Source organism: Dryas octopetala, chromosome 1 (genome assembly GCF_963921425.1).
Source record: "Dryas octopetala chromosome 1, drDryOcto1.1, whole genome shotgun sequence".
Classification (NCBI taxonomy): domain Eukaryota; kingdom Viridiplantae; phylum Streptophyta; class Magnoliopsida; order Rosales; family Rosaceae; genus Dryas; species Dryas octopetala.
Genome location: NC_141366.1, coordinates 4292079 through 4360379, shown reverse-complemented (window position 1 = coordinate 4360379; position 68301 = coordinate 4292079). Strand labels below are relative to the sequence as shown.

The window sequence follows — 68301 nt, the reverse complement described above, 5'->3', positions numbered from 1 at the left end:
TCAGGCTTTTGTGGAATTGCAAGCACTTGTGAGGAGGGTTCATCATCTTCCTCCTCAAGTTTAACATCAGTGGAAGTGACATTGGTGAGGGATTGGAGGTGTTGTTCAGTGGAGGCATCTACAAGGGTCGGACAATCTGGGCGGTCAGAGGAGTAGAGGAGGTGGTTGGAAGAGTGGAGAATGTAGAGCATGGACATGATGAGGAAAACCCAAGTGAGGGTGGCTCTGAAGCCCATCATTTGAGACAGTGTAGGTGATGTCTTCTTGTCAGAGTCTTCAAATTTGTTGGTGCTCTTGTTGTTGATGTTGGTGCTGCTGCTGCCTCCCATTTCATTTCAGTGATTTTTGGTTGATTTGGAGAAAGGAGGTGGCAAATAGAGAAAGTTGGCCTGCCTGCCTTTCAAATTGTTCGGATCAAAGAGAGAGAGAGATAAGAGGGCGTGTTATGTGTCTTAAAAGTTTGTTATGGGATGAACGAAGTTGAATGCGAGGAACTTGCAAGTTTGTTGACCTTTTTGCCTGATGACACCTTTCTGTTCTGCCTGCATGTTTAAATTGCTAAGAAATGGAAAATGGAAAAGAAATTTCTATATGCACCCAAGCATTTGATCAATGAACCCCACATAAAAGAATCCCATGAGAAACAAAAACAAATACTATTTACAGACTTTTCCTTTTAACAGTTTTATTTATAGTAAGATGACAGGTGGTCTACCTTGAGCCCACAAGAACCCAGGCCTTCTAATCCCCCTTGTCTTTGGTTGTGAAGCAACCTGGAGCCCCCAATCAGCTGGGCCCATCTCTGTTGCAAGAATTGGAAAAGCCCATTTAGCCAGTTTGGGCACGGACTGTCAATCATGACCCAAAACAAACCCACATTTGAGGGAGTTTGATAATGACATGAGAGAGAGAGAGAGAGAGAGAGAGAGAGAGAGGTCCAGCCCAGTCCAGTGTGCATGACACAGACAATTTCTACTTGATGGCAACACATGGTGGCATGAGTCCCATGCTGTCCAAGGGGTTTGGGTGGGACCCACTAAGGCACTAATACTAGTAATAGTGTAATACTGAATTAGGCTGCCTGCGCCCTGCGGTGCCAGACAGAGTGAAAAGGGCAGCACTTGAGAGATCAAGCAGGCAGCCCAGCCAGCCAGCCAAGTGGGTGTGTCGTCCGATTTTGATATGACCCCCCATCAACCATCAAAGCCGTGAGAACGGATAAGATGTTTCTAAAAAGTAATCACGTGCCTCTGGGACCTACCACATGTGTGTGTTACCTCTGTACCACATAATTAATGCGTGACCACTATATATTTTTGTTTTTTAGCCTGGTTTATGTTGTCTGCCTTTGAATTTTACTGGTTAAAACTTATATTATTAGTATTATTTTTTATTTGAGGATGACAGATTTCAACTTGAAATTTTTTCTGAAAAGAAATATTATTAAACAAATTATAAGTTAATCAGGTTAAAACTTAGAACTTATATAGTTATATGCGTTAGGTGGTCTATCAAAAAGTCCAAATTATAAACTATTTGATGAAAAAAGGCAAGTAAATAGACAATACTTGAAAGTGGGTTATTGGATGAAAAGAGAGTAGAGAGAGAGACAGTTTTTCAATATTTGCATGATTAAGGTGGTGACTGGTGAGAAAGGAAGATAAATTTTTGCATTTGCTTTTCAGATGTTACTTATTTTGGACAAGTTGTCTTATTTTTTTAGCCGACTAGCACGACAAAAAAAGGACAATTCATTTTTGTCCTTAAATAACCTTTTTAAATTAATGATAATAACAAATTAAAGCTGCAAATTCCTAATGATAACATTCGCAGAAGTTTGAGCGCCACAAGTTGTGTATATACGAAGTTAGAAACCAAATGTTATCCTCTTCTCTTTTCCAATTTAAAAAGTCATATATATCTTCCTTTCTTTCTGGTCTGTTGTTTGTACTACTCAAGACTTTGAAGAAATGAAGAATGTTATGTACCACTAACTCTAGTCAGACACAAAAACACAAGAAGCATCGCTGAGTGAGAACTCCCAGTACTGTGCTTTGTGAAGGTCTCCTAGATCTGCTGCTGCTGCTTTTGCTTCTGCTTCTGCTTTTACTGTTTTTGTTGCTGCCAACCCATTTCCACCCTGTAAATAAGGAAAGCAGAAATCATTGGAGGAAAGAAGAGAGAGAGAGAGAGATTTGGAAGCAAAGGAAAAAATAAGAACTGTTTGTTTAGAGCAAGCAATTCATAATTATTGAGGACTAATAAGTAATAAGAAGGTATGTAATATATCATATATGTATGGGACTGTATATAGGAATATGTGCAAGAGCCATGTGAGTGTTTGGTGTACAGGGATGGGAGGCCAAACCCCTTTTGCCACAATCATTCTATCTTTCCTGTTTTCTGATGATTAGTATTTTTGCCCATAAAAGTGCTCCATCACCCATTATCTTCTCATCCCTTCTCTCTTTCTCTCTCACAAATTATCTTCTTGAAACAAACCCTTCAAATTTAGCTTGTTTTTGCTTATTTGAAACTCATTTATTTGCGAAATAGTTTGATCAGTTTTCCTCCTCAGGACAAGCATAGAGACCTTGTTTAGCAGACACAAGCTAGTTCACTTGATCAGGTACTACTTCAAAGTGTTCTATACAATCTTTGAATGTTTTCTCTAACAGTTCAGAGGGGAACTCCCTTCTTTTTCTGCAACTTTATCTCCCTTTCATGTTGCCATTCCAGTAGTACCTTGTGGCTGAATCAGGACTAATTTACAAAAATCTGTCATTGGGTAATTGATTATAGCTAGGTCCAATGGTTGTAGCTGTTAATTTATATATTCCTTGAATTTCTGAAAGTTCATTTCATTTTTCAACTATGCAATTACATGCTTATAGTTCACCAGCATATCAGTTCTTATTTTTTATTAGAATTTAAGCAAAATGATGCCTAATTCACTCTCATGGCCTCATTAGCAACAGAGAAGTGCTTGCTGTTGCTGTACGACAATTAATTATCATCATACCCACCTCCCATGCATCCTGACCTCTTGTTTTAGGTTTTGGTAGAAATTGAAATTGAAAGTGCATGCCAGCCCCTATTATTATTTCAGTCACCTAACTTGTCCCTTGGCCAACACTACTACCCCTCAAAATATGAAGTGCTGATCAGGGCTTAAAAGCTTTCAGAGTTTTCAGTGATGACCAAACCTATAAGCTTATCGGTTTGGTCAAGACCTTAAGGGTATAACTAAACACAAGTGATCGGTTTGGTAATCTTACTTGAAATGTCACAAACACCCTTGACATTGATCCTTATGCTTACTTCCCAATTTTGTTTAATTCTCAGTTCACATTACTCTCTAAGCGTCTATGTCACCAGTGTAGCTAGCTAATTCATTGTAAAGCTATTCCAACCCCACTCCCACAGTCCCACATGTGGGTGTAGTTAAGCATTGAATCAAGCAAATGAGCACCCTTACCACTCAATTATTTAGTCTTCACATCTATCACTTTTAAGCTTTAAGTTTGTTGATATATATGGACTCTATTAATTGGACTCCAATATGTATAATATCTTCAATAATTTAAAAATATATATGAATTCAATAATTATGCATTATATATGAGTGAAAAACATTTGTGTTATTTATTAGACTAATGTAGAATTGAATTATTAGCCATATAAACCGTTGGTTAGGTGAATTTTGAAACAATAGAACATGTTGAACTGTGAGATCACGTAACAATCACATTGGTTTAATATCAAGTTAAAACATTTTTGCATTAAGTTGAAGGACATGCTTCATATTAATTAATTATTAGGCTTGAATTAATTGTTTGGTTACTACTTTCATGCAGAGATGGAAGACGAACACTCTGACATCAATTCACCAACGCCAGCCTCCCTCATACCACCATTCCCAAGAGACTCACGAGGCTCACTCGAAGTCTTCAACCCCTCCAACTTCTCCTCATCAACCAGACCAACCAGCCCACCCTTCCGCCCCCAGCCCACGTGGCAATCCTGGATTGACCCACGTGGCAGTCTCCTCGAACCCGACCCCCCCACCAAGCTCTCCTCCAAGTCCGGCCGAGCCACCCCCCCTGACGAGCTCACAACCTCATGGATGGCCCTCAAGGACTTCCCTGCCACCCCACCACCACCGTCCCAACAACCATCTCCGCCGCTCATCCAGCAGACCATCTCCGCCGTTATCAGCGACACGTCAGCATCCGCCACCGCCGACGAACCCGTACTCTCCGGCGGAGCCGCCGCGCAGAGAGCGGCGGAGTGGGGTTTGGTGCTGAAGACGGACACCGAGACCGGCAAGCCGCAGGGAGTGAGCGTTAGGACTTCGGGCGGGGCGGACGACCCGAATTGCAAACCGGGTGCTTCTAGAAGGAACTCGAACAACTCGGTCCGGAGCTCGGGTGAGTTGTCGGACGACGGAGGAGGGAAGGAGAGAGGGTTTCCGAGAGCGTCGGAGGACCTGAAAGACGTGTTGTCGACGTTTCAGCAGACGTTCGTGGTTTCGGACGCTACCAAACCCGATTACCCGATCATGTACGCCAGTGCCGGGTTTTTCAAGATGACCGGGTACACCTCCAAAGAGGTCATTGGCAGGAACTGGTACTGTTACTGTGTAATTACAGTTTTAATTTCTGTTAATTACTTGACTTTTTTTTTTTAAATTTCTAACGGTAATAACGGTCTGAAGAAGGGTGTTTTTGACAATTTCGGGTCATGGGGTCCACTTGTGCAGCCGGTTTTTACAGGGCGCGGGTACGGACCCGGAAGACGTGGCCCAGATTCGGGAGGCTTTGCAAGTGAATGGAAGTTACTGTGGAAGGTTGCTGAATTACAAGAAAGATGGGACCCCTTTTTGGAATTTACTCACCATTGCACCCATCAAGGATGAAACCGGAAAAGTCCTCAAATTCATTGGGTTAGTTTTCTTTTTCAAATATTTTTCAAATTTAAAGTTTTAAATACGAACTTTTTTCTCGTAATATGATTGACGTGTGTTAGTCATATAATCAGTTATTATGAGAGAAATGTTGTATAATATTTTGTTTGGATGATTGAATCCATGATCATAATTTTGTAATCATAATTGTTATGCAAGTGGGGGTAGTGAAACATGCTCAGGCACGTGACTAATTGAGTAGAGTAGCTAGCAGCATGTTCCCCAGCCCCCAGAGACATAAACATGTAAAAGTCCAATTATTTACGTTACTTTTTTCAAACTGGGAAGCCCAACTCTGTGACTCTCACTTGGCAAATTCAATAGGACTTGGATTTTTATGGAGTGTAGCCTTGCAAGTTGCAACAAGGAGGGAATGTTGCAATTATGCATGAATTGATGGGTCCATACATGATGGGATGCTTATCTATGCTTTTCTTTTGTTTGATGATTTGGCAGAATGCTAGTGGAGGTGAGCAAGCATACTGAGGGGTCCAAGGATAAGATGCTGCGTCCCAATGGATTGCCTGAATCTTTGATTCGATATGATGGTGTTGTACACATCCTCTTTTACAGTTTGCTTTTTTGTTTTCAGTTTTAATTTGTTGAACCAGTACCAGTCATGAAGTTTAATGTTTCTTAATTTGTTATCATAGCTTAATGAACAATGATAAACTGATCATAAAACTTGACTAATTAAGCTGATTCGCTTAATGAAGTCTTAGAGTAGTAGCAGATTAATAGATTGTAAACCAATTTTCTAGAACCAAACCTACACAAATATATCTTGGAAACAATCTTTGTTTTATTTATAATGTGATTCCACCATCTTTGGAGCACACAAGGTGTTTGCAATGGAGTAGTAAGCCATCTGAAGACAGAAATGAACAGTGACATTAAATAATACCATTTATTTACCATTACAATGTAGTACTAGACTACAAGAGTACTAGGAAATGCAGAAATCTGTACTTCTAAGAAAAGCATTTGTCATTGTTGGGTTGTTAATATGCCATAGGGTTGATGTGTCTGAATAAGAAAGTGGGACTTTATTTTTTCCAGCAAGAGGATGGAAACTACGTGAAGTGAGCATCAATTTGATAGTAGAGACCAACATAAATGTTTTGAATCATAAATCTCTGACAGGCATATTTGCAGTAACTGATAAATGAAAGAATAAAAGTCTTATTCTGATTTGTTTGAGCTAACTGATAACTGGTGTTGTTGCAGCTCGGCAGAAAGAGATGGCTTCAAATTCAGTATCTGAACTTGTGCAGGCAGTGAAAAGGCCCAGGTCCCTTAGTGAATCGATGAATCGTCCCTTCATTCGAAAGTCAGGAGGTGGCAGGGCAGAGGAGGGAACAGAAGCTCTGGGGAGGAGAAACTCAGAGAGTGTGGCTCCACCTAGACGGAATTCACGTGGGGATATTAAATTGTCAATGCAGTGTATCAGTGAGTTGCCTGAGAAGAAACAGAGAAAAACTAGCCGACGCTCTTTCATGGGGTATGATTTCATTTTTCACACGAATAACTACTGAAAAATGATTAGTCATTTTACTTCACAACTTTGACATGCACTCTGAATTCCATACTTGAACTATATGATAAGGCTCTTCCCCCCACCTTCTTTTTCATGTTTTAGGATGATTAGGAAAAGTCAAACCCAAGCCAATCGTGAAAGCTTTGATGATGAAATGTCTCTGGATGTCTTTGAGAGTGACAATGATGAGAGACCTGACAGTGTTGATGACAAAGTTAGACAGAAGGAAATGAGGAAGGGTATTGATCTTGCTACAACACTAGAACGTATAGAGAAAAACTTTGTCATTACTGATCCAAGGCTGCCTGATAATCCCATTGTAAGATTCCGACTTCAAACCAAACCATTTGCTTCATTCTAACTATGCTTTTCGAATTCATCATTTGAATTTTCACAATCGAGTTGATTATGCAAGATGTAAGCATGTGATGTCTCTGAATGCTTGTATTTCAGATATTTGCATCTGACAGCTTCTTAGAGCTTACGGAGTACAGTCGTGAAGAAATATTGGGAAGAAATTGCAGGTGTGCTTCAATCTCAACTGTAAAGTTCCCAAAATGTTAGAAGAGGCTTCTAATTTGTCTTGTCGTTTGGTCTTCATAGGTTCCTGCAAGGACCTGAGACTGATCCAGCAACTGTGAGGAAAATAAGAGACGCAATTGACAACCAGACTGAAGTTACTGTACAGCTCATCAATTATACAAAAAGTGGTATGCTGTCTTTTACAATTTTAAAGTCTATACAGTATCAGCATGAAAGACTGACTTCACCATGCAAGTAATATTTGTCTTCATAAATGAACTGAGAAGATTACAGCATATGTTATGTTTCTAAAAATAATATACATTATTATGATGCTTTCAAGATTTTAACCTGAACCCTGACTAATAATTTAACATTTACCCCCTCCTAATTAGCTAAAGTATTTTTGCACTCAATCCAGGCAAAAAGTTCTGGAACGTGTTTCATCTGCAGCCTATGCGTGATCAAAAGGTACTCTTCTCAGATAATCTTTAGATGAAAGAAAACAGTGTCACTTTTTGATGCACACTTTTATTGTAGAGATATAATAAACAGACAAATAGATAATTACCAACAATAGAAAAGAATATGGAACTGAATTACATTTGCTATTTTACTTGTTTCCGTAAACAGGGGGAAGTACAGTATTTTATTGGGGTACAACTAGATGGCAGTCAGCACATTGAGCCTCTTCACAACTCTATTCCTGAAGATACCGTAAAAGAGAGTGAAAAACTGGTCTGAACTTTCTTCACATATTCTTCTTTTGCATTTCTTTTCCTAAGTTCTGCTCTTGAAGTTCTTTTTCAGTGTTAAGCTTATTTTCAAACAGTATACACCACTTGCAGTTATAAAGTTCCATAATAAAAGAAGCTGAGGTTCTTTCACTCTTAGTTTCCTCTTGAAAGCTACTAGCTCTGTCATATGTCAATTATCTGTTCTCACTGCTCACATTAGAGCAATATGCACTATCCATATGGTTCTTATCATAGCTATTGAATATTATTTTCTTTAAAGAGCTTCCTTGATGTCTACTTTCAGGTCAGAGAAACTGCAGAAAATGTTGATGAGGCAGCGAGAGAACTTCCTGATGCCAATGTGGTAATGCCTTGTTGTTAATGCATGTCTTCTTAAAATCTTATATTTTTACAAGTCTGACAGTAGTTTTCTCAACCTGCAGAAACCAGAAGATTTATGGATTAAGCATTCGAATGTTGTTCACCCAAAGCCTCATAGAAGGGATAGCCCCTCTTGGAGAGCCATTCAAAAGGTATTACTTGTTTCAATTATGGGTTTGTGTGCTGCATGTAATGAAAAAAGAATTTTTTTTGTTCTTTTTTCATGATTCAGGATTTGCTCTACGAAGTTTGGTTTGCAAGCTACTAAAATTGAATGGAAGCAACACTGCTTTTCAGAGTCATAGTTTATCTAAATGTACTTTAGCCCTTGTCTTATCTACTAAATTTAAGAGTAGAGACAGTATTTTACACAATTTTCCCTTTCAGGCTTGCATCATATTGTGGGTTTACTAGACTACTTATATTTTGTGGATTTATGTATGCATGGAACGGATTGGTTTTATTCAGTGTCAATTATCAGTTGAGAAACATGGCATGGATTTATCTTATACTTATAAATTTTTGTATCTTCAAGTATTAGGGTTTTCTTCTGTTGCTTTTCTTGATGATTTTCATCCTACCATGATAGATTGCTGAAGTAACCCCTGATATTGCAGATTCTAGATAGTGGAGAGCAAATAGGATTGAAACATTTTAAGCCCATAAATCCCTTGGGATCTGGTGATACTGGCAGGTTAGTATTTTCACTTGTCACATTTTTATTTCTTACCTAAGGTTTGCAGTATTAGTATTTGGAAATTGAGGAATATTAATTACCTGGTGGTTGTGGGTCTGATTCAAATCCATTGAACAGTATAATGGTCTGGAAACATTATGTGCCTTGAATACAATGTTGGAGGGCATAGTGTAAAAAAACTTAATTGATCTTTGATAGTACCTTCTGTTGCCATATTTTAATCATCCAACAATATATGTGCTTATGTCAGTGTGCATTTGGTGGAACTGTGTGGAACTGGTCAGTACTTTGCCATGAAAGCTATGGACAAGGGTGTCATGCTCAATCGTAACAAGGTATTGAAAATTCGAAACTAATTTTATGTATCTTGCTTACCTTATTTTCCTCATTTTAGGAGTCAATTTTTAATGTCAATCTGATTGTAACTTCCTGAAAAAATCCTGTTATTTAGAACTTAATCGTCGACCTAAATCTTTATGGCTCAAAGTTTTTGGGAATATTTTGATGCTGCTACTTGTATATCTCTTTACAGAACTCCTTTCATTCCCTCTTGCAGGTGCATAGAGCTTGTGCAGAGAGAGAGATCCTCGACATGTTGGATCACCCTTTTCTTCCTGCATTGTATGCTTCATTTCAGGTTAGAAACTCTACTATAAATCTCTGTATAAGATAGTCATAAATTACTAATAACTGGAGCCTGACTTATGGTTTCCAGGCCTGAAAACATCATTAATGGTTGTATTTGTCATTTATGTCAGGTGTTAATGATTATTTACATGTGGATTTCTTCAAACTTCACTGTCTATATATTCTTTGCAGACCAAAACACATGTTTGCCTGATTACTGATTACTACCCTGGTGGTGAACTCTTCATGCTTTTGGACAGACAACCAACTAAGGTCCTGAAGGAAGATGCTGTCAGGTAAATTATATGCAAAATAATAGGAATGCATAGGTCACAGAAAACTGGAAATTTGTAATGATAAATTTCAGCTGAAATTATGCGTTCAAATACCATTGCAGTTGCATTATTTGTTTTTTTCTAGATAATCTATATTCACAGTTTGGTCAGTCCATTGTATGCTAATTTGACTCCCATTCTCTTGTCTTATCAATGGCATTCTTAAGAAATGACTGAATGGTGTGTTGTGTTGTTGATGATTGTAGATTTTATGTTGCAGAGGTAGTTGTTGCATTGGAGTATCTTCACTGTCAGGGTAAGTTGTGTGTATCATTCACATATCTTGATATAATATATATCCATATGTATAAGGACAATGAAGTGATTATGCAAATCTATAATACATCTATAATATCCAATTCAAGTTTGTAGTGGAATATTTTGCTTCTAGAGGGAATATGAAACGTGGCCTGACTAATTATTGCCCTCAGTATGCATATGATGCTACTTCAGAGTGCTGCAATATTGTTTGTACTTAATAAAGTACAGGAATAACATATATCCTTGTATACTTCTATCTTCACCTGATTGAGTGTTCTGCTGTTTTCCTTGTAGGGATAATTTACAGGGATTTGAAGCCTGAAAATGTTTTACTTCAGAGCAATGGCCATTTGTCACTGACAGATTTTGATTTATCGTGTTTGACGTCTTGCAAACCACAGGTATCCCACCTCTTCAATGATTCAATCTTCTTACTTTGGAGCTCTCTTTTTTTTCCTGAAAAAGGAAAATTGAAAGAAAAATTCCCTTTTATTCTGAAATACAGACAGCAAAAATATATATTTCGGTTTTGTTAGAATAACTAAATAACTGACCTTTCTCTTGCATCTTAAGCTTTTTTGAGTAACTTCAAATCTTGGCACTTAAACTTTAAGCTTCTACAGTAGTTATTGACAGGGTTATGTTGTCCTTTCAGCTTTTGATTCCAAGCACAAACGAAAAGAAAAAGCATCAGAAACGTCAACAGACTCCAATATTCATGGCTGAACCAATGAGAGCATCAAATTCCTTTGTTGGCACTGAAGAGTACATAGCACCGGTCTGACACATTGAACATGCTCTTTTTATGTATACTTTTAACAGTTCCTTGATTTTAAAAAATGCAATGCTGCATGTTCTTATCTTGAAATAATTGCACCTATTTTTCGAGACAAGGTGCATATAAGCAACAGCGACAAAATATTGAACTTTAATATTTTTCTGCTGCTTATGCATAGGCATATGGTACCTAATTAATTTCCTTGTTATGGTCCAATCTTCAGGACACTTTATATTGACTAGCTGCTTAGGTATTTTTCACATCCTTTGCAGGAAATCATAACTGGAGCAGGCCACAGTAGTGCAGTGGACTGGTGGGCTCTTGGTAATTTACCCATTCATTTTCCTACTTCTAATATGGAAACTGTGCATAAGAATGAGAATAAACTATTTTCATCTCCTCATCATTGGAGTGTCTTAACTCTTCAAATTTTTTACTGATATTGCATTTGTTGTGCCTCAAATCATTGGACCCAAACAAGCAATATACTAGCATTCACTTCAGCATAAACATATGCATGACTGATATTCAAACTAGTCACCTTCCAAGTTCCAACTACCATCTTTTCTGATCAACTGCATCTTTTTTAGGTGTTCTTCTGTATGAAATGCTCTTCGGGTATACACCATTCAGGGGGAAAACAAGGCAAAAGACATTCGCCAATATTCTTCACAAGGATCTTAAATTTCCAGGAAGTAGATCGGTGAGATCTTCTGTTGTATCTATAGATATACATACCTATGTAGATGTGTATATCATTGCATATGTAATTCTTTATGTGTCGGAAAATGTATTTATGATTGTATGTTGTATTTTTGGAGGAGTCATTAGGATCTATAGAAAGCATGCAGTGCAATAGCAGTCGATGAAAAGAACATACACATTTTTTACTTTTTACCAAACTACAGTTTTGAATCAAACATTATATGCATGAACATAGAAAATAAAAGGGAAAATGAAATGTCTTAATGCAGGCAAGTCTCCAATCAAAGCAGTTAATGTATCGGTTGTTGCACCGCGACCCCAAAAACAGATTGGGCTCACAGGAAGGAGCAAATGAAATTAAGCGTCACCCCTTCTTCCGCGGTGTCAACTGGGCCCTAGTTCGCTGCATGGTAACAACAAAAGCTTTCAACTTTGCAATGCATGAAGTATAAAATGTGTCATATGTATGAGAATTGGAATGGAAGGTTATAAATTAAAAAAATCTTAATGTGCAGAACCCTCCTCAACTTGATGCCCCCCTCTTCATGACAACTGAAGCTGAAAAGGGAGCTAAAGTTGTGGATCCTGAGATGCAGGATTTACAAACAAATATTTTCTGAAAGGTATTTCTTCCCCCTCTTGTGTTTATAAGACTTGTGGTTTTGTCAGCATGCTATACACTTGCTTGCTTTCTTAATTAGGAATCCTCTGCTGCAAATTTGAGTACTTGAACTGCATCTCATTCAGTAACCATGAAGACAGGCTCTGGGAAGTGGGAACCTCATCATCTTGTTGAATAATTGAGGTCTAATATGGCTAATCCTGGAGGCTGTGTGAACTTTGTAGATGGAGCTTGAGGTCCTTAAACACTGTCTTCTGTATGATGTCTACAAAGTGTAATGTTTCTGTAATCTATGTGGGTTGGTACTCTAAAGTTTTGTTATTGAATTATTTCATTCATCCTGTTTGTTTCTGTCTCTGTCTTTCTTACTCCTTGCCTGTACAGCTCTACTTTTTTCAACTTCATCATGCCTCAATTTCTGTGCTATGCAAAACTTGGAAAATTTTACTTTTACTAACTCTGGATGGTACACCAGAATGCCACAATCCAGATGTCTTGTCTCAACAGAAAATTCAGCCCTGTTTGGTATTCTATTCAAAATATTTTTTTTCAAAAACAAAAAACACGATTTTAGTCAAAAAAACACGTTTGATAGACTATTTTCAAAAATAATTTTTTGAAAAAAATTCAAAAACATGCCTCTTTTTAAAAATGATAAAATATCGTTTTTTTTCATTTTTTTTTTCACTTCTTTCTTCCCTATCTGCCATCATTTTTTAAATTTAAAAATTATTTTTGAATTTCATATCAAACAAGTTTTTCAAATTTTAAAAATTGATTTTGAAAAATCACAATTAAAAAAAAATCTTAATTTTTGAAAAAAATATTTGAGTAGGGTACCAAACGGGCCCTCAATTACTTATTTTTTCTTGCTTCTCAAGAAAAAGTAAAAGTCGGATGAGAGTCGAATTTTTATTATAGTTGCGTTGATAAATACTACGAGTTCTGTCATATAGTGAGTCCCAGAGAGAAGTGATATACATATATATGATATGACACATGCACAAATTTCTCAAATTGTGTCCGTTAGTTAAAATTCTTCAAATCGATCATGAACATTAAGAATGTTACAAAATGTCTGTTTGTTTTGATGTGAGTGTGTTGAAAACGTGGCCAGAACTCTCCCAACAAATTCTGCAGCAATCTCTCAGCGACCAACATATATAATAAACCACTCAGATACACTAGTTAATGCCCCTCCCTCACACACACACACTGCTCACACTGGTGGCTCTGGTTTTTTGTATATCATTATTTATTTCCTTGCATTGTTTTTATTTGACAGTGAATAGGTGTCAAACACCTCTATCTTAGTGTATAAGATTGCAAAAAAAAAAAAAAATCCCAAAATACGCATCACCCACAAACCATAAACAATAGATAATTACAGTTTGCATTTATTTGGGGGATAATCATCTTAGGCTAGGTCATTGACTTTGGCCAAATACAAGGGCCACCCTTGCACAGCACAATGATGCCCCTTGGTGCTCTGTCTTAAATAATCTTTGGTCCACCCATGTGAACTGGATTGTGTTATGAGAATTATCATGATTGTAACACTCACTGTTTATTCTTATGTGACATATCCACTCAAGTACTCAACCAAGATCTTGAACTCCACTTACTATCTCAATAGTAATTACCTTCTCACAAACCACAATTTGTACAAATTCTATACAAAAAATTTTGTATAAAACTTTTGTAAACTGGATTGTACACAAATCACCCCCATAAGATTATGATTATGGGGCAATCATTACCTGGGGTGAGCAGTGACAACATGAAGTTGAAGAAGGTTGAGACATATTATGCCACATGCATGTTAGGCACCTACACTGCTTAACTACATATGACAGTGTGTGTGTGTCACCTGCACAGAATGCAGCAGACCTCAGGCTCAGCTCCCATTCTATATATCCCAAAATTCTAGGCCCTCCCTCCTCTGCACTTTAACTCTCTCTTTTTAATCAATTATTATTTTTATTGTTAACATCTGGATTTGGATTCACTGTACAGTCTTTACCAAACAGAAAGAATCCCCAACCTACTGTGCTAAACCAAAACCATTGTCACCAAAAATAAATTGAATCCCATCTAAAAAATGGGTTAGCAGAGGAGCCATCCAATAAACTAATTATAAAAGATGAATTCCACGGATGGATGCGTCCATAGACTCCATACCCATAAAGCACAATTACAGAAGAAAAAAATTAAAAAAAGGTACGACTGTACGAGTGTAGTGGCAGCTCAGCTATTAGCCTATTAGTCCCTCCCTCCCTAAGAAAAAAATAATCCTTCTTTCTTTTAAAGGAACCGTTTTAGTTAGGTTCGTTAATCATTCACATCATTTACAGATCCACAGCTCAATTCTCTCTCTCTCTCTCTCTCTCTCTCTCACTATTTTCTTGGATTCCTACTTTCTCTACTTTCCCAGAAAATATTTACTTCTACAGTTCTACTAACCCAAGAAACTATTCTTTCTTTAAGTTTTCCTCTTCACTCTCTCATTCTCTCTCTACTCTCCCATAATTTCCCTCTCTCTCTCTCTACCCCAGAAAATTTCACTTCTTTCTTTCTTTCTTGTCTGATTTCCCACTTCACACTCTCTCCAATCTTCCAAGAAACCATCACTTCTTGAGTTCTTTCTGAAGAATCCCAGTACTGGGTTTTCTTGCACACCCACTCCACTCTCTCTCCCACAGAGCTCAACAATGGCGGCCGAGAACGCACTGAAATCGAGGGAGGTCTCAGCAATGATAAAGCAGGGCTTCATATCCGATCAATCACTCTCCTTCTCACCCTCAAGATCCATAGCCAAGCTCTACTCTCCCACTTCCTCACCCTCCAAGACCCTCTCTTCTCCTCCACCACCCCCATTCGCGTCCTCAACTCAACAATTGACTCGGCCGGCGACTCAGTCCCAAACCCTCTACGACATGATGTCCGACGAGCAACACCGAGATTCCAAGCACTCCGACCGAAAGGTCCACGACAAGGTCCACAAGCTCCTCGAAAACGCACCGTTTCGAGATCCCAATTGGGGAGGACTACTATCGGGTGATGTGAGGCTCACTGTGGTAGCCAAGGACGGGTTCAGGGTCTCCATGGACGTGCACAAGAGCGTTCTGGCCTCGAAAAGCCGGTTTTTCGCCGATAAGCTCCGAAAAGATCGTGGGGTTTCTCACTGCGTTGAGATTTCGGACTGCGATGATGTGGAGGTGTATGTGGAAACTGTGGTCTTGATGTATTCTGACGATTTGAAGAGGAGGCTGATGGGTGAGGAGGTCTCCAGGGTTTTGGGTTTGCTAAAGGTATGTGCTTGGCTTTTACTTTTGCCCTTTTGCTTTTGGTTTTGGATTCGTTTTGTTTGTGTTTGTCTTATGCTATGTTTGGTTGCTGAGAAAGTCTGGATTTGGACATAGGTTTTGTTTGCCTTGCTGGGTTTTCCCTTACTTTTCAGATAAGTGGTAAAGTGTGTGAATATGATTCTGAGGTGAGCCCAATTAATTAGGATTCAGTCCCTGTCTTTGGGCATTGAATAAACGCTACTGGAATAAGCATAATACTGTACTATTTAGTTTTTAAGAGTGCTCAAGCAAAAAATAGAATAAAATTATAACACTAAAAATTATGTAGCAAGTGACATAAGGGTGCCTAAGTTGTTAGAAATAACATAGTTTCACGGTGAATTTAGACATGAAAAATGAAATACTAGATATAATTTTTCTTAGATATATCTACTGTTTTTTTGGGTGATTGTCTTGCTCTCTGATTTTTGCTGGGTAGCTGTATTAATTTGGTTTGCTACAAGGATATGTGTCTGTTTAATTATACTCTGCCTTGTAGCTTAATTATTCTCTTTGGGACAATAGTTTGTGTTTTTTGTTCACTGAGTTTGTGATGGTGAAATATCTGTTTTAATTACTGTTTCTGTTGTAGGTATCTGCAGCTATCATGTTTGATGAGGGAATTGCATCATGCTTGGAGTATTTGGAAGCAATTCCATGGTCTGGGGATGAAGAGGAGAAAGTTATATCACAACTCAGTGAACTTCAGCTTCATGACTCAGCCAGTGAAGTTCTGCTCAGAGTGTCATCTGAACCATCCACTTCTGCAAGAGCTGATGAAATCTTCTCCAGGCTGCTCACCAGTGTTCTTCAAGCAAAAGATGATAGAGCTCGTCACGAAATGAAAACTCTCATTTCCCGTTTGTTTAGAGTAGATGCAGCTAATGACAGCAACAGGCTTGATGTCTCTAAAGAAACCCTTTACCATCTTTGTCATAGATGCCTGAGCTCTCTTGTGCTATGCTTATCCGAAGCTACGGGCATGGACGAAAGTAGGCGGGATCGAGGGGTTTTGATGGCGGAGATAGCAAGAGAGGCTGATAACATGCAGTGGATTGTTGATATTATGGTAGACAAGAAAATGGGTGATGAGTTTGTGAAATTATGGGCGGATCAGAAGGAGCTTGCAGTCCTCCATTCGAAGATTCCGACCATGTACCGGCACGAAATCAGCAAAATCACAGCTCAGCTGTGCATTGCAATTGGGAGCAGACATTTGTTGGTGCCCAAAGAAACAAGATTTTCTTTGCTTTCGACATGGCTGGAACCTCTTTATGAGGACTTTGGGTGGATGAAGAGGGCTTCTAGATCTGTTGACAAGAAACTGGTTGAAGAGGGGCTGAGCCAAACAATTCTTACATTGCCATTGCAGCAGCAGCAGGGCATCTTGCTTAAGTGGTTTGATCGGTTTCTGAACAAGGGAGATGACTGCCCCAACATTCAGAAGGCATTTGAGGTTTGGTGGAGAAGAGCTTTTATCAAACATGTGGCGCACCAGGAAAATACCCAGTTGCAAATAACTGTTTGTGATTATGCCAGCTGAACCAAGTTGATAAATTCGACGTGTATATAAAAAGAATATTTTTCTGATCAATTTTATGTAATTTTCTTTTTCTACTATACTCATCCACTTTTTAATAAAAAGAAATTATTACACTTATAACCTTAGATAAATTACCCTAAAGTACATCTTACTTTTTTTGTTATAAAAAAAAAAAAGTGAAAATATTTAAGGCTAGTAGTAGCTTAGAAATGTTCAATATCCATTGCCCGAGCAAATTAGCATTTCCAAACAAATCTACAGATACTCCGGATGTAATTTTTATCTAATTGAGAAAGCTACTTGTCTTTATACCCATCTCGTACGCAAGTTCATCTTACTAGTTTACACCAAATGACTTGAAATCTGACTGGTCATGTTACTAAAAGATACTAGCTTCCAGGTTTAACTTAAAACCACTCTCAGTTCAATTGGAAAAGCAGGCGTGCATGATCTGGTAATCAAGCTGAAGACTGGATTGCTATCACAGGTAGGATAGTGTTCCATGCCAATAGATTCCAATGCCCATCTTCTTTCCAACAATCTGCACAATTAGTCTTCCAGGACACCATGATGTTTCAGCCAAATCTTAAGTAATTGCATTTGAAAGACGAGGCGTCTCAACATGATGGTAGTGCCGCGAAAATGCTAGGAAGGAGGGTCATGTAGCAGGGACGCTACATAACACAATAAAAACTGTCATCCTTTACCTTACCATATGCATTCGTTACGGTGACATACAATGATTTACAAATCCCTTCTCTTTAACTCAAGTTAGAATTGGAGGTGGCCCATAATGCAGTTCCACACCTGAATGTGGTTTTGAATCTGTGGGCTGACCTGATCCAGAAGAAGCAACTCTGTTCATGGAAAAATACAATCAGTTAAAATCTTCTGGGAGGTTCACAAAACAAAACCAATAGCAACAGAGCTTATCAAAACGAACAAATGAAATTAGACATGACATTAATAGTAACTATTGAAGGGAGACAATAGACACAAGAATTATAAATAATTTTATGCAATCCATGAATGTTCTCGAATCTCTCTAGTTAAATGATATAGAAGTATATCCAAGCATGAAAATCAACGCAAGTAGCATAGCCAATCAAACACATGTATAAATATAAAATTATTACCTTTGTCTCACTTTAAATATTCCGGTGCCTATCGGCATTGGTATACCCATGATTATGCTTTCACTTACTCCTTCAATCCTGTCAACTCTCCCGTTTACACAAGCATTAAATAGATGATCATCTGTCTTCTCAAATGAAGCCAGCATTAAAACACTTTTGTCCATTTTTTGAAGGCCGAATCTTGTGATCCCAAGAGTTTCCCCCTGTCATGCAAAATCATTAGCATGTGAATATACATCCTCACCATAATTGCATGTCTAATACATTGGAGCATATTCCCATTGTTCCTTTCAGTTTTCAAGGAAACTACTCACCCTGTATGTCATTACATCCGCCAAAAGCATCATATGGCGATCATCAATGTTCATTCCATGTGATTTCATAGTATTCTTTATCTCCTCAATGATACAAATTCTTGCAGCTTCAATTCCCAGTGTCCGCTGCACTTCAATAATATCATTACTTGTGGTTTTACAGCCATCAACGCCTTCGATGCCCATCACTGCTTGCAGACCCGTGCTAAAAAGTTGCATAACAGATTAAGATTCATGAAACAGCAGCTGGCATTTAGAATTTTTCTTTTCTCAAGTAAAGAACAACTAGAAATTAGAGCCATAATACCAATATGATGAAAACTATATTGTATCATATTCCACTCAGTTTTCTTGTTCGGTCATGTCAGTGATGAAACTAGCCTGTCCTTTGAACGTTTATCTCATCATATGAAACACACTAATACTTTGAATAAAATGACTCACATCATCATTCAGAATATAAGAAGCAAGACAGAGAAGGGAAAAAAGAACACAAAAGTATGGGGGGGTGGAGCAGCAACAATGTTAGCCTGTCTCCCCATATGAAACACACTAATACTTTGAATAAAATGGCTCACATCATCATTCAGAATATAAGAAGCAAGACAGACAAGGGAAAAAAGAATACAAAAGTATGGGGGGTGGAGCAGCAACAATGTGTCTCCCCCCACATCATTTTTGGGTTTGGATATTCTTTACTATTTTGCTTCTTTTCATTTAGGATATTGATTATCTTTTATTCATAAGACATCTTTATTAGTGTCTACGACATGTCACATTTGGCACCTATGGTCATTAGTTATTTCATCTTATTCCTTCTTTTTCAAGGATATAAAAGAAGTGGAAGACAGTGTACAAGAGAGATTGCTGTTTGGAGCTTTTTACCAGTAACCTTAATAAATATTAAAAGGCGAAGTTACGGAAGCACATGCTAAACCAACCTGGGTACCACTCAATCTCTATCTAGTTCTTTTTTGGAATGAATAAATTTGTTTAATATGTGCAGCCACTGAAAATTCAAATGACATCATAAATATATAATCTATTTTTGGATAAGAATCCTATCTATTTGTTAGACACAAAATATACTGTAGGACACCAATACAAGGAGATATCAACCGCCAGAGACCTAAATAAAACATCAGGAACTAACAAATGCCAATACACTAGTTTAAAAAGATATAACATGAAGCCCATTCATAAGTTAAAAAATCTAGCAAAATATATTTTATAATAAACTTTACCCTTCTGCAAGCAATTTGTACTTCATTTCTTCAGCATGTTTAACTTCAACATCTTTTTTGTCTCTTTTAACTTCTTTTGAATCAATGACAACACGTTGAACTGTGTTTATACCCTGTTATTGAAAGAATGTAATGAATGACATATGCACCAAACATTCTAAGCATAGAAAAATGAAACAAGAAAAAGAATTTCCGTTTAGAAAATAATAAATTTCAGAAAAAAAAAAAAAATCTAGAAGCCTCACCCTTACTATAACATTTGGGAGCATATTCTTTAAATAGTAGAGGTTAAAATGAAGTCTGCTTCTATCAGCCTCTTGAGGAAGAATTTCCAATTGTTTGGGGCTCAAAACCCTAATATGCTGCATATTATACATGACCGTGAGATATAAAGAACATATAAGAGTTAGAAAATAACATGTTAAATTCTTACCTCTTGCTTCAGTTTGATTCTCGGAGTTTGTAAAATTGATTCTTTTACGACATTAGCATCTATAGACAAGTATGCATCTCGAATCATAACCTGATCAAGTGTGATGACTATAGATGCCGATCTTGAAGTCATTGCAATCTTTATACTCTTAGCAACCTTCACAAAAACAGAAAAATATGTAAGTGAAATCATGCATATATAATGGGGATGGAGAGGAGACAACCCTATACAAGTCAATAGAAACAATAAATTTGATCAATATCAAGTTGACCATGAGATATCTGTATACGAGCCCAACAAATCACAATAAACTAAAATATCATAAACTACTACAAGAAAAATCAAGCTTTACCTTAAGGGCTCGTTTGGTTCACAGAATTGATTTCTTGGGAAATCAATTCCTTTGCATATTCCAGGGGGGAAGGGAATGTGAAATTCCCTTTCCTTTGTTTGGTAACCTTGGGAAAGTAAACTATGAATTAGAAATGAAAAATGTCAATTTCCCAATTATACCCTCATTTATTATTTATTTTGAAATAATAGCAGGGTTAGTTTTGTCAAAAAAGAAGCAATAAATGCTTTTCCAAGAAAGGGGAAAACAAAACCCAAGCTGGAGCAAGGGTTTCATTTTCGCCCTATAAGGACATCAAATTCCCTTGGGCCAATAATTGATTTCCCTTCCCTGTACTTACCAAATGTGAGAATGAAATTGATTTCTCATTCCTAGACCTTCAAAACTTGAACCAAACCGGCCCTAAGGGCCCATTTTGGCTGAGGTATTTGAGAGGAAGAATTTGGATTTTGAGGGCCAAAATTCAAATTATGTTGTTTGGATCTAGTTTAAATAACTGAATTTGGATTTGACACAAACCCATCTACAATTTCATAAGCCAAAATTTTCTAATTTCAAATTACAAATTAAACCAGTTATTTGGAATCCTAGCTCTCTCACCTCACCAACCGATAGCTCTCTCTCATCTCACCTCCCAATAGGTTCTTTGTCTCACCTCCTCCATTTTAGTCTCTCTCCCATCTCAACACACATCTCTTTCAACTTAACACTATCGTGGTTCACAAACTTCTCGAAGTTCCAAAGCTCAGCCTCTCCTCTCTCTCAGCCACCCTTTTAGCCCAATTCCATTGTCAGTGAAAGGATGCCCTCAGCACTATCGCCAGTAAGTCATAGTTTCGTTTTCTCAAAATATTTGGGGATTCGTTTATTTATTGTTAAGAAAAAAGAATAGAAAGAAAATTATGATTGCGGTTGACTCAGGTCTCAAGTTATGATCACCATCAAGCTATATACCACAACAATCATATGCCAATAAAACCATTATACCCACCACATCAATAACAACACAACTATTAGACCCTCTGAGTATAGAAATTACAACTCGTGAGTCGTGAAAGATATAAGTTAAATTTTAAAATCCTTAATTGTAAATCCCTACATTTAAAAATCTAATCCAAACGATGAAATTTCAAATTTATGGATTTTAAAAACACACATTTCTTTTTTTTAAAAAGAGAAAGGAACTTTATGGATTTGAAACACATTTAAATTTCAAATGTAAATCCAAATCATGTATCCAAATGGAATTTAAAACAAGTCAAACCACTAGTTTGACTTTCCTCCAAATTAGTTGCTGAGCAATCCAATTCAAAGCCAAAAGGACTATTAACCTAGCATACCAAATTTGTACAGAAAGACAATAGCATAACAAAAACCCTAATTTACACTGTCAAGTTATCACTTTCAGTTGAAATAAAGCATCATACACTACACACTTCACTAAATGACAAATATCAATAGTAAGCTACAATAAAAAATATTGGAAAGTTAAATTTGTAATATCACTAATTAGTTAAATACATACCTGCCCTAGATTTGTTTTCTCAATCCGACCTGCTACCACCCGTGCAAAATTCGCATTATTATCACACTCGAGTATTGCAGTGATGATAGGTGTACTGATCTTTTTTGCTCCATTTATTATTTCCTTGATACGAGGGACTCCAAGTGTAACATCTAACAGAGAGTTAAGGATCAAATTGAAAACCAACCAGTTACTAGCCAAAAGGCCATGTAAGTTTAAATATACATTTTTATCTTTGTTCATTCTAATGAGTAAGCAATGAATCAAGGATACTCATGCTTGCAACTCCAGCAAAGTGAAAAGTTTTCAATGTCATCTGTGTCCCAGGTTCGCCAATACTTTGAGCTCCAATAGCTCCAATTGCTGTTCCAGCTTCGACTTTTTTTGAATGATAACGAGAAATGCAAGTATCTAGAAAAACCTACAATTTGAGCGTATATGAATATAAATCGAGGCACATAAAATTTTGTATCTCTGTAAATAAAAAAGGGCCAACTCTAGTACACAGAGGTATACAATAGACGCCCAGACAACTTCCAAAAGATACACAGGTAACATAACACACAAGATTAGGAACAGGAAAACAGCTTAGTGCGGCATCAAGTACTCAATCTCATAAACCACATCTGACATGGGCAGTATTCCACAAGACGCAACTTTTATGTCACCTGAAGAAACAAAGGTGAAGAGCTTCTGCATTTTAATTCCGAAACTGAAGTCCACTCTCTGAAAAGCTCTTCTTTTCCTTTATAACCACAAACTTCCCTAACAATGTGTTTGGATGAGGACATTAAACTAGGTATTTAGGGAAGAATCAGAATTTGAGAAATAACAATTTCTAATTTCCTTGTTTGGTATTATCAATAAGAAAACATTAAAACTCAGAGGGGAAAATGTGGAATTTGACATCTGGGTCTTCATTTCACTCTCCAACTAAACAAGAGGAAGGTTTTCTCCCTGAGAGAACAGACTGACTACTAGGAGGGGGGAGGACCTATGCCTAGACAATGGACTTAAAAGAAAGTTTGCCAATGTGAGACTAAGAAAATTTCCAACAATCTTACTTAATAGACTGACTCAAGCATCTTTTTCAGATGGAGGGTTATTGGTAGAGGGGGCCAGCAAAAAGGTGATTACTCTTTAAAGATGCTCTTTCTGCTCTTATGTGAAGTGTTTGGTTGGAACTTTGAACATAATAAGATTCTTTGGGGCAAGAGCCCGAAGCATCCTTGCTAGTTACAGCTCTCCCTCGTCCAGTTCTACCCCTATCACTGAATTCTTCATCCCTATCACAATCTCAAAAGTCTTCCATTTCCTACTAGAAAGATTGGGAAAGTAATCGTCGTATAGGTAGGTAAAGAATGAGGGGGTCTTCGAGACTATGAATCTTTCATCTTTTCCTCTCCCGCGATAAGGACGTGCCTAAGGATGCTACTTTGAAAGGGCGTGCTTCGGAGGAGTGGAGCTACTTTGGTGTAGGAATATGTTTTTAGTTTTTCTTTGTGCTTCCTTGTCAAAACATTTCAAAGACATTCCTTCAATGTAATTCTTCTTTATTGGAGGTTAGTGTTGTATGGTGTCTTATAATATTTTAGTTTGAGGCTGTATATCTAGTTTTTCCGGATTTCACATCCATTTTAGTTGTACTTTCTCCTAGTTTTATTAATAAAGTTTGTGTTTCTTACCGAAAAAAAATAGACATCTTTTTGAAGCTGTTCAAATCTTCCTTCTATATTCATTACAAAAACAGGATAAGCCATAAAATCTTATTCATCTCAAGAAGCTGAGATTGGTGCAAGGTATTATTATAACCAGTGTTTTCATCTCAAGAGCCTTGAGGTGCGCCTCATAGCTAGCTGAGACCCAAACGCGTAAGGCATTTAGAGTATTTAGTGATCTTCCAAAAAGGCAATCACTTTGTTCTAAAAGGCATACACTTGTGAGTAAAAGGCATGCCACACGCTTTTGTACGCCTCTGGATTTGATTTTTTTTGTCAATTCGGGTGGCTTAGTGTTGAATGTTTTGTTTACCGGCTCAGTGTTGAATGTTGAATTCTTGAAAGCTTCTGCTCCTGAAGAAACAAGCTTTACCAACTTGTTTGGTTTTGAACTTTGTTGTTTCTTTGGCCCAAATAAAAAAGTTCTGTGTCCAAATGGCTCGGTGTTGAATAAGCAGTAAAAATAATTTATGTTTTAAAGATTTTGTTTCATCTGTGCTGTTATTAATTTTCTGTTTTACTGTGGGTGAATGTTGATTTGTTTCAGTTGTACTGTTATGTCTTAGTGTCCAAGAGAACACCCATGCTTATTCACCTCCTTTCCTCCCTCCCTCTTACCTACATAGAGTAAATCAAAAGAAAGAAAGCAAAAAGTGACAATTGTTAGTAAAACATACGAGAACAAGTACCTCCAGTTGTCTAGAAGTAACACCAGATATATTTTGGACAATCTTCTCCAGAGTTGCAGACTTCTCCTTCCAAGCAGGACTTTGATTCAGCAAAAAAGTCTCCTGTGTTTTTCTTAATGATTTCACATATTCATCCAGGAATTGCTCTAACGAACTTTTGAAACCAAGAGAGCAACCACCATCAGGAGTCATATCTTGTTTTGAAAGCCTGCTTGTCACTATTTCACACACTTCTTCAGGAGACAAGTTATCATTTCCTCCAGCGGGACATGTGGCCTGCAAACGGACATCATCAACTCCAACGTTAAAAAAATTGCAATTAATTCCAAACCATAAGAAAATTAGGGTTTCATACCTTGGCTTTCAAAAACAATCGGTTTAAGTCTAAAGGAGCTCCACTTTTTCCTTCCATCATTGCAGGATCCATACCATCATCCCCATAAAAAAATTGAATTATGCCACCACTTGCATTCCGTACCGTGTTATCATACTGGACAGATAAGTCCTCTAAAATTTTCGACAGTCTACGAGACATGTACCCAGTGTCAGCTGTTTTCACCTGCAATGATCACAATAAATCTATAAACAAAAAAAAAAAGTTTCTAAATTGCCACGTTAAAGCACCATTGCGCCATACTGGCTGCCATAAATTCAAGAGATGATGGTTCCAGGAAGGCAAAAGTATCTTATGTTACCCCATTATACAGAGAGTTGTGTAAAATAAATATCAGTAACAAGATATCTTTATATATCCAATTCAAATTGATTACTCAGTATGAAATAAGAGAGATCTACTTTAGCACTTTAATGTCACATTAAAAAAATATGAAATAATTTACAACTGCTAGCACAAAACCCAAAATCCGAATCACAAACTACGACTTGTAACTCAAGGATAAAACATGCTGCCTTGGAACTGTATGGTAAATTGAAATTACAAAATAAAAGAAAAATAGATACCAGAAACCCCAAGCTGCTTCTTGTAAGATGCAGGGTGGACAAAAATAATATACTCAAATAGCTCTAGGGAAGGCTGCACACCTGACATGTCACTTCTATTACAATCAAATCTACCTTGCACGTTTCAATAATGTATGGCTGTTGCATTGCTTGACCATCTACAAGTGTCTTCATTATCCAATATGTTTTAGCTATATTCGCGTTGCAGTAGCATGCAATATGCAAGTTTGACTAGTGATGCAATGAGGAGTGGTGAAGTTTAAGTCCAAGTAAAGTAGGTATAGAAAAATGTGCACAGTAATAATGTGATTCAGAAGCTAAATAAAGTTAGAACTAGTCAACATACGGCTGTATCCACAAGGCCCTCTCGCCCACCCATTGTATGGAAAAAAAACTCTGTAGCTGACAAGCCACTGTAAAACGAACTAGCAACAAAGCCTTTAGCCTGCATCAATAATAACAGGATGACCCTTAATCACATATATACAGACCTGGTTTCTAAAAAAAATCATTTATTTAAATATTCTAAATACAAACAAGGATGGACAATTACAGCAAAGCTTCTCTAACACATCATCAAAAGAAGTGCAATAATTCACTTCTTATAATGCATTACCAAAGCGACAATAAATTTTATGCTTCTAAGTGCTACACACATCAATTTAAACAACATATTTTAGAGCCAGAACAAACAGTAGTTAAACTTAAACTTCAGCCATTATAACTCAGGAAGTAGAGGACTATTAACTAGTTTAAAATTCACATTGAACATAGTAGCTGTCGGAAAATGCAATTCACTGAAAGAGGTAATTATGTTATACAGTAATCTCTAGTAAATATCCATGTAGAGATCTTTTCTTCGATTATCTTCATAATTTGCCTTTACCATTAAAAATTATTTATTGCTCATCAATACTAGAATGCATTCAATAAGAGAAACTGGATATGCATAACATCTCACACACATATAGAATGATGGGTGAAAAGCTGTACACAACTTACTGCTGGGGTTTTTGCCTTTCTAGGGAAGTGGGGAAGGCTTCGATCTATGAATCCATTAGGTGCACGACGACCACCAACCGATTGCTGACCAACACAGGCAACCATCTGACTAATATTGATAGCAGATCCTTTGGAACCACACTGGGACATGATCAGGGGACTGTTTCTCCAATGTAGCTTTTGCATGCACAACTATTGAAGAATAAGGTAAAAGACTATTTCAAAACCAACCATGATCTCTGAAATTCTCTCCCCACGACAATAGAAAATGGAAATAATTGCAAAACAAACTGAGCAGCTACTTTAAAAAGCTTTCTTGATAGTTGACACCAACACAAACAGGAACTAATTGCAAATGAAGATGCGAAGGAAGTAATATAAACACACACTTGTACTGAGTTAACCTTTGTGTAACATTCACATTTATAAACAATTTTGACATTTTAAGACTAAGATTCAGGATTGACACTTACACCAATACACCCCAAAAAAACAAAAGGGAAGTTCAATAAATAAATATAGAAAAATAATAAAATAATGAACTCACCTTTCCAGTTTGATCTCTAATATTATTTAATAAACCAGTCATCCCAGACTCAAGTGATTGCGCAGCATCAAAACCAGGTACAAGTGGTAACTTTCCTTCATTATACAACTTTATCTGGCCATCACATTTCTTATAACCTTCCTTAACTATTTTTTCTTTTTCATCATACAAAGTGTCACTTGGTTGTACGTCGCTAATCCCAATTGAGAATCCATGATTACCAATCCATCGAGCACTGCCACCCAAGCAAATACCGACAATATTAATCACATACTAATGTTGAATTACCATTTAAATGGGGACAAACAACAAAATCAAGATATGTAGGCAACATACCAGACAAGCCATTAATAATTGAATCATCCAGCTATAAGATCCGATGATGAATATATATTGCAAAAAGATAAGTTTTAACATACCAACTTAAGGTTAGACATTCAATAGTCCGCTGGAGTTAATAAAATAAGAAGACAAGAGTAATATACAGCACCACGCAAAATGGAACTGAGTGATGTCTAACCATCACAAATACAAAATAAATTGTACATAGAAAACTTTTAATGATTTAAACTCTCAAGTACCAACACAGTGTTTGGAGCACACAAATTCTCCTCTTGCATGATTTTTATTTTCTTATTACTCATCTCAAATATGTCAGACATAGAGTATATTAACATATTAAGAAATCATTTTCAACATTGTTGAGTTACTTTTAGCCGTACTTTTTTTTTTTGTTGAGTAAAATTGTTATGCAATAAAAGACTAAATTTATACTGACAAATAAACTAAATTAGAATGTCAATCATATCGATCAAGTTACGATGCACACAACCAAGATGGGCTAAAAGAAACTTGCATTCAAGAGCAATTGTGTTGGATACATACCTTAATTTAGCTAAGCGATTCATGCAAGAAGCAGCGGCATGAGCTTTATAGTCTCTTAGAAGAACAGAGAAAAGTCCATCCTTATTGCCATTTCCTGGAATGTTTTTACGAATGCAAAACTTTAAACATCAATCTCACTCAGATATCCAAACAAGACAAGGAAAATGTCCAAGAAACTAACCCGGCTTAAAAGGATAGTATACATTTTTTCTATCCTTTCTCTTCTATAAATGAACTAAAAATGATACATCTCAGTATTTGTGTTTCAATTTTTAACAATATAGGACTATCGAAAACTGACCTAAAGTACCCTTCCCAAGTTGCCCAGATATTAGCTCACTGTTACGAAAATAGACATATCCATCATTTGGGCACATTGCTTCTGTTTCTCTTCCATCTTCAGTCTTGGTATAGGATTTCTCCCTAACAGTAAAATTTAGATAGACTCTCACATTTGAATTTGGACGTACTAAAACACTATATAATTGCTTTCCTGTCCATAGCTCTATTGGCTGCAAAACAATGTTTCAGTTAGTTTAAAAAAAAACACAAATACCAGAGCTGGTATGGACATCTGGCCGAATTTCCTAAGTGTATGTCTGTAATTGTGTTAATAGTAGAAAAGTGTTTCTTCTCACACAACTAGAAAGTGTAAAAATAAAAATAAACGATGCCTTCAATAGCTCACCTTAATTACAGCAGGTGTTGGCAAATCAACAGGATCCGTGCCATCCCCCATATACGAACACATGAGTGAAAAAGATGCACGGTCATAAAATGTGTCCTTCCTTGTTATAAGGAAAGAAGATGTTAGAAAATCTTGAGTTGAAGCAACCAAAATCTCTCCATTTTTCGGAGTGCATAGATTGTTTTGCACCTGACAAACACACAGAAATGTCATATGAAAACAAAATGTAGTGGGCGAGCAGAAGCATAAGCACCTTGTACATGATAAATATCAGAACACCCATAACATCCACATCAGTGAAAAGAAGCACCATCCCTAATTTCATTTTTCCAGACAAGATAATTTTTTTTGTAAGAAACAAAATTTTAATCAATCACAACAAATACATACAAAGTGGACAAGATATCCACCAGGAGCAAGTTATACATAAACAACTAACATAATTGCAAACAATCAAACTTAATAACTAAAACATTGCAGCCTTCCAATTGAAAAAGAATTGCCAAGAACAATACGTCTCTAAATTCAGATGAAACAGAAGCCTAAAGAGATGTCCAAAATTTAACCCCGTCCACAGTTCCTCCCCACCTATATTCCCCTATCATTGCATTTCTGCACAATCGCCAAGCACCAAACAACATTTTCTTCACCTAACATAACAAAAGTTCACCTTTCTGGTATTTTATTATATCTAGAGGAAATATTGAATATTTAAGCCTAAAACTAGAAATAACTTTTTATAAAGAGAAACATAGAAACTTTTAATAATAATCAACTAAGATAGAAACAGTGGAGTAGGGAGTCAACTACAAAACAAAGCAACAAAGGACTGAATTGTACATTTTCAAAAAAATATAAAACAAAAACAACCAACAGTTTCTATATGCAAAACTAAAACTTGTAATACACATTATAATTTGTGAAGATACTATCAATCCTACTATTTCAGGTTCCTGTTATTGCTACTTGATCAAGTTACAACTTGTAATGATCATCTTAAAATGGGTACAAAAACTGTGGACAAGCTGTCCAGAACAGAACAAACAAGACAAATAAAGAGAAAAGAGAAAGTGCACCAGAAAAACTAGTATGCAATCACAGATAAAGAAATCCGATCCACAACAGAATCCTTATCCTACAGCTGCCTTCCAATCTAGGATAATAGAAGAGTTAAAACCTTGAATTCTGCCGAGACAGAAGCCACAAAACTGACCAAAACCTTTCTCTCTCCCAAAAATCCTCCAACCAACCCCTTTGTATTCTAACACTACTATGTAAACTATTCCTACAAGGGTACGGATAAGAAGATATAATATTACATCCACAATCTCTGCCAGGACTTCCAAGGAGACAACCATCAGATTTAGGATTTTGCCTAGCCTTTTTTTTTTTTTGTATCAACCAACAGAACAGAACAAAAACGCCTAGATCACTTCAATGCTCAAAATATCCCAATGCAAGATATGTATAAGATTTAATATAGTGAAGAACTGTAGTTTTATGCATAGCCATTGGCATATATCTCAATGAAGTGAGACCAAATCTTATTACCCCCATCAACATAACAGCCTCTGTCCGAGCCTCCTCTGTTTGCGGGACATGCATATTCATTTCATCACCATCAAAATCAGCATTATAAGGGTTGCAAACAGATTCATTAAACCTCAATGTTCTCCAAGGCATAATCCTTGCCTGCACGCCCAAAATGATAAAATGTAACCATATTTGAAATATCAACAACAAACTTCATGTGAAACAATGAGAAATCTACAAAATCAATTCTAAATATGTAATCACCCTATGACACATGATAGACATCCGATGCAAGCTTGGCTGTCTGTTGAAAAGAACAATGTCCCCATCTTCTAAATGGCGTTCGACTATATCACCATATTTGAGTTCATCAGCAAAGCGCTTTCTGTTTACCCTTATAGACCTTCAGCACAAAACAGTAAATTCCACATCAGTAAAGAGAAATATTTCAAATAAGAAAAGAACAGGAAAAAAATAAAATTAATCCCCTACCATGTAGAGCCATCAGGACGTCTGAGCATTCTGGAACCAGGGTACTTATCAGGTCCATTGCTGACGCACTGCCTCAACTTCTCAATATTATGATGGGAAACACGTTCTGGGTAAGTTAAGATCTGAGCCATTTTGATAGGGATTCCAACCTAGATCCAATGAACATTTTAGAGGAAACCCAACAACAGGCACATAAAATTAACACAAAGTTGTTTCAAATTTTAGTGCAAGAACTAACCTCAGTAATTTTCAGATTCGGGTCTGGTGATATAACAGTTCTGCCAGTATATTCAACACGCTTCCCAGATAAGTTCCCACGAAACCGCCCCGTCTTTCCTTTTAGGCGCTGCACAAAACCACTTAATGGCTTGGCAGTTTGCATGGCATAAGGAACACCACGAACATCACTATTTATATACTGTGCAACCTCAATTTGAAGTATCTCCCAACTAGTCTGAACCACAATTCTCAGAATAAGTATAAAAGAACTACACTAAGGAACCATAAGTAATATGTACTATCCCATTTAACTTCACCAGAAAACAACATAATCCAAAAAGATAATCAAATATACATATTCAAGAAATAAAATACAGCATATGTACAAAAAGCCGCTTCATAACTAACTCACAATTTCCAATCAACAGTAAATCACACACATGCAAAGATCTAGTGAAACATTACAAAAACAAAATAACAATGCAATCAGCAAAACACTTATCAATATATAAATTTTTTTTTTTAGAAGAAACGGAATTTTATAAACTAAAATATAAGGGTACAAGTTTTGAGTTTTAAAAGAAACAAGAGTAGAATGTCATTTGGACAAACAGACAAAAGAATGCACAAAATCATGGTTGTGACTGAAATCTCAAGTAAACTAAAATGTTTGTCTGCATAGATCTCACACAAACAGTAATCATATCATACATCATACATCAAATATTGTAAATCATTTATCTTTACTAAAGACCACAGTAGAACATAACATCATATATAACATCATATAGGAAAACATAAATTTTTTACTCATCCTGGTAAGGAGTCTATATATTGAGCATGCAGAATTTCATGTACAAATGTAAAGGCAACAATGAGACTACATTAACAATAATTATTGAAACAGAGCCATAATCAAAATACAGAATACAACATAAGACAAGAATCAAAGTATTCAACATCAGACAAGAATCGAAGTGTAGAATCTAATGATTCAAAGTCTTCTATCATACCAAACATTTGGCTGCAGAACTTGCTTCTAATAACTCCTGCCGAAGAAGAGCATTTGATTGAATAATTTTCTTTAACCTCTCTGTAATGTCATTTTCATTGCTACAATAAGAAAAGTAGAAACCTAATAAGCATCATTTACAACTGTACCACTATTTTTTTAAGACAATACAATGTACCACTGAATTACAACAAACAGATATTATGAGATCTAATCTGATTAAAACATAAGAGAAAAAACAGAGGAAAAAAAAAGCTGGAGATTGAGTAAATAATATGTTGAAATGACCTCTGGGATCCATCCACAATTACAGAAGGACGAATAGCTATAGGAGGCACAGCAATGTTTCTCATTATGAGGTTCTCTGGTCTATCAGAAAGATAAAGCAATTCGCAGTCCTGCAATAACAATAGAAACTATAAATCTCTTTCAAGAGGAACAGAGATGCAAGAAAATGTCTACTTTCTTTTTTCCGTTTTTACTCTATTGTTACCAAAATGTATAAAAACTGAAGTTACCATACATAAAGTAAAAAAATTCTGTAGAATTATTGGGTTCATAAGATCCATATTTGTATACATGTACCTCATCAAGCATCCTTTTAAACAGAGAAAAAACTCTATAAGGGTTAAGAATATGAGTTGTCGGATTAAACGATGCCTTGGACTCTTTCGTGTGAGAAATTGCTGATCTAAAGTCATCCATAACAACAGTAAATTTTGAACGATCATGGATAATGCCCAGCATACCCACCGCCTTCTTCACTGAACCTGTAATACAGACAAATGTAGATCTGGGTTCATTTTTATATGAACATCAAAGCTTAATATCATGCTATTTGTATGAATTTTATGTCATGGAATAAGGTGTAGATGAAATAATAAAAAGTAACCATCTCCGGGAATTATATAAAAATGTAATGCCCAGTCCAATAAAAAGGGTACTTTTTGAATCATGACAGAACCTCCGGACAAAAGAAAAAGATGATAGAGGCATCAAGAGGAAATAGAGAAGCCAAACCATTTATAAATCCACAATAGGAGCACTTCGCTTGTCTATAATTGCTTGTCAAGTTATTACACTTCTTCACTATCTTTTTCTTCAGATCGACTTTGTTCAAAGAGTCCTTAATGCCTCTCATCTTCCTCAAAAAAATTTTGCGATCTCCCTCCACCAAAAGTACGCGAGAACATGACTGTAAAAGAAACTAAGGCATTCAGAACAGAAAAGCCAGCATCACAAGCATAATAAAGCCCAAACCCTTTAATTATTAGGAAGTAATTACAATTGGAATGAAAAAATATCTTCGTACCTTACAAATACACTTCAAAATTTCCAAGATAGTACTTAAATATCCAACGTTAAAAACAGGGAGGGCAAGCACCAAGTATCCGAAGTGCCCCGGACAGTCCGCAAGTTTTGCACCACATGTGGCACACTCACCACTGCTCTTATTTGCAGGACCCTGAAGCAAACAACAAGACAAACATAAAAGGAGGCATAATCCACAGTTACGATGCCACATAGTAATTCTTTCTTCTTTATCTTGACCATTTCCAATTATACTCTATGAACTCAAACAAAATTGGAAATTTCAACAAAAGTTATTCGAAGTGTGACTGTGAGTCAAATGCAGTGCCAGTTTTGGTGAACTTTTTCACTTAATCCTTTATAATACTTGTTATTGTCGGCCCAAATGCTTGACAACTCATTCCATGACTCTAAACTTGCACCAATTTCAAATTAATGCTACCGAAAATTGCCTCAACAAGAATCACAAACAACTGACACAATAATTCAAGGGTGAGAGAGTACCAAGCGGGGGTCCAATAAGCCGCCTTCGATAGGTTTTCGATTGTTATCGTAATATTGACCCTTATAGATTTGAGCTTCGGCCATACTGCTGATGTCCGAGTCGGACATAGCGCTGAATTTCCATTGTGCTCTACAATCACAAATTCAAAATGATAACAGGCATTGAGTAATCGAAAACGACACCGTTTTGCTTGTATGAAAGTGAATCAATCGGAATTAAATTGGAAAAATGTCTTACATTTTGCGATGGCCTTCGTCTTCGATGAAGGGCTGTTTGGTGAAGGCTAGGGTTTTGACTCGAGCTTTATTCATCTTCGTCTTCTTTGATCAAGACCGCAGAGAGACGACTCTGAAACGCACAGAAGAACAAACGGAGACGAAGGGTTTCGGGTTTTGTTGGGTTTTAGGCTTCTATGTAAAGGGCGGGAGTGTTGGCCATTCCGAACGGGGCAGTATAGACGTATACAAGTAAATAGCAGTAAAGTCGGTTAACAAACGAGTAGGCTGTGTAGCTCTGATATTTGGATTGCAAAGTGTTTTGCTTTTCTCTTACGCTAGGTAAAAAAAACGTTGCTTTTCTCAGTTTTTTTTTTTGGTAAAAAGTTAAATATTTTTTTTCCTAGTATTAATTAAAAAATAAATTAATTATTAAAGTCTATTTTACCGCTCTTAATGATAAACAAGTTCATTTAAAAAATTACAATGAAAAATAGGTCCACTTTGTACAAATAAAATTTACGTTATGTTTTTGCGCTGAGCAGTCGGTGAGGTTTTTTTTTTTTTTTTTAACTGGGCAAATGACAGTGGCAATTAATTGATTTTTTTTACAATTCAAATAGCTATTGTGGCACAATGGCAATTGCCGAGCACTAGGTGACTTTCGTGTCGCGTGCTTCTCATTAAAATAGACCGGGTTGAGATTTCATATTGTAAGTGGGCTGGGTTATTAGCCTAATTTCTAAATTGGACGTTAAAAAAAAATAATCTTTTAAAAAATTGTTGTGTTAATATGATTAAAAATATATAAAATTATGATTAAATACTAAATACCAATAGTTTCTCAGCAAAGTAGTAAAATACTAATTTTTTTTAATTTAAGTATTAATCTATAACAAAACATTTTGAATTAGGTTACAAATATATACGAAACATGAATTTTTTGACATTGATCGCTCTGCCACTTTGGCCGAGCACTCAGTGGTTTTTAGTTAGGTTTTTTTTTTTTTTGCTATACAATTGTGACTGTATATAAAATTATGAAAAATCATCCTTTAAAAAATTATTGTGTTAATATAATTAAAAATATATAAAACTATGATTAAATATCAAATACCAATAGTTTTTCAGTAAAACACTATTTTTTTTTAATTTAGGTACTAACCTATAGAAAAATATTTTGAATTAAGCCACAAATATGTATGAAACATGAATTTTTTGACATTGATCGCTCGGCCAAAGTGGCCGAGCGCTCGGTGGTTTTTAGTTAGGTTTTTTTTTTTGGCTATACAACTATGACCGTATAAAATTTATAAAAATTCAAAGTTTATAAAGGTTTAATATTTTTTATTTAGATTTGGTGAATGAAGTTCTACAATCTAGAAACTAAACATTAAATTTTAAGTTTCTTTAACACCGAAAAAATAAAAAATCAGTAAAAAAATTTCTCCAAAACACTTGGTGAATAGTACCAAGTACTCGGTAAAATTTTATTTTTACAAATTTGTATCTAAACTGAAATTTAGTATCTAAAGTAAAATGACATAAACATTTTAATAGTTAAAATAAAAAAATATTAAAATTTGGTACCTAAAATCAATAGACCTTTATAAATATGACCTCTAAAGATATGACCTCATCTCCAATTATAGACACTTGACAAAACATGTTGTTAACCACCTGAAATAAAATGAATGAATATCTAGATGGATATTTTTGTCATTTTATAATTATCATTCTTGGATTTTTTTCTAATTTGATTCCTGTAAATTCGATTTTGTTAGTTGTATATATTAATTAGAAGTGGCAATTAAGAGCAAGTCCAATGGACAGTTGCAATTCCAATTCATGCAGTTTGTTTTCGGCCATCCAATCTATGCAACTTTGGCCCAAAACTGGGATTCCAATGGAGAGACCCACGGCTCACATCAGACTATCAGAGCCAGGCGAGTTCCATCCAACGAGCACGGCTCCGATTGGCAAATGAGATAGGAATGCATGCGGCACAAGTACCACAACATGAGTGGATGGTTAAAAGCATGCTGTGTAAAATTTGAAATTTGCGACTATTTACTTTCTAAACCTTAATTTCGTTAAATAGTTTATTCCGAATTTGGTAAAATTTAAATTTATATGTTAGTTTTGCACATGTGGTGTCCTATAAGCACTACACGGCGTTTTGCTTGATGGTATTTTCGTATTAATCATTAATTGAAGTCGAAAATGGCACTAGACAGAAGGCCACATGGTGTAAAACTAACAGAAAACTTCGTGCCTGTTTGGTATCCTATTCAAAAATTATTTTTTCAAAAAGTTAAAAACAAGAAAACATGTTTTAGTAAAAAAAAAAATGTTTTAGTCAAAAAAACATGTTTGGTTGATCATTTTAAAAAATAGTTTCTAAAAAAAAAACATGATTATTTTAAAAAATGATAAAACATCGTTTTTTTTTTTTTTTTTACTTTTTTTTAGGCTTCATTCTTCCTTAGCTGCTAAGCCTGCTATCATTTATAAAATTTAAAAATTGTTTTCAAATTTTAAAAATTGATTTTGAAACTCACATTAAAAAAAAATGTGAGTAAGATACCACATAGGCCCTTAATTTTTTAACCATTTTGGGTTAAAGTATTTAGGCTTAATTATATTCTTACCACTCATAATTTGAGTTGATTTTTACTTTATCACCAAGATGTTTATTTGTTCCACATTACTTACAATTATTTTCATGTCTTACTTAATCTTTTTTCGTCCATTTCGTCACCTAAGTCGTAAAAAATGCTAATGTAACATAGACATTTTGGTCACCAATATTGATGGATTATCTAACAGAATGGACGAAAAAAATTAAAGTAGGACACTGAGAATAATTGTAAGTGATAAAGTGAGACAAATAAATATATAGATGGTAAAGTGAAAATCAACTAAAATTATAGGTGATAAAAACACAATTAAGCCAAGTATTTGTTAGAATTGAGTTTGAGGAGTAAAGTGTTAAAATTCTTTATATAAGAGTAAAGTATTAAATATGGCATAGTTTTGGGTGGTATATGTAATTAGCTCTTTTTAATATATATATATATACATATATATTTTATTTTTCCATCAAATAACGCAAAAGTAAACAAACAATTCGGACAAAAAATTAAAAAAAAAAGTAGACAAAAAATCGAACAGCGAAAGTAAACACAATGCCTAAACCCTAAACCCATAACAAAAACCTAGCCGCTAGCTTTTGCCTCTGTTTGCAGGACCGATTGATCACGAAAGCTTAGGGCTTTTTCCAGAATCAAACTCTAAACCCCAATATCAAACTCAGAGAGCTGTTGGAGATCTGTAAACCCTAGAAAGCTTCAACCATGAAGACGGTGTCGGGGAAGGTCCTATCCTCGAAGCCAATCTCTCTCTCCAAAGCGGCCTCGACTCTGTCCTCGTTCGTCTCCACCGACACCGGCGCGTCGCAGGCCATCTGCGCGTACCTCCGACGCTCCTTAGCGTCGTTCAAGGAGTTGAAGCAGCTCCACAAGGAGCTCAAAGCGCCGAGGTCCGAACGCAAGCGAGTGCGGCACAGGTCGGGGAGTGAAAACGACGACGCAGAGACCGTTGGAGACAATCGAGCTCAGAGTGTCGTGGTAAGTCAGGAAGTGAGTCACGGGCACGAGCCCGAGCTGGAGACCGAGTCCACAAGACACCAACAGGAGGGTAATAACAATGAGAAATTTGAGGGTCAAGATGGAGAGCGTGAGAGGAAGGAGCAGAAGAAGAAGAAGAAGAAGAAGAAGGAGAAGACGGGTGAGTTAAATAATTTTGGGGAAGATGGAGGTGAAACTGCAGGGAGGGCAGGTGAGGGTGTTGAAAAGGAGAGTAATAACAATGAGAAATTTGAGGGTCAAGAAGGAGAGCGTGAGAGAAAGAAGAAGAAGAATAGGAAGAAGGAGAAGAAGGATGAGTTACGTAATTTCGGAGAAGATGGAGGTGAAATTGCAGGGAGGGCAGGTGAGGGTGTTGAAAAGGGAGAGGAGGCACCTGATTCAGCAGAGATACATAGTAAGAAGAAGAAGAAGCAAAAGAAGAAGGACAATAATGGTAATTTTGTTGAAAATGGGGTTCAAATTGAAGAGGGAGATGCTGGGGTTAAATTGGGAAACGAAGAGGTAAAGAGGGAAGAGAAGAGGAAGAGGAAAAGTGGGGTGTTAGAAGATGGAGGCATTGATGCTTTGGAGGACCAGCTGGATAAGAAAAAGAAGAGGAGGAAAAGTTGAGAAGATAATCAACTATACACAGTTGTGCCATTTTTGTTGGTTGTGAGTTTTCTGGAATTTGATGAAGATTTCAATTCAAAGGCAATTCGTGGCTCGGCAGTTTCAGGTTAATTTTATGGAGGCTAGTGTTTTCTATGTAATACTTAGTGGATGTTTTTCCTAGCTATATTATTCATTGCAATGAAAATTTTGCCTCTGATTAATGTTATCTCAGATTTGATTCTTAATACGAAGTGTTTCTGCAACTTGTGTTTTGTGCATCTTGAATAACTTTCATTGTATCAATTGCAACGTTGTAGATGGGATAATGAAATAATGGCCCATGAAAGAAATTAGGAAATGGAGAACACCATAGGAGGATAAATTTTAAACAACGGAGAAAACTGTACTTTACTCACATTTCAAACAAATTAAAGGGTGCTACTTTCAGTAATTGGATCCCACACCTTTAATTTTCGAATGTTTTTTTATTTTATTTTAAGTTTCTATTCTTTTGTCCTTTGATGCATTTTTGATATTCCTTTTCTCTTGGATATGATGATCCAAGGTTGAATGGGATGAGTTCCTGAATATCCATAAAGTACTCCAGTAGCATTTTCTATAATGTGCTATAACTATTGGCCTATTTTTTTACTGCCTGGATCAGTGGGTATTACCATAAAATGGAATGCTAGAGATGCACATGGTTCAATAGTATGTTCCCAAAAGGCTTACACTTTTTTGAATTTTGAAGTTTGAACAGAACAACTGATTGGCAAATCAGACAAAATGGTACCCAGTCATATGTTTGAGAGCACTACAAGGTATGATATTCTGCTGATCAACTCTTCCATTTCGTAGTGCCTCCTATTTAACAAAATTGTTGTTCAATGTATGGAAGTATTTTCTTTGGTGTTCTTTGAAAATTCAATACATGGTCATCATGCTTCCTGTTTTGTTAATTTGTAGTTCTTTCAGTTTGCCTTAGTTCATGTAATTGAAAACAAAAAAGAAGGGACATAATATCAGTTCAGCACTGAATACTGCAAAACCAGAGTTCTCAATACTGATTCTTTAATATTATATTTATTTCTTACTATCATATATATCTGAATTTATTCTGTTTCAGAAATTATATAATATAGTATGGTTTTACCAATTTATGGAAACTGATCTATAACTGTTTTGGAAATCCTTTAATTTGCTGAGCATGCTAAATTTTCTTGCCAGGTTTGAATTTTCCTGGTTGCTTTTGCCAAAAGGGTTAGCAGTAGGAAAGGTTGATTTTGTACTAGCTCTAATATATAACCTGGCTGAGCTCATGGGAACAATCCTTTGTATGATCCAATACTGACCTGGCCCCGAAAGGCCCAACGAGGTGCACATAAGCAACCTTGTCTCACCCCCTTTATATTTAGCACGCAATTCATAAATTGTGCATCTACCTAGGTGCCACCCGTTGCATTGTGAAATTACATGGAGAAGCATTATCTTATTTTTTAATGGCTTTAAATTCCAATGTGTCCTGCATAGTACCTGTTTTCTTAGAATAATTTCTTGTGTTAAAGACAAATCAACAACAGTCCTTTTTGTTTTTTCTTTGCAATTAGGAATATAATAACAACAAATGCAACAAAGACAAATTATTTTATGCTAGCCAGAAAGGTTTGAGATTGCTTCTCATAACGAAATTGAGCCTTCTTGGAGTCATCTGCAGACCAAATAAAAATGCCATGAAGTTTGTTCTGACGCTTAAGCCTATCACAAGCCTCAAAGAACCCATGTGCAGGGGATAAACCCCCACTTCCATCTGTTCCAAAGCTCACTAGAATCTTGCCACCTTTGTAATTTGAGCTCTGGGTTTCAAAATGTTTCATAAACTGATTTATAGTGGTGCCCTTGTCATAGGCATAGAACTGAAAGTTAACATAGTCAATGAGATGCCCATACTTCCTCCACAATGCCAAGTAATATGGTTGCACCGAGTCATCCTCATATGGTGCTATTGATGTGAATTTCACAACATTATTTTGTTTAAGGTAAAACAGTAACCGCCCAATGCATTCAGCAAATGTATTGGGATCTGTCTGAAAGTGTTCGTAGTCAATATCGATTCCATCCAAGTTGTATTTTTTTGTTATCTGAACTATTGAGGCGATAGCATTTCTAACCCAAGAATTGATTGATGTAGGATTGAAGTATACAAATTGGTTGCTTACGGTATCTCCTCCAAGACTCAGAGCTACTTTAGCATTTGGATGACAGGCCTTAATGGCAGAAACATGAGAAGGGGTGAGATTCTCCGTGTCCCAGAAGACATTAAAGTTGCCATTGGTGGGGGTAGGATTGCGAGATTGTGTTGTATAGTCAATAGCGAAGGAGAGGATGAAGTGAAATTCAACTTTGGAATCAATGGGTACCTCTGAGAAGGTGACACCGTTGTTCTCCGCTCCAATGTATTCTCTGAAGAGCTTTGAGTTTGCTGGGGCTCCTTGGTTGAAGAACATCGGAAGAAAGAAAAACACTAGCAGCTTAAATGAGTTCATGGGTATTGAAAGTGGGAATTGAAGTTCTGTACTTCTGAGGACAGTTGTGGAAACTTGTGGGAGGCATTTATACAATGGAATTACAGATAAGAATATTATTATTTACAAGATTTTTGTTTTGGGGCAGTTGTCTCATTCTTATCTGAAGCATAATGTTTTGTTTTGGAGCAGTTGTCTCCTTCTTATCTGAAGCATAATGTTTTTTTTTTGGGGCAGTTGTCTCATTCTTATCTGAAGCATAATGTTTTGTTTTTTTGGCAACCTAGATTCCCCGTCAGGCATGTTCACAAGGAAATATGTTTTCTTGGTGAATGCCACCAACCACTAGATGCATAGTGATGGTAGCCATATCAGTTTTGTTTATATAGGAATCCAACTTGTAGTATATCATTTTTTTTTTTTGGGTGGATTCAAAGATTCAAATTTGATTAATTAAGCACCTGTGTGGAGTGTCGTATTAGAAACATACCTTAGTCTTTGGATGCTTATAATCAGGTTAGGTTATATATATTCGATATGGCATATAGTGATTATGCACATTGCATGGAACTATCATCTATTTGACGTGAATGCATGTCCACTACTGATCAATTATTTTGAGGGCTCCCTTAATTGGAAACATTTATTAAGCTGTCTTGAGGAACAATAAGTTATACTTCATTCTCTTTGGCGGATTTGAATCCTCTCTTAAGCACTCTAATCTCCTAATTTTGCTAATCTTTTAACTATAGTGTGTCGCATGTATTTTATAACATCCTATAATTTATACTCATTTAAAGTTATAATCATCAAATTAAAATAATTAAAAATAAAAAGAAACTAGAAAGTATATTATATTATTTATCAAGTATTAACCACTTAACCCTAAAGTCCTAAACATATCTCTTCACTCTTCTTTCTCAACTTTGTGCCGCCTCTCCTCTCTCTCTCTCTCTCCCCCTACTCTCCCTCTCTTCTCTGCCGATCAGAGTCGAACAGTGAGTGAATGTGAATCATGGTCTAGGAACCTTATTAATCCGTCAAATATATTTAACAAAAAGCATAATCAAAAGTCCAAAATGAAAACCAACAAATAGAAAACCAAATCAAAGTAAAGAAAATGAAAACACTCTGATATATGAGATTAAAAAAGATGCTGCTTTAATATTAGTTACATAGCTGGGAAGAACAAAATGCAATTTTTATAGAGGGAAAAAGAAGCAATTTTTATATGGGATCGGAGACCCCCAAATGCTTTGATTGTCAATTTCATAAACACTGATCAATCTAGATGGTTGCATTTGGATGTCAACTGGAATTATATCATTTTAATAAGACTGATCTAATTGATATTTTAAAACCAAATGGTTGTATTTGAAATTTTGAATTCTTTCAATTGGAGAGGACATTAGCCTCCCCAGTTAAACATAATTGAGATTAAAAATTCAGACTTCCTCTCCCATAACTTTTTAAAGGACATGGACATGGAGTTGTGGGTTCTCTCTAATCTCCCATTAATTATTTTATGGACTCCGAAGAGGGAGAGTATAGAGAGAGAAGGGAAGAGAGAAAAAGAAAAGGGTGCAAGGTTGGGGTGGGAGGTTGGGAGGGTGGGCTGAGCTGGGCTGGGCTTATGGTTTTCTTAGTATTTTACTTTTATGTGGTGTGATTATACATGTTTTTTATTTTTATTTATTTTAATTTAGTAATTATAATTTTAAATGAGTATGAATCATAAGATAGGATGTTATAAAATAAACGTGGTACTCTATAATTAAAAGATTAAAAATGTTAAAATATTAGAGTGTTTAGGAGAGGATCCATTACATATGCATGATAGAATAATTTTTTTTTTAAATAATTTATAGTTTAACAACGTAAGAGGCTTATGTTATTCTTAGGTCCTAACAATATAGGATGCCGTGCGTGCTGCCTGCTTGGGCGGCATTGGTGCAACTTCGGACTATGTTCTTTTTGTTGGATTAGAAAATTTGGACTTATGCAAGGACAAGCCTGCATAACTTTATTGTACCAACATAAATTTATGTTCTCTTGTCGAACCATATGTTTTTGTCGAACAGTATGTTAAATATGTTAACGTTGTGAAACTATACATCTAAACTATATTTTTAGTTTATTTTTATCTCAATATGGTCTAAATTTATAATCTAACAATACAATATTACCCCAAAAGTAAATGAAAAGATTTAACTGTTTAAGGGTTTAAATTTCGAAATTTTCGGCGAAATTTCGCCGAAAATTTCGATTTTTAAGGGTTCTGAAATTTTAACACCCCTTTGACCAAATTTCGGAAAATTTCGCCGAAATATTCGAAATTTCGCTAAATACCCAGCTGAAGCCAGTGAGGGACTGAGGAAGGAAGCGGAGACCAGAGGGAGGCTCGGGCAAGCGGAGACCAGAGGGAGAGAAGGGAGAAAGAGGCTCGCTGGCCTCGTCGCTGGCCGTCGCCGAAGGCAATAGATCGAAGAGAGAGAAGAGATCGGGGAGGGAAGGAGGAAAAGAAGGAGAAAAGAGGGAGAGAAGGAGGGAGGAGAAAGAGGGAGGAGAGAAGGTTTCGGCGTGGGTCTGGTGGCTGAGCAGTGGGAAAGAAGAAAGAGAATGGGTTTGGTGGCTGGGCAGTGGGAAAGAAGAAAGAGAGGCAGTGGAATGGTTTCTCAAGGGTAATACAAATCTGTGGTGGTAAACTTGAAGCTAGCTCTAGCCTCTAGGTTCATATTAAAAAGCTTAAAAAGCTTGGTTCACATCTATGTTGACTTTTTGCAATCACGTGCAGTGATATGATATATATGTGAACCCAATCTCTTGCTTCCAAAGGAAGAGAGACCAGAGATCGATGTAATCTTAGTTGTAATGTCAAAATTCAACAAAAGAAAATATTAGACATATAAAATTTGTAGGTTGAGTTTTCTTTATGTGGGTTTTAAATTGACTATTTAGTTTTAAATTGCATGTACCAAACATTTAAAAAATAAAAAAAAGAAAGGAGAGCTTTTGGGGCTATCTGGCTTCTGTTTTTTTAAAGTCTACTGTTGTATTATATGGTATTTGTGACAACCTCTTTTTTATAATTCAATCACTTACATGAAAATTACATGATTAGTTTTGTAAAAAGAAAGTTGTACATAACGATTATATGTAGAAATTTCTTATAAATAGGACTACTATTATATTAACAAGGGGATAAATATGAAAAAAAAAAAAAAAAACCCATGTATATCATTGTACACAACTTTTTTTTAATAATTCAACAAATTACATGGAAAATGTTGTATATGACAATAGTATGCCCGAATTTCTTACAAATAAGGCTACAAGCCTACTAGTATACACATTATAAAATATATAAAATTTAGTGTATATATTATAGAGTATATAGGATTTAGTAAATAGAGTATATAAGATTTAGTGTATAAATTATAGAATATAAAGAATATAATAATTTTATTTATTCATTATAATAATTTTATTTAATAGTATTTGTCTCCAGCGCGCATTATATTCATCACATATCACATGAAACCTACCATATAATTTGGTTTTTTCAATGTTTTTTATCAATATAGTAGATAATATGTTAAATAAACATATGGTAAAGTTTCATTCAAAATTTCCGTATTTTGATAACAATTTCCGTCGTTTCCATCGAATTTTTGTCGAAATTTAAAAATCTTCAAAATTTCCGTCAAAATTTTCATCGAAATTTTCATCGAAATTTTCTCGAAACCCGAAATTTTATTCCTTGACTGTACCACAGTTAAACAACAATAATCTGCTGGTAAATTTATTGGCCTCAGGGCTCTTACCTTATAATGTTTTTATGTTACAGATAATCAGATATCAATTATTATTGTCTCACTCTCTAACTTCCCTCAATTCTGCGTGAACAAAATGAAATTAGATTTGCTGAAACATTACTGGCCACCAGTCAAGCCAAAAAGGTACCAAAGAATAACAAATGGGTTACAAAATTCTTGGGACATGGAGTTTGTGGTCAGCTGAGTGAAACATTATGCATCATCAACATTTGGGAAGATCTGCTGGTGGAGGAAGCAACTTTTGATTGGAAAGTTTTCCATCTAACACCAACCAAGCCATCTTCAAGCCCCAGCTTGTATGAATCTCCAGGTGGCAATGCATGAACCACACACCTATTAACCAATTAATAGTCATTAATTAGTCCAAAGCTTCATACTAAATTAATTAATTAAATTGTATTGCTTTTAATTTCTTGAGATTTACCTGGGTTATCTGCTAGAAAACGAATGGCAACCCACCCACCATAGGACACACCCACAGTGTTTCTCTCAACAGGGTCAACCAGATTGAACTTTGCAGGGTCCTTATTTGGATCAAAGTTCCCAAACCCTTGACCCACAACAAAGAAATTAAACCCATGCAGATGCAGAGGATGGCTTTCAGCTCCAAGAATACTAGTGTCCTGCATAACCAACTCCACACTAGTGTTAAATGGAAGCACCACAAGCTTTGTCCCATTGCTCACCATGGTGTTATTCAGTGGGGTCCCTGTGTAGTTGAATGGGACGATAGGCCTGGTTGGGAAGTCAGAGGAGTAAACCCCATTTGATTGCCCAGAGAAGTGAGATTGGAGCAAGGCAGTGTTTGGCATTGCAAAAGAGATGTTATTAACTGAAGCAGCAAACATTGTCCCATTGGGTCCCTGACATGTTTGGTTTTGATGGCTACAAGGGTTTGTTCCAAGCCCTATTGTGAAGAAAAAGTGCTTATCAACCTTTTGGGGGACGTTAGCAGGGAATTGGGAACTGGCCAAGCTACGAAGTTTGTTGGCAAACTTTGTTGCAAACGACGTGTCCTTTAGAGCAGGGAGTAGGGGTTTGAAGAGTGGAAGCTTGTTCATTGAGAGAGTTGAGTGGTGGGTTTGGGATGAGGATTCATACTCTAAAATCCCAGCAAGAGTGGAGTTGTCAAATGTGCCTTGGCCAGTCACGTATGGCCTTGCAGTCATGAAAAATGTGGCATTTGGGAAATTGGGTTTGGTTTTGAGAAGAAGGTTTGTGGTCTGGCCTGGGGCAATGAGAATGGTGTGGGTGTCAAAGGGTTTGACATAAACGGCATCCGCTTCGACTACTTTGAGAGAGTGATTTGCAATGCTGAAGAAGAGCTCGTCATTCAGTGCAGCGTTGATTAGGCGCAAAAGGTATGTCTTCCCAGGCTGAACCTTTAGCTTGAATGCATCTGCCAACACAGCCATATAGACAAAATTATATGCATATTGAAGTGGTACTGAAACAAATTATAAATCATGAACATGTTTTTATGTGTATCATTTGATTTGCATTAGTTATTTGGTACCTTTGGCAGAACAGTTGTACAAGGGCCCTGGGAGTCCATTGATGGTATAAGCATCAGACACATTTGGCCCTCCACCAGTTTGCAAGGCCTGGCTAATAATTGCCTCAGGGTCTGCATTCCACCACTCTCCTGTGCATTTTAAGTATATATACAAATTGCATAGCTTTTGTTAGCATATAATAGTGATCAGAAAATTAAATACATATGCTTGATTAGTTACATTTGGACTGCTATATATATAGTGTAGTATTTATTACCAAAAATGATTGGGACCTCCTTGTAGGGTTTAGTGAATGGGTAAGGTACACCGCGCTTGGGAAGTATGATTAAGGGACCATAAACAGTTGATCTTAGCCATGATATGTGGGCATGCCACCAAAGAGTGCCTCTTTGGCCTACAATGGTGAAGTTGTAAACATAGCTCTGCCCACTTTGAATGGGACATTGGGTCACATATGCTGGCCCATCAGCCCACCCTGTTTGAAGTTGTCTAATGCCATGCCTGTATGTTCAAAGAAATTAATTAACATCCCAGTGTAGATTATATATTTGCAAACTTGTAGTTATTGGTTTAATGGTTACCAATGGATGGAGATGTTGTTTTGGACATGGTTGACCACTTTAATGAGGAGGCTATCACCCTCCCTGGCAAAAATTTGAGGCCCAGGAAACTGCCCATTTACTGTCACAATGCTCTTTGTGTGGCACAGTCTTGTCACATTTTGCAGTTTGATCTGCAAAATCATTCAAAAGTACTTTTAAAAAAGAAGACAATAATAAAGTAGTCCAAAAAGGTAAAGTGAGAAATGCAAACTTCGTAATTGTGACAAGATCAGCTCAGGGGGCAATGCTCGTTTGTCAAATATCTCACACTTATGTTGCTAAATTGTTGATTTATATCATATTTGAATATTATCTAAATTGACAGTTTCGTAACATAATATGTCAGACAAAACAAGTGTGTGTGTGTGTGTGAATATATGTATATGTATGCTCTGACTTTGTGACATTGCACATACATCAAACTTGTAGTGCCTGGTTATGCTTGCAAGAGCATGCTGAGGAATGAGACACAATGCCACGAAAGAGAGAAAAAGGAACCTAAGAAATGTTGGTGATGATAGAAGAGGAACACCCATTTTGCTATATCTCTCTTGGAAGAAAGCTAGCTAGTGAGAGAGGTATAGTTCTGATATGGGTGAAACTGAAGCTGCTCTGTTAGTGTGTGTTGAATGAAGCTTTTGGGTTCGTTTATATATAGAGTTGAGGAAAGAGTGTTTGGTCGATTAATTAGGTGGACATGGAAGTATGAAGTATAGTTTATAGAGGAGAAAACTAGAAGAGCCTCATGAATTGTGTATTTTAATAGGATGCAGTTGTTAGAACAACTTTAGAGTGGTGTCAAAGACAATCAATTCCTGTTGACCTCCTTTCCTTTCAAGTCCAACCTTTCGTAAGTATTTCCATGTCCTTGTGTATCTTTTGAACTCAAAATGGACGTGACTTTGACTTGTATAATACTTACTTCCAGGCTTAGCAACAACCATGAGGCTTAGCAACAACAACTATGAGTCTATGAGAAAAGGGAAAACTCATATATATCTATTTGCATGCTGTCAAGTGCATAGAAAAGTGAGGGAATAAATAAATTTAATTGTATCACCATGTCAGCCATCAAAACCATCTAAGATAGCAAACATAGCAACCACTCAGCAAGAGTACGTCACAGTAAAAGAAGTTTGATTAAAACCAACTCAACTAGACTCAGCCATTAGAGAATACAGCTGACAGCTTTCATGTAGAGATTGGTTAAACAGCAAGTAGTAGTTAATTAAAGTTGTTAAACCATGTAAAGCTGGTACTTAATGTATAAGAGGTTGATGTTATGTAATGTGTTACTGTTAATTGGAATCAGAAAATTATTTGCCTCAAGCACGCACAATCTCTCTACTTTCTCAGTAAACAAACATTGTCTTACTTGATTTTCTGCTTTGTATCTAGGCTCAATGCTTCACAGCTTATATCCTTAACCAAGGATGAATCTCATCGTCTTCAACTTGTAATTTTTTTCAAAAGTTGGTTTTTGAGATGGAGAACATCAGATCTAGTTCGACTACACAATCTTCTGGCTCAACAAGTGCTCACTACCTTGTGAATGTTGTACCAGTAAAGCTCAAAATGATCACTATCTTCTATGGAAGAATATATGTTTACCAATCCTGGATTCATATGACTTTCTTGGTTTAATTGAGGATACAGATCAAGCTCCAGTTAAGTTCTTGTTTCATAGTGATGCCTTTAATTTGTCGCTTGGTCAAAACGTGATAAGAACTGTCTGATATGTATTCAAGGTTCATTGTACGTTTAAGGAAATTTTAGCTTATGCTGTTGGAGCTGGAACTTCAGGTAATTTGTGGTTAAATCTGGAAAGGAGATTCTCAACAAAAATAAATAAATAAATAAATACAGTCAAAGCTTCAATCTGTATATAAGGGATCACATGACTTATTACGCAAATTTTTGGCTGCTTCTGGAACTTCCTTACTTATGAGGAAATTATTTGCACGGGCATGTCCTTGCAGATGCAATAATCCAGTTTCACCAAATTTGCAGTGCTAAGATGTCAAATTTTCATAAGGGAAATATAAACTTTCTATTTAGAAATACAAGAGAGATCATATTTGTGATTATATGGTGTGACAATTGATGTGCCAATTAATAATTTAATGAGTATGCATTGTTAGCTTGATATACATTGTTGTTCAAATTTTTGCAGTTTAAGATTTTACAATTTAATTGTTGTCTAATCTAGTATAAGAAAGTTTGTTTCTCCAAGGTCATGGACATCCAATTCATGTTTTTTCCCTTGAGAGATTGTCTTTCCCATGCATAAATGCTTTATCTTTGGGCTGGATGGTTTCTCTACTGGAAAATTTGGAATACTCGTGCAAAGACAAGCCTAACGAAACGAATTAACCATTCGCCATAACTTTATCATTTTATAACAGAGATAATATAGCTAGCTGCAGCCCACTTTTAATTTCTTTTACTTCCAAGAAATGAAAAGAAGAGCATTAATAATCTGCTTGTAACATTATTGAATTTGAGGCCTCTTACATTAAGATATATTTGAATGTTACAGAGATCAAATTTTCTTATTGTCATTGTCCCACTCTTTAATTTACTTTAACTCAACTTTGCATAAAAAAAGAAAAAGAAAAAAGAAATTAGAATACTGAAACATTACTGGCCACCAATCAAGCCAAAAAGGTACCAAAGAATAACAAATGGGTTACAAAAATCTTGGGACATGGGGTTGTGGTCAGAGGAAATAGAAGTGTGATCTGATGAGTGAAACATGCATGAATGCATCATCAACATTTGGGAAGATCTGCTGGTGGAGGAAGCAACTTTTGATTGGGAAGCTTTCCATCTAAGACCACCCAAGCCATCTTCAAGCCCCAACTGGTGTGGATCTCCAAGTGGCAATGCATGAACCACACACCTATTAATCAATGAAATAAAAAGTCAGTAATTAGTCTAAAGCTTCATACAAAATTAATTAAATTGTACTGCTCTTAATTTCTTGACTTACCTGGGTTATCTGCTAGAAAACGAATAGCAACCCACCCACCAGAGGGTACCCCCACAGTGTTTCTCTCAACAGGGTCAACCAGATTGAACTTTTTAGGGTCCTTATTCGGGTCAAAGTTCCCAAACCCTTGACCCACAACAAAGAAATTGAACCCATGCAGATGCAGAGGATGGCTTTCAGCCCCAAGAATACTAGTGTCCTGGATCACCAACTCCACACTAGTGTTATATGGAATCACCACAAGCTTTGTCCCATTGCTCACCATGGTGTTATTCAGTGGGGTCCCTGTATAGTTGAATGGGACTATAGGCCTGGTTGGGAAGTCAGGGGAGTAAACTCCATTTGATTGCCCAGAGAAGTGGGATTGGAGCAAGGCAGTGTTTGGCATTGCAAAAGAGATGTTATTAACTGAAGCAGCAAACATTGTCCCATTGGGTCCCTGGCATGTTTGGTTTTGATGGCTACAAGGGTTTGTCCCAAGCCCTATTGTGAAGAAAAAGTGCTTATCAACCTTTTGGGGGACATTAGCAGGGAATTGGGAACTGGCCAAGCTACGAAGTTTGTTGGCAAACTTTGTTGCAAACGACGTGTCGTTTAGAGCAGGGAGGAGGGGTTTGAAGAGTGGAAGCTTGTTCATTGAGAGAGTTGAGTGGTGGGTTTTGGATGGGGATTCATACTCTAAAATCCCAGCAAGAGTGGAGTTGTCAAATGTGCCTTGGCCAGTCACGTATGGCCTTGCAGTCATGAAAAATGTGGCATTTGGGAAATTGGGTTTGGTTTTGAGAAGAAGGTTTGTGGTCTGGCCTGGGGCAATGAGAACGGTTTGGGAGTCAAAGGGTTTGACATAAACGGCATCCGCTTCGACTACTTTGAGAGAGTGATTTGCAATGCTGAAGAAGAGCTCGTCATTCAGTGCAGCGTTGATTAGGCGCAAAAGGTATGTCTTCCCAGGCTGAACCTTTAGCTTGAATGCGTCTGCCAACACAGCCATATAGACAAAATTATATGCATATTGAAGTGGTACTGCATCAAATTAATTATAAATCATGAACATGTTTTTATGTGTATCATTTGATTTGCATTAGTTATTTGGTACCTTTGGCAGAACAGTTGTACAAGGGCCCCGGGAGTCCATTGATGGTATAAGCATCAGACACATTTGGCCCTCCACCAGTTTGCAAGGCCTGGCTAATAATTGCCTCAGGGTCTGCATTCCACCACTCTCCTGTGCATTTTAAGTATATATAAAAATTGCATAGCTTTTGTTAGCATATAATAGTGATCAGAAAATTAAATACATATGCTTGATTAGTTACATTTGGACTGCTATATATATAGTGTAGTATTTATTACCAAAAATGATTGGGACCTCCTTGTAGGGTTTAGTGAATGGGTAAGGTACACCACGCTTGGGAAGTATGATTAAGGGACCATAAACAGTTGATCTTAGCCATGATATGTGGGCATGCCACCAAAGAGTGCCTCTTTGGCCTACAATGGTGAAGTTGTACACATAGCTCTGCCCACTTTGAATGGGACATTGGGTCACATATGCTGGCCCATCAGCCCACCCTGTTTGAAGCTGTCTAATGCCATGCCTGCAGGTTCAAAGAAAATTAGTTTACATCCCAATTTAGATTATATAATAGTTGTTAAGTTAATGGTTACCAATGGATGGAGATGTTGTTTTGGACATGGTTGGTCACTTTAATGAGGAGGCGATCACCCTCCCTAGCAACAATTCGAGGCCCAGGAAACTGCCCGTTTACTGTCACAATGCTCTTTGTGTGGCACAGTCTTGTCACATTTTGCAGTTTGATCTGCAAAATAATTGGAAAAGTACTGTTAAAAGAAGACAATAATAAAGAAGTCCAAAAAGAAATGTGAGAAACTCAAAACTTCATAATTGTACGTGACAATATTAGTTTAGGGGTAATGCTCGCTTGTTAGATATCTCACATTCATGTATGCTGTTAACTTGTCTATAACACGTGTGTGTGTGTGTGTGTGTGTTAACTTCATAATTGTGACAATATTAGCTTAGGGGTAATGCTCGTTTGTTAGATATCTAGCTCACATCCATGTATGCTGTTAACTTGTCTATAACATGTGTGTGTGTGTGCGCGCGCGCGCTTTGAGGCTTTGTGGCATTGAACATACATCAAACTTGTAGTGCCTGGTTATGCTTGCAAGAGCATGCTGAGGAATGAGACACAATGCCGTGAAAGAGAGAAAAAGGAGCCTAAGAAATGCTGGTGATGAAAGAAGAGGAAAACCCATTTTGGTATATCTCTCTTTTTGCTTTTTGGAAGAAAGTAGCTTGTGAGAGAGATATTTCTGATATGGGTGGAAACTGAAGCTGCTGTTTCAGTGTGTGTTGAAGGAAGCTTTTGGGTTTGTTTATATATAGAGGTGAGAAAAGAGTGTTTGGTCGATTAATTAGGTGGACATGGAAATATGAATAATAGTTTATAGAGGAGAAAACTACAAGGGCTTCATGAATTGGGTATTTTAATAGGATGTGGTTGTTAGAACAGCTTTAGAGTGGTGTCAAAGACAATCAATTTCTGTTGACCTCCTTTCCTTTCAAGTCCAACCTTTCCTAAGTATTTCCACGTCCTTGTGTATCTTTTGAACTCAAAATGGACGTGACTTTGACTTGTATAATACTTTCCAGGCTTAGCAACAACTATGAGTCTATGAGAAAAGGGAAAATTCATATACAACTACTCTTTGCATGCTGTCAAGTACAGTGAAAAGTGAGGGAATTAATGAATTATGAGGAAATTATTTGCACCAGCCATGATCCTGCACATACAATGCCACAAAATATGAAAGAAAGTTAAGCCAAATTTCAGCCAATCGATAACTTAAGTAGAAACTCAAATTGTACACCGAGTGGTCGGTGAATCATCGGCTGCTTGCAGATGCGTGTGCATTTGCTTGTGCATTTGCAAGCAAAATCCTGCATCTCCAAGCAAAACCATGCATCTCCAAGCAAAAAAGGATGCATCTCCAAGCAAAAAAATGCATTTGCATGCACCGAGTTCTCGGTAGGCTTTCGAGCCCTTAGTGCCATGCTGAGCGCTCGGTAGTGTAATTTTTTGGCTCCGCGTCTGCATATATACATGGACAGATTGAACTGAAACTTAATTTTTTATTTGGTTGGGTTTTCAGTTAATAATCTTTCAAAAATTGAGTTTATAAGTAATTTGTTATTAGTTCATTTTATACATATTCATTTCTAATAAGGGAGAAATCTTCCCCTTACTTTTCTAATGTATTTAACGTAATTGAAGACTTGAAGCGAAGGTTAACAGATGACATTTGTCCACTGCATGCACCTTTGTCAGTCGTTAATCTTATTAGTGACAACTGACTAAGCAGATTACAGGTTGCTATGGAGCTGTCGTAGTCCCCAATCAGAATTTGATTATGATGTTGGGAGAAGATTGAATATCACATATTCTCCAGTACGTGTTCATACAAATAGAAATCAAAATAGAAGGATGAAATTAAAGATTGAGCTGTAGTTGCACCTACTGCTCTCCTTACTGTGTACTCTCCTTTGACGTGTGATCAGACATGCTCAAGCACATAGGAGCTTCATTAGATGTCACAAGTTGACAGGTAAATGTATCAAACTTCATTCTCATTCTCTCTTGTATTTTTTATATATATACATAGTTGTCCTTTTTTCTTTTCTTTTCGAGCCCTTTTCTTTTCTTGTATTATATATAAATATTTTTTTCTTGTTCTTAATTAACAATATTAATATTTATTACTAATAATAATAATAATAACAATTATTATTATCATTCAAGTTTTTTATAAGAAGTATCTCATTACTTCTTAATTTCACATGTTAGTAGCCCATGTCTTTTCGCTCCTCATATTACACTGATATTGTCCCCAACTTAATCACTTGAATGCGTAAAGTGTGAGGTGTTGCACAAAGATATAAAAATCCCAAATTAGTCACCTTTTACCTTTTAGTGTGAACTGTATCAAGATATAAGTTAAGGATATTAGCACTAATAAAAGATGCTTTGCTCTAATAGCCGGGAAATCAACCCTGATAAAGCAGATGGTATAAGTAAAAGTGAAGGAACCTCCTCCACATATATGTTTAATTGTACACAAAAGTGGAAGAGTATATATATATATATAAAGCTTATTAAGAATATACCTTTTTAAGTATGCCAAGGAAAGAATGAAGCTTTAGAGCTTTCAGTGAGTCTATAAATCGCATACATAGATAAATACGAACATATATGATACTTGGGTTGTTGGGGCAATGATTTTATGTGTTTGAGAGCTCAAAAGGACAATGACAACAAAGAATTTTAGAGGATCCTTCTTAACATGCTGTGTGGTTTTGCTTGCTTTGTTTGCCGGAACTGAAAGTATGGCACCAAAAAAGAAGGTGATCATATATTTATTTTTTTTATGAAACAGAAAAGAAAAAAGGTGATCATGAACTTACTAGCCACATATATGTTGATATTTTGTGCATATCATATAAAATCATAAATGTGATTAGTAATGTGGTCAGTAAATACAATACATATTTAACATTATTCTTTGGAATGTTATTTCCTCTAACTCCTTGAAAAATCATATCGCTTTGCACATTGCAGGAAAATTGTACCTACGCAGTTACAGTTGAAACAACATGCACCAAAGGTGCTGAAACCTCAAACCACATCAGCCTAAGATTTGGTGACACAAATTCTAATGACATTGTGGTGAGGCACCTCAACTCCAAGCACAAAAGAAGGTTGGATCCAATAGAGCCTGATGTCCTTGACGATGTGCCTAGAAAACCATTCCAAGCTTGCGTGGTGGATCAGTTCCAAGTGAAGGGTCAATGTGTGGACTCACCCATCTGCTACCTCTATCTCAAATTGGCAGGCACTGATGATTGGAGACCTGGTTTTGCTCAGGTCCATGTTTTGGAGGGGTCTCACTCTCATCTCAGCTCTGATTACTTCTACTTTCGCCGGTACCTGCCTCGCCGTGCTTGGCATGGTTTTGATGTGTGTGACAAGGAGGTCACTCCCTTTGGGATCAAACACAAGAGGAAAGTGTTTGTAAAGAAACCTATGAGAAAATTATCAGTGCATCAAAACTAAGTCACAGAAATACCTGTCTTGTAAAGAAATGCAATACTGCTGCATGATGTTGGGATTCAAAAATTTAAGATTTGCTTTATTTTCTCTGGCATTATGAGACTTTTCCCCTATTGTGAAAAGGCATAGATTATAGGTACCACCACAAATTCTGTTGTAACTTAGTATTTATGAATTAATTGAAAGGATCTCTGAAAGTCAGATAAGAACAGTATAATTAGGCCGTGTACAGCAGATTTAATTAAGTCTCTTGGCCTTACTTATCAAACTTACTACTTATCAGATTTTCCAGAACCCTATGTTACCTTTGGAAGATAAAAGAAGCAAAATCTGGAATACCAGACCACATTAATTTTTCCACTCGTACAATTATATATGTATTATGTACTGAAAAGATTAATTCTTATCCCACCACTATCTTTTGGCACGGACTTTTTAATAATTTTAACTTTTGAGGTCCACTAATTGTCAAATGCTAAGATATTGAGTTTAAAATTTCAATCAACATTTCTCGTATTTCGAAATTTGTTAAAAAATGAACGGTTTCAATTTTATTAATTTCATTTTGCGGTATGTTTTCATAATTGAAACCGTTCTTTTTTTATATTATTATTTGAAGATCATATATTTATGTATCAATTAAATCGAAAATCTTTTAGTCATGTAATCGTTATTAAATAAACAAACAGTTAATCAAACAGTTATCAAACAATTAATGAATCAAACTAAATTAGAAATCATTTAATTATATAACTGTCATCAAATAAAAAACAATCTATTAATAGGCCTCTTTTCTTGTTTGTTTCTTTTTTTCAAGCATTATTAATATGTATTTTTTTAATCAAACAATATTATGGGAGGGTAAATTAAATTCAGACTCTCAAGTTGGTCACTAAAACTACAAACTTCAACAATGAATAGATTTTTTCTTAATAATGCAAACAATAATGCTAGTTGTCCCACATTTTTTTTCCCACATTTGTATCCCACCTGATGTGTCATTACTTTACTGGAAGGACATTTCCTTTTTCTTTTTTAGGTTTTATTTTTTAATTTTTAGTGTCCAATGTATGAATGTCATGTAAGATGGTATGAAATTGTGGTATAAAAATGTAGTAAGTGTAGCATTACTGTAATGCAAAATAGTAGACCAAGTAACAATTATGATCTTTTATTCTTTTTATGTTTTATATATAAAAAAGAGATTCATTTTAATTTTCACACAAAGCCCTCTTAGTTTTAGCATCAACTATTCAGCTATGGAAATAAGTGAGACAAAGCTTCATTAGCTAAATTTTATGAGAAAAATGGTACCTACTTTTCTTTTTTTACTTATATTTTATAATTTTCATTCCACAATAGTTTCATAATCAGAATAGGAAAAAATAGTTTGCATTCTGAAAAAATCTAGGCATACATTCCAAAACCAATTGACAATAAAAATAGTAGCTCAAACTTTTATAAGTCACTAGGTAAAGCCTCACATTTTCAATGTGAAATCTTTTTCTCAACACATCCTCGCATGTGCATCACTTAAGCCTAACACATAGACAATTTATATTGGATAACGTGAGAGCACGTGTGGCCGTTGACTGGGTTTAACATATGGATAGCCTACTCTAATACTATGAAAAAATCTAGGCACTCATCCCAAAATTAATTAGCAATAAAAAAAGAACAATACTTGGGTCACCCCTTGGGGGTATCTCAAGGTCACCACACCCTCCCAAATTCTGATTTCGGCAATGCCAACGCATGATCGGAACCGTTCACTTTTTAGATCACCTATTATAGATATTCTTTACAAAAAATTAACTCAATTGGAAATCGTTTGGGTATATAACTAATGTTGATTAAATAAATAAAAAATCAACAGTTTGGTAAAAAAATTACTCTTTAATTGAAAATCATATATTTTTTCTATTTAATTAACAACAGTTATATAATCAAACGATTTCCGATTGATTTGATTTTTTACAGAAATGATCTATAATATGTGATTTAAAAAGTGAACGGTTCTGATCATACACCGACATTACCAAAATTAAAATTTGAATGAGTGAGATGACTTTGAGGTACCCTAAAGGGTGACCAAATATTATTCTACAAAAAATAGCTCAAACCCTTATATAGTATTATACAGATCCTCACATTTTTAGTGTGAAATTTTTGTCTCAACGCATTTCTCACTTTATAATAGTTAAATTGAACTCACATGGTCCCAAAAGATGACCCACCACAAGAGTATCATTGGTGCGCGCTGGAATAAAAGTCAAATAAAGATTCTTGGGGTGGCCTATTTTGACCAAACAGACACCACGGCGTCTTGTCTTCTCCCAAATATGACGTACCTATGTGCCCATTTTGTTCACTACCTTACTCAATCAAGGCCAGTGTCAGCAGATTTGGACAATCGCCCTTAACCCACCTCTCTCTCTCTCACAGATCTATACCACTTCACTGCCCTATTGAAATATTTGAAGGTCCATCTTAAGATTGGAGCCTAGCTGATGTGCCTTAAGAATTTCCTAAAAAAGAAGAGATCATTATCTTCTGTAAATTAGATGTGTGATTGTGTGTTTTTTTCTTGAGTCTAAGAGAGTCCTTTTTTTTTTTTTTTTTTCTTAAATCGAATAAAAAGGGCACCCTTGTCGGCTTAGATTGTGCTCTCCAAATGCCATATATATGCATTTCCACTACAAAATGCATTTTTATTAACTTTGGTGACGAAATGATGAACAAATGATGAGGCTGAGGAGACAATGATATGACCGAATGCTGCAGCTAGCTACAAGAAACAGGCCGGTGTCGAGTCACTATTCTCATCACTGCATATATGTACTGATTATCCATGCAAGACCAAGACTTGATCGATGATCGAGCTAGCTAGCTTAGCTAGCTTTATATAATTAGTTAATTACCATAAATAAACAAATGTAAAAGCCCATCAACTTTGATCAGACACAGACAAGCTTGTCAATCTTTGATGACTGTTTTGCTTTGGATGAAGAGTGACTAGACAGTCCAGTTAACTAGTTAAGCCCTCAAATCAATGGAATTGGGTGCAATGATCTTATTGGACAACTGATCAGTATGGAAACATTTCTAATTGTACTTAATACTAAATGAGGTGTACACATACGTAGACCCTTCACTACTGTACGTGCATGGTAGCCTTTACACACCACATTTATTTGTTTTTCTCGATTCCCACCCAGTCCTCCAACATTAATTGATGAAATTACTGAAATGCCCAAAGTCTATCTCTGGCAAATTAGTATCTTCTTGCGTGAGCTCATGTCCTTGTATTTGCTTTTTTGATAAGAATCTAACTGCAACGGATGCTTTAATATAGTTCAGAAATTAATGTGATCATATTGGTGTTTGCACAATGATCTCACTACTCGATATTCATTTTGCCTATTGTACAATATTAAGTGAATAAAGGTTTTTCAGGTGTCTTATTGGGTGTGCAACTCGCCCGCGCGTGGATCCTCTTGGGCCAATTATTAAGGTGTTTCTAATTCCATTGAAAATGCTATAAAATCTTGGCCAAAAATAAAAAGCTATAAAATAATTACCAAAATAAAAGAAAATGCTATAACAATATAAACGTGACACTTGCAATTAAATTTCACAACTTCCATAAACAAATGAATGGAATTTGATCAATATTCAAATATTTGTATGCACATTTTGAAAAATCTAGTCTAGCATGTTTGTACTAGTTTTTTTCTTTCTGTCCCACAGTTAGAATTTATACTAGCCATGACCATGTTTAATATCTTGTTTGAATTGAAAAAGCACGAAGTTTGATAGAATTTGAAAATTAAAAAGAAACATATTTGCCCTTTTTTATGGAGAAATTACACCCAATATATATATATATATATTTTTGAGTTGGCTAACTCTAGCCTGGGTTATGACCCCAAAAAAATTAAAAAACTTTAGTCTAGGTTGTTGAGAATAATGTGGAGCAATGTTTCACATTGGAAAACTAGAGTTTAATATATGTGTTTATAAGTCTTGGGCCTCTCCACCCATTGCTAATTGGTTTTGGGTTGGATGCTCTAATTATCATGGTATCAAAGCTTGGTTATCCGCGTGTAAGACTCAACGGCCACACGTGCTCCTAAGGCTCAAAAATCTTGTCACACGTGCGGGGGCGTGTTGAGAGTAATGTAGAGCAATGTCCCGCATCGGAAAACTAGAGCTTAACATATGTGCTTATAAATTTTGGGCCTCTCCACCCATTGCCAATTGGTTTTGGATTGGATGCCCTACTTCTATCATGGTATCAGAGCTTGGTTATCCGCGTGTAAGGCCCAACGGCCACACGTGCTCCCACGTCACCCAATATAATTTGTTCACGTGTAAGACTCAAAAATCTCGTCACACGTGCGAGAGAGTGTTGAGAGTAATGTGAAGCAATGTCCCACATCGAAAAACTAAAGTTTAATATATGTGCTTATAAGAGTCTCTCTACCCATTGCTAATTGGTTTTGGGTTGAATGCTCTAATTCTATCATGGGTTAGCTAATAGAAAAAAAAATATATATCTTAACTAAATTTTATAACCCACAAGTGGTAGCCATCATCTCTAACCCACTTTCTAGACCCCAACCTCTAATTCGATCCCTTTAAGATTCAGTCACCTCAATTTTTAATCCGGCCGGCTTGACCATTACCCCCCTTTATGTTTTCGTATCGGGCTATATCTGGTATTGTAGCATATGATCATATCTATATTTCCCTTAAAAGAGACAGTGACTTGACTATGTCTTGAGGCTTGCACAATGGCGTGAAGTGAATGAAAGAGTGAGACAGATCGAGTTGAGGGAGATAGAGACGTGGGAGAGATCTTACTCCGGCCAAGAAGAAAGAAGGTACGATGGGGTCTTAATAATTTTCTGAAAGACATATTTAAGCATGAATGGAAGGCATTAATTACTCTCCTCTAAGTAGGGTCCATGCATTGTCCTACAAAATGGGGAATGGCAAATATATAATCGAAGAGGATTGGGTCTTTGACTCAAAGCCTTGAGGATAATTGGAATTGGAAGTAGGTTAATCTAAACTCACATATTTTTTGTCAGACGATAAAAAATCATTTAGATAAATTTTTTTTTTTTACGTAATTACAGTATCAGACATTTCACATTATTTATGAACAATATTAATGATGACATGAAGTACGTGCACTTAAACACAACCAAATTGTTTACTTTTTGATGACTATTAAAAACAGATGAATATTGGATAAATGCATTAAGGGTGGAGATTAGGGGAATGTTGTCAGAGTGAAGTAGTCAAAAAAAGACACGGCATTCAAAGCTAGCTGCATGCATGCATTTATGAATTTTGTATGTCTGCTTCCATGTGCGAAAGCTTACGTTTTCCACAGTCTTGAAAATTGTCGGTTAATGGTAGTTGAATCTGTTTGGGGTACCGAAAGCAAATCTCATGTCAACAGGGATCCATCCATTCACATTAATTACACGTAGGGGTGGGTCGGTGTCGGTAATTGACCCCAACCGACAGCAACAGAAGCTCTTAAGACGGACCGCTGCCGAACCATTTCCAGTTGTTTACCGACTCTTTGGGTTCGGTTGGGCTTGGAAGGGTCGCGGTTTGGTTCAGAGTTTTGGACTTTTGAGGGGGGCGGTGTCCAAGCCATTTCCGACGCCGACAATGGCAGGGTTCAGTTGGACCACCAAAATCGACTTTCACCAAATAATGATTGAACCGATCAGTTCGGAGTCAGTTCAAAATCGATTCGGTGCAGTTTTTCGATTGAAAATGCTAGCCTTAATTACACATATGGGCAATATCTCAAGATCAAAGAATGAATTTAGAAATGATTAATTGAAAACTATACAAGAGGGACCTTCTAAGGATTAATTGTTTATATAGAAAATTAGGGAAATCCCCTTAAATTTATATTTCTTCCATTAAAACCCACATATATTTTTTTTTCATATATTAATTCCTTTGACTAGTTTCCAACTCATCTACTCTCCACACACACATGTGTGTGTGTATATATATATATATATATATATATATTTCTTTGTGTTTTTTAAAAATTCAGATATTGTAAATCACTTTGATGCCCTCAACCCTATGTTGACGTTTTTTTTTATTATTCGACTCTTAACTGCATGCTATTATTACTTCATAAATCTTTGGTGTTTTTAATGCTCATAATTCATTGTTTGGACTTTTATTTTTTCTGAATTTCAAATATGAATTTTTCATAAACTTTTAAACAATCTACACTAATAAAATTAGAATTATGTAATAAGTAGAAATCTACATAATATACTTCAACACACCTAAACCATAAAATTTCAAGGAATATATATAATGAACCTACACAATAAACAAGTAAATAACCTACAACAATAAAGGAACAAACATTTGTGTAAAAAGAAAAAAACTAAGGAACCTACTTGAATTATTCAATAAGCTAGGAACCTACATTTAATGAAAATACAATAGCTAATACACCTCCAACAGACCAAAAAAAAAACCTACAACATAAAAACTCACATATCTCCAATATATATATATATATATATATATAAACTCACATATCTATTACTTTCTATATACATTTAAATATGAACAACCATAATTCTAGTACTTTAATGATTCCCTATAGTTTAATATATGATTTGTGGAAGAGAGAAATCTGAAATTATGAACATTAATTACATAATGGTAAAATTTGTAAATAATAGGAAACCCATGAATTATTATTATCTTACGTGGCGTACAATTTTGAATATGAGCTTTAGCTATTAAAATAAAAAGCTAATAGTGTTAGACTATAAAAAATTAGTTCAAAGGCTAATATCTTAATGTCCCTTGTTTATCTTTATAACTATGACAAACTCAATTATGTTAAACACTCTATTCTAAAATAGTTGCAAAACAATTTTTGTGTTAGTTATGAACACATGGCACTACGTTGGCACCATGTAGGTACCTGAGGTCATTTTTATCTTTTTATTTTGGACTTCAATTGATAATTAACACGAAAATGCCCTCATTTACTTGCAAGTTGATAAGTACGTACTGTGATCCACCATGACGCGCTCTGTTGTAAAGCTGATGGAATAGTCGAGGCAATTATCTTCAGCTTCAGAATCCAACTTACTTGGTGCATGTGTCTTATTCGTTCTGTGTGCAAAGTTAAATTATATGGTGATGATGACATAATCATCATTCAAAGTACCCCATACCATGGCCCCTAGCTAGCTCCCTCATTACTGCTCCTCTCTCTCTCTCTCTCTCTCTCTCTCTCTCTCTGAGTACTGATCAGTGCATCATGTGTGTAATTTTTGCAAGGACTGAAACCTACACTCCTTGAATGCCCCTCTCAGGGAAGCATCACCATGACACCTGCACTGGTACTACTAGTAGTACCCACTATTCTCTTTTAACCCCCACACTCTTTTTTCTCTCTGCCCCTCTCTACTCACTGTTTCTTTCTCTTTGTCTCTCTATTTATACCTAGCTTTCCCTTCCAACCAACCCCAATTCACTTACTCTTAGCTAGTGCTATATAGACCACCCACTAGGTAATTCATTCCAATTTCAATTAATTCAAATTTCATAGAATTAATTGAAATGTCTCCTGCAGCCAATTCTTCTTCTTCATCATCATCATCAAGTTCAAGATGGTGCCCAACCCCAGAGCAACTGATGATCCTGGAAGAGATGTACAGGGCTGGAGTGAGAACTCCCAATGCTGCCCAAATCCAACACATCACTGCCCAGCTCTCCTTCTATGGCAAGATTGAAGGCAAGAATGTCTTCTACTGGTTTCAAAACCACAAGGCCAGGGACAGACAGAAGCTTAGGAGGAAGCTTTGCAAGCAACTCCAGCAACAGCAACAGCAACAGCAACAGCAGCTGCTATATCATCACCATCATAATAATTATCATCATTTTCATTATTATCACCATCACCAGCAGCAGCAGCACAGCCTTCTTGGCTACTTTCATGAGGCCCCTCCTCCTCCTCCTCCTCTTCCTGCTTCTTCTGCTCTTCAGCAACTTTCTTGTCATCATCATAACCCATCACACGCCTTTCTTCCTCAGGTTGTATATATATACTCCTCTCTCTTACTTTCTTTTTCTTTTACAAAATGATCGATGAGACACTCTATTAGTGGAAAAAGAGAATATTCTTCCTAATTTCCTTTTTATATATAAGGAAAAAAATTTATTAGCGAGTAATATTACGTTGTTACACTATCCATTTTATACCACTAATGCCATTAATCAATTAACTAAACTCTTATTTTATTGTATAATTTGTATTGAAGATCTAATAAAATAACATGTCATATATATATTGGAAAAGAAAACAGAGAGATTAGTAAGACAAGGCTAGAGTATGCATATTCTAACCGGAAGAATGACAAATACAGAATAATTAATTTGTTTCATTTTGTTGCTCATTTTCACAGTTGATGCTGCCCATTTGCATATATATATATATTCATTGTTGTTGGGGTCGAATTTGTATGTTTTGGCATATATAGGTGGGAGTTGAAGATGCATTGATGAAGTACACGTGGAAGGTGGAAATCCCAGCTGCAGAGAGAGTGGAGATGGAGAAGCCCGTGATGAGTATGCACGGCCGTGATTGGATGATGATGATGGATGTGGGTCACTCACCACCAAGTTGTAGTAGTACTATATCATCAACTACTAGACCCCCCCTCAAGACCCTTCAGCTCTTCCCTATCACTGCCACTAATCTCAAAGAAGAATGCACACCAACACCTTCCAAGTAAAACCCAACCAACTGCATGCATATATGCCTCTCTCTCTCTCTAGTCTCTCTCTCATGTTAATTATGCTATATAGCTAGCTAGGTAGACTTCAAATGTTGTGTCTGTAACTTGTTTAGTTTCTTGGTTTCTGTTAAGTCTACAGTTCTGGGCTAAGATGTGAAAGATCTCAATTGTCTAATGAGTAAGAAGTTCTGGGTCCTATAGTTCAGTTGCTATCACCTATTTAATGAAAAAATATATATGCCTTATACCTAACCTTTCCAAATAAAAATAAAAAGAGAAGAGCCACTACTATTTGCAGTACTGTAGATTGCAGTAATATTGAAAAAGTGTTGTATTTCTTTGTTCTAATTCTTAGCTTGTCTCTTATGTAGCTTAAAGCTGCCATAATAAGTACTTGAAGGAGTACTACTCGTGTATATGTAGTCGCGTAGAAATCAGCTTTTTCTGTATTTACTTGGTCTTGGACCTTTCGAACAAGTCAATGCATTATTTTTTTTTGGTCAGAAGTCAATGCATTATTTTTCAGTACATTCTCTGTTAAATTTTAATTCAAAGGAGATTTTTTTCTCTTTACGGTGAAAGGGAAATTGCATTCTTAAACACAAAACCAATTTAATTATTACACGTGTTTTTTTGAAAAAAAAAAAAAAAAAACTTTCTCAAACCCCTAAAGAGAGGAAATAGGGTTGGACATGTAATTTTTTCAGTGTATACGTACGTAGTGTTTACTAACCCACACATAACAAATTTCACATATTTAATTAATTAATCAATCACTCATTTAATCTCAACACAAACATAGTGTTGCAGTCACACAAATTTTTTTTTTCATCAACCATCCAAATCAGTTAATATGTTCTAACAATATCTTCTTTTATGTTTATAAAAAAAAAAAAAAACATTATCTTCTTTCATGTTGATTAAAAAAAAACGATATCTTCTTTTATGGGCTTACCGATCAATTGCAAGCAAACTCCTCGAATTGATTACCAAACGACGTGCGCAGATCGAACAAGCTAGCCCTTCACAATGAAAACGACAGTCGTTGGGTGGTACATTACATTAATGTTCCAATTGTGTGTGTGTCAGACAAGAAGACGACATATCACAACGAAGTTCAAACAAGTGCGCGTTTGATGGAATGGACCAAACGACTCTACAAAATGATATGTCCAATATGACCTGAACGACAGAACGTACTGCTGCAGTGCAAACAGCGCAAATAGACAATTTATATATGTGATGGAGTTAATAATGGTCCCACACGACATGTTGAACCTTCAATTTGAGTCCCAAGGAAACCTCCCTATCAATCAATATATCATCTGACGTTTCATGATAACCACCATGAAGTCATGAACACAAATCACAATTTGAAATTTCATTCCAAAGGCATATTCCATTTCATAATGTAGTAATTTCTTGTGCAGTTTGATATGTTATGTTGTTGAAATCTTAATCACCCTAAATCTTAATTAGAAACATAACTCCGATAAAGTCAAGTGGAAATATATAGTTTTGATTAATAGTTTGATAACGTACATAACATGCTAAATAGTTGCATGAGAAGATTTTGTCCTTAGACAACCTCATGCCCAATATATATAGACTAATACTCTTCCTTAAGTGAAGCCTCGTCCTACACGTGGAGAATGAGCTAGAGAGGTCCCCATGGCTACAAGCTTACAAGGAAGATCAAATGCTGAAACCAAAGTTCTAAGGGCTCAAAATTAGAAGGAAATTTTAGTAACTTTTGTTTCACTCTTTGTATATATATGTATATATTTTCCTTTTTTCTTGAATGTACAATGGTTAATATCAAGAAGAGGAGCATGTAAAGAAAAATAAACTTGTTTCTACAAAAAGTACTGCAATATGGATAGCTGTTCTAGAAGTTCTCCTTGTGGAAGTGGAAGCGGGTTGATGAATTTAGGCTAAATTCTAAGCAGAGCTTCCTTAGTAGTTTGGTAAGTGTTGGACTTCCACAGTAGAAGACACCTGCAACAAAGAAGAAAAACAAAACCATCTTATATACTTAAAATGTCTCCGACTTTGTAGCTTGAAGGCTTCATTACTATTTTGATATAAATAGGACAATTCATCAGAATCAGGCTTACCGATTCGAGAGGATTCATGTGCCATAGCCAAGTCAGAAAACACCTTTCTCCAATTAGGCCTTGCAAAATGTGTTCTTATCTGTCACAGTCACATTTTAAAAATGAGATACAGAAGTAATATTACTCCATTAATAAAGCTGTGTGTGGTAAGTTTGGCTAGTGAGTACCCGACTTTCGGAGACAATATCAACCCCATTCTTAGCATGTTGCAGTTTCTGCACCATGGTAATAAGAGCAGACCGTGCATCTCCTTCTTCGTATACGCTAGTCAAGTAGTTGTGCATTTCTATTACATGCTGCAACATTCATTAATAGATATTAGTAAGTATGATTCATGTTAAAGAAGAAAAGCACAAGTGACATAGAGTTGATTATCTGACTTCTAATCTAAAACTCACATAGTGGTCACACTCCGCAATGTCATCCATGACACCTTTAAACCATTCAAAGGAACCTTGTTCCCTTGTTATCCAATAAAAATATGCTCTTTCTGGACTCTTTCTATGTGTGTCCACCTGATGGGTGCTTAAAACGGTTTCTAAGGATCTTTCTGCATGGTAGTGTACTGACTCCTGCATAAGTTAACTAATTAGAAGTGTTAGTTGCCATTTACATCACATTTCCAACAAATTTAAGTCTTTTGCTTCTTGACTCACAGGCCTATGACCAAATTTTTGGTTTATTTGGTTTATGATATCTTTTAGGATGCTGATGAATGGAGTTGCTCCAATTCCCAGACCTATGAGCAACAAGATATCATACTTCCTGTAATTTTGAGCAGGGGCTCCATATGGTCCCTTTATGATGATCCCTGGAAATCTGTCACAAAAAATAGGAGTTACTGATATATGAATAAATACCACAGTGAAAACTGTGAAGCAGTTTGGCTTAGATTCTGCTCACCCTTCGTTTTCCTGATTGTAGTTCAAAGTCCTTTTAGTTTCCATTCTATGAAGATTTCCCCTTCTTTGGGTATTTTGAGACTCAGTGCAGACCTGCATATCTTTGACTAAGTATGCAGAAGAGATAAAATAGTGTGTGTTTCAGAAAAATTTAAAAGAAATGATTTCTTAAATCTTAAGTAGCCTAAGAGAAAAAAAAAAATAAAAAATAGGTAGCCTCACATCTAGAATGGTCAGAGAGTCAGGATGACAGAAGGGAAAGAACTCTTAGGAAGATTAGTATGATTATGATATTACAAAAATAAATAGAACCTAAGTATTATGGTTCAGATAAATGCAGATACAAATTACCACCTTTTTAAATCGGTTTCTGAGCTCTGTTGTCCAGTCTCCCAAACTTCGAATGTGGACACTCAAGAAGTCATCTCCTGGGGCAGAAGTGATGGAGAAGGGATGCCTGTATTGTATGTAGTGTTTGAGTATAAAGATATTGTAGTTTCAGATCATGACCAGTAAATATATGAATTATTACCATTCAAAACTTGATAAATCAGGGCATTTGATAAAGAGGTACATTCCACTTTTGTACTTGAATCCTGGAGGTTTGCTCATGTAAAGTGCTAGAACATTTCCTGTATATACTATTGCCTGAAATGTCCCAGGAACATGATGAATTTGATTAACTTTCCTAGGAATTTTAGTAAATGGTAAATGTTGCTGCTACGGACCTTAATGATATAGACTTGGTGTCTATGCTCATTAACAAGTATAAGAAATCTCTCACTTGCATACAATAATACTGGAGCCATGATATACATCCATGTCTGCAAGAAATATATGATGCAAATTGTTTCAGTATGCTTTCACTTTGTGGACCGTCATAAGATACAAAACCAGATAATATATGGGAATGATTTGAAGGTATAAATTAGGGGAATGGCTATGCACAGTAATAGAAAGCAGTGTTCACACAGATTCTATAACACATCTAATAAGTTGCTTATAATTTTTTTTGTTGAAACCATCATAATTTGAATCTGGAACTCACAATTGAACATTGCAAACATGTTCTGGAAGCCAAAGTGATCAACATTATTGAAAAATTAAAAGACAGCATATGTTATCTGATTAAAGCTTCTTAAATTATGTCAACAATCTATGTATAATGCACAGTTCATTGTTTATATGTGACCAAAGCAAATAACACTCAATCAATGAAGTAGCAAACATACCGTCTTCTTGTGCCAGTCAGTCGTGAGAATTAGGCAGTAACCATGTATGACCAAGAGTATATATGCCAATATCAGCAAATGATGTGCATACCAGAAGGAATTGAACCCTACCAAATCCTGGAATGGCCACGGTAACTTGCTGGCTTTTTTCCTGAATGAGTTCAATGCCAGTGTGAAGGAAATGGCCATTAGAACAACCATCACAATCCCAGTCATGCCTGCTTTAGTTTGAACCAAGTCCATGTAAGTTGGCTGCTCAAAATTGAAATAAGGCCCAACAATTGCCATGAATTTATCTTTTGGGTACGAACACAATCTTGGAAAATCGCATACTAGATGCAAGATTACATGCATACTAGTCCCGATTGTTATTCCTAGTGCAATCATCTTATGGAAACTGAGATTGTCATCAAAAGGGATTATGTTACTGAGAAATGTTGATCTAAGCCTAGTAAGAGTCCCCCTACAAACTGGGATGAGAATGATAGCCATATTGAACTTGAGGGTCTCAGCAGCACCCTTTGCAAAGCAGATGCATCGGCCCATGATTTTGAATA

General features: G+C 36.1%; 10 protein-coding genes and 1 pseudogene across 18 annotated transcripts in view; 5 read left to right on the top strand and 6 right to left on the bottom strand.

The window, feature by feature from the left end:
• Positions 1–329, bottom strand: part of LOC147296703 (transferring glycosyl group transferase (DUF604)) — a 2190-nt gene extending 1861 nt beyond the window's left edge. The window contains exon 1 of the mRNA XM_086229551.1: positions 1–329. This exon is cut by the window's left edge and continues 604 nt beyond it. Coding sequence (XP_086085677.1) covers positions 1–329 — 329 coding nt within the window.
• A 1538-nt stretch (positions 330–1867) lies between these two features.
• On the top strand, positions 1868–12519 carry PHOT1 (phototropin 1). Of its 3 annotated transcripts, none has more exons than XM_086242237.1 (25): positions 1868–2276; positions 2579–2629; positions 3858–4629; positions 4763–4945; positions 5423–5514; positions 6194–6467; positions 6606–6822; positions 6957–7027; positions 7107–7213; positions 7447–7496; positions 7659–7763; positions 8067–8126; positions 8206–8295; positions 8761–8837; positions 9091–9175; positions 9397–9477; positions 9660–9763; positions 10009–10058; positions 10358–10464; positions 10719–10841; positions 11114–11165; positions 11432–11544; positions 11816–11956; positions 12062–12169; positions 12309–12519. In XM_086242237.1, the coding sequence occupies exons 3-24, from the start codon at positions 3860–3862 to the stop codon at positions 12164–12166; spliced, it is 3057 nt and encodes a 1018-aa protein (XP_086098363.1). In that variant the 5' UTR covers positions 1868–2276; positions 2579–2629; positions 3858–3859; the 3' UTR covers positions 12167–12169; positions 12309–12519. The 3 variants fall into 3 exon arrangements, with proteins under 3 accessions (XP_086098363.1, XP_086098352.1, XP_086098344.1); XM_086242226.1 differs by having other exon boundaries at positions 12294–12519; XM_086242218.1 differs by having other exon boundaries at positions 12248–12519.
• Positions 12520–13161: 642 nt separating this feature from the next.
• Positions 13162–17163, top strand: LOC147296701 (BTB/POZ domain-containing protein). The gene is made up of 2 exons (XM_086242246.1): positions 13162–15479; positions 16108–17163. The coding sequence occupies exons 1-2, from the start codon at positions 14880–14882 to the stop codon at positions 17056–17058; spliced, it is 1551 nt and encodes a 516-aa protein (XP_086098372.1). The 5' UTR covers positions 13162–14879; the 3' UTR covers positions 17059–17163.
• Positions 17164–17268: 105 nt separating this feature from the next.
• NRPC1 (nuclear RNA polymerase C1) lies at positions 17269–34077 on the bottom strand. 3 transcript variants are annotated; one of them, XM_086242189.1, is made up of 27 exons: positions 33861–34077; positions 33623–33752; positions 33120–33272; positions 32828–33014; positions 32393–32577; positions 32096–32205; positions 31809–31908; positions 30815–31030; positions 30577–30725; positions 30349–30487; positions 30103–30243; positions 28552–28740; positions 28165–28375; positions 27864–27957; positions 26979–27213; positions 26432–26623; positions 25776–25874; positions 24825–25028; positions 24470–24745; positions 22336–22483; positions 22063–22214; positions 20186–20341; positions 19998–20114; positions 19753–19865; positions 18509–18713; positions 18195–18397; positions 17269–17915 (listed from the first exon to the last, which is right to left on the bottom strand). In XM_086242189.1, the coding sequence occupies exons 1-27, from the start codon at positions 33932–33934 to the stop codon at positions 17825–17827; spliced, it is 4269 nt and encodes a 1422-aa protein (XP_086098315.1). In that variant the 5' UTR covers positions 33935–34077; the 3' UTR covers positions 17269–17824. The 3 variants fall into 3 exon arrangements, with proteins under 3 accessions (XP_086098315.1, XP_086098333.1, XP_086098325.1); XM_086242207.1 differs by having other exon boundaries at positions 20276–20341; XM_086242199.1 differs by having other exon boundaries at positions 32828–33002.
• A 2911-nt stretch (positions 34078–36988) lies between these two features.
• LOC147296699 (uncharacterized) lies at positions 36989–40406 on the top strand. Of its 4 annotated transcripts, XM_086243460.1 has the most exons (3): positions 36989–38203; positions 38831–38900; positions 40268–40401. In XM_086243460.1, the coding sequence occupies exon 1, from the start codon at positions 37195–37197 to the stop codon at positions 38095–38097; it is 903 nt and encodes a 300-aa protein (XP_086099586.1). In that variant the 5' UTR covers positions 36989–37194; the 3' UTR covers positions 38098–38203; positions 38831–38900; positions 40268–40401. The 4 variants fall into 4 exon arrangements, with proteins under 4 accessions (XP_086099586.1, XP_086099595.1, XP_086099600.1 ...); XM_086243469.1 differs by lacking the exon at positions 38831–38900 and having other exon boundaries at positions 40268–40406; XM_086243474.1 differs by lacking the exons at positions 38831–38900; positions 40268–40401 and adding an exon at positions 39307–39686.
• Positions 39720–41096, bottom strand: LOC147296698 (chitinase 2 pseudogene; annotated as a pseudogene).
• Positions 41097–44406: 3310 nt separating this feature from the next.
• LOC147296697 (laccase-17-like) lies at positions 44407–47886 on the bottom strand. Its single transcript, XM_086234758.1, has 6 exons — positions 46973–47886; positions 46536–46687; positions 46211–46455; positions 45954–46082; positions 44862–45836; positions 44407–44770 (listed from the first exon to the last, which is right to left on the bottom strand). Exons 1-6 carry the CDS (start codon positions 47090–47092, stop codon positions 44640–44642), a joined length of 1752 nt encoding a protein of 583 aa, XP_086090884.1. The 5' UTR covers positions 47093–47886; the 3' UTR covers positions 44407–44639.
• Positions 47887–49106: 1220 nt separating this feature from the next.
• LAC17 (laccase 17) lies at positions 49107–51842 on the bottom strand. Its single transcript, XM_086229278.1, has 6 exons — positions 51709–51842; positions 51217–51368; positions 50902–51146; positions 50645–50773; positions 49549–50523; positions 49107–49458 (listed from the first exon to the last, which is right to left on the bottom strand). Exons 1-6 carry the CDS (start codon positions 51826–51828, stop codon positions 49328–49330), a joined length of 1752 nt encoding a protein of 583 aa, XP_086085404.1. The 5' UTR covers positions 51829–51842; the 3' UTR covers positions 49107–49327.
• A 1997-nt stretch (positions 51843–53839) lies between these two features.
• Positions 53840–54964, top strand: LOC147296695 (embryo-specific protein ATS3A-like). Its single transcript, XM_086229279.1, has 2 exons — positions 53840–53974; positions 54189–54964. The coding sequence occupies exons 1-2, from the start codon at positions 53879–53881 to the stop codon at positions 54681–54683; spliced, it is 591 nt and encodes a 196-aa protein (XP_086085405.1). The 5' UTR covers positions 53840–53878; the 3' UTR covers positions 54684–54964.
• Positions 54965–62315: 7351 nt separating this feature from the next.
• On the top strand, positions 62316–63490 carry LOC147296694 (WUSCHEL-related homeobox 3-like). The gene is made up of 2 exons (XM_086229545.1): positions 62316–62792; positions 63236–63490. The coding sequence occupies exons 1-2, from the start codon at positions 62316–62318 to the stop codon at positions 63488–63490; spliced, it is 732 nt and encodes a 243-aa protein (XP_086085671.1).
• Positions 63491–65381: 1891 nt separating this feature from the next.
• The window catches only part of LOC147296693 (putative respiratory burst oxidase homolog protein H), a 4291-nt gene continuing 1371 nt past the window's right edge, over positions 65382–68301 (bottom strand). Inside the window, exons 5-14 of one of the 2 annotated variants that reach the window (XM_086243901.1) lie at positions 67745–68301; positions 67241–67336; positions 67045–67160; positions 66867–66969; positions 66514–66605; positions 66267–66429; positions 66009–66182; positions 65778–65906; positions 65611–65689; positions 65382–65491 (exon numbers count right to left, since the gene is read on the bottom strand). The exon at positions 67745–68301 is cut by the window's right edge and continues 250 nt beyond it. In XM_086243901.1, coding sequence (XP_086100027.1) covers positions 65382–65491; positions 65611–65689; positions 65778–65906; positions 66009–66182; positions 66267–66429; positions 66514–66605; positions 66867–66969; positions 67045–67160; positions 67241–67336; positions 67745–68301 — 1619 coding nt within the window. Of the gene's footprint in view, positions 65492–65610; positions 65690–65777; positions 65907–66008; positions 66183–66254; positions 66430–66513; positions 66606–66866; positions 66970–67044; positions 67161–67240; positions 67337–67744 lie in introns of both variants that reach the window. The other variant, XM_086243896.1, reaches the window with a different exon arrangement.

What these genes read in the sequence shown, in the direction of transcription:
- PHOT1 (XM_086242237.1), top strand. Translation starts at nt 3,860, where the DNA reads ATGGAAGACGAACACTCTGACATCAATTCACCAACGCCAGCCTCCCTC. An exon ending in AAAGTCCTCAAATTCATTGG is followed by an intron (nt 4,946 to 5,422) that starts GTTAGTTTTCTT and finishes ATGATTTGGCAG; the next exon opens with AATGCTAGTGGAGGTGAGCA. An exon ending in CATCAATTATACAAAAAGTG is followed by an intron (nt 7,214 to 7,446) that starts GTATGCTGTCTT and finishes CACTCAATCCAG; the next exon opens with GCAAAAAGTTCTGGAACGTG.
- LOC147296701 (XM_086242246.1), top strand. Translation starts at nt 14,880, where the DNA reads ATGGCGGCCGAGAACGCACTGAAATCGAGGGAGGTCTCAGCAATGATA. An exon ending in GGGTTTTGGGTTTGCTAAAG is followed by an intron (nt 15,480 to 16,107) that starts GTATGTGCTTGG and finishes TTTCTGTTGTAG; the next exon opens with GTATCTGCAGCTATCATGTT.
- NRPC1 (XM_086242189.1), bottom strand. Translation starts at nt 33,934, where the DNA reads ATGAATAAAGCTCGAGTCAAAACCCTAGCCTTCACCAAACAGCCCTTC. An exon ending in TGTCTATCATGTGTCATAGG is followed by an intron (nt 30,244 to 30,348) that starts GTGATTACATAT and finishes TTGGGCGTGCAG; the next exon opens with GCAAGGATTATGCCTTGGAG. An exon ending in CAACACCTGCTGTAATTAAG is followed by an intron (nt 28,376 to 28,551) that starts GTGAGCTATTGA and finishes ATTGTTTTGCAG; the next exon opens with CCAATAGAGCTATGGACAGG.
- LOC147296699 (XM_086243469.1), top strand. Translation starts at nt 37,195, where the DNA reads ATGAAGACGGTGTCGGGGAAGGTCCTATCCTCGAAGCCAATCTCTCTC.
- LOC147296697 (XM_086234758.1), bottom strand. Translation starts at nt 47,092, where the DNA reads ATGGGTGTTCCTCTTCTATCATCACCAACATTTCTTAGGTTCCTTTTT. An exon ending in AACAACATCTCCATCCATTG is followed by an intron (nt 46,456 to 46,535) that starts GTAACCATTAAA and finishes TTGAACATACAG; the next exon opens with GCATGGCATTAGACAACTTC. An exon ending in TTTTCTAGCAGATAACCCAG is followed by an intron (nt 44,771 to 44,861) that starts GTAAATCTCAAG and finishes ATTGGTTAATAG; the next exon opens with GTGTGTGGTTCATGCATTGC.
- LAC17 (XM_086229278.1), bottom strand. Translation starts at nt 51,828, where the DNA reads ATGGGTTTTCCTCTTCTTTCATCACCAGCATTTCTTAGGCTCCTTTTT. An exon ending in GGAGGTCCCAATCATTTTTG is followed by an intron (nt 50,774 to 50,901) that starts GTAATAAATACT and finishes TAAAATGCACAG; the next exon opens with GAGAGTGGTGGAATGCAGAC. An exon ending in TTTTCTAGCAGATAACCCAG is followed by an intron (nt 49,459 to 49,548) that starts GTAAGTCAAGAA and finishes ATTGATTAATAG; the next exon opens with GTGTGTGGTTCATGCATTGC.
- LOC147296695 (XM_086229279.1), top strand. Translation starts at nt 53,879, where the DNA reads ATGACAACAAAGAATTTTAGAGGATCCTTCTTAACATGCTGTGTGGTT. An exon ending in GTATGGCACCAAAAAAGAAG is followed by an intron (nt 53,975 to 54,188) that starts GTGATCATATAT and finishes TGCACATTGCAG; the next exon opens with GAAAATTGTACCTACGCAGT.
- LOC147296694 (XM_086229545.1), top strand. Translation starts at nt 62,316, where the DNA reads ATGTCTCCTGCAGCCAATTCTTCTTCTTCATCATCATCATCAAGTTCA. An exon ending in ACGCCTTTCTTCCTCAGGTT is followed by an intron (nt 62,793 to 63,235) that starts GTATATATATAC and finishes TGGCATATATAG; the next exon opens with GTGGGAGTTGAAGATGCATT.